At 32.4% G+C, this 72,089-nt stretch overlaps 1 protein-coding gene and 2 long non-coding RNA genes across 3 annotated transcripts; 2 read left to right on the forward strand and 1 right to left on the reverse strand.

Annotated features, from left to right (window-relative positions):
• Window positions 1-9,192: 9,192 nt before the first annotated feature.
• LOC143242152 (uncharacterized) lies at window positions 9,193-10,781 on the reverse strand. The gene is made up of 2 exons (XR_013022476.1): window positions 10,658-10,781; window positions 9,193-10,082 (listed from the first exon to the last, which is right to left on the reverse strand). It is a non-coding gene; the product is annotated as an uncharacterized LOC143242152 (long non-coding RNA).
• Window positions 10,782-14,918: 4,137 nt separating this feature from the next.
• On the forward strand, window positions 14,919-22,803 carry LOC143242528 (uncharacterized). Its single transcript, XM_076485957.1, has 5 exons — window positions 14,919-15,603; window positions 20,408-20,470; window positions 20,655-20,816; window positions 22,259-22,367; window positions 22,492-22,803. Exons 1-5 carry the CDS (start codon window positions 15,192-15,194, stop codon window positions 22,691-22,693), a joined length of 948 nt encoding a protein of 315 aa, XP_076342072.1. The 5' UTR covers window positions 14,919-15,191; the 3' UTR covers window positions 22,694-22,803.
• Window positions 22,804-29,734: 6,931 nt separating this feature from the next.
• On the forward strand, window positions 29,735-48,262 carry LOC143242896 (uncharacterized). Its single transcript, XR_013023374.1, has 4 exons — window positions 29,735-29,932; window positions 34,836-34,911; window positions 38,524-38,606; window positions 46,118-48,262. It is a non-coding gene; the product is annotated as an uncharacterized LOC143242896 (long non-coding RNA).
• The last annotated feature ends 23,827 nt before the right edge of the window (window positions 48,263-72,089 follow it).

Below are 72,089 nucleotides of genomic sequence, written 5' to 3' on the forward strand. Positions count from 1 at the left end.
TGTTTACTGATTATCACTTCGTTTAAGTGTGGGCTTAATCTTTTGACCAGCTTGTATTTGGACTAATTTCATAGTGTTCATTTTCCCTATTAAATGCTAAAAAAGGTTTTTATTTTTATTTTCCCTCTTTCTTATTTTCATCTTTTGAAGCTCTTCTCAAATAAGTGGTTGAGTCTAACAATGCAAAATGCATATTTTTTCTTTATGTTCATTGGCCTTAAGATTTTAGCCAGCAGTGTATGTAACACTAAGAACACTTGCCAAGAGTTCATCTCTTACAAGGTAACTATCCACATAGTTCACAATGTTCGGATGTTTCACATCACACAATATTAACAGTTCAGTAATTAAACATTCTTTATTAGGTTGCTCAGTTAGATAAAGCATCTTAACAGCAACTTACAACTAAGTTCCTCTATCTATTGCTTTATATACACCTGCTGAACCACTAAAACAATTAAAGAAATATCATCAGAATCTGTAATGTACTCGAATGCAAAGACATTACCAGATTCTAGTGATAAAATTATTACGCTTTAAAAAACAAATGAACAATGGAAAATCACCTGTTTAAAATATTTGTACAATAATAAAACTGTATGCATATCTTATTATACAGGAAACACAATATCATACATAACTAAATGTATTTCATTATATGAAGACTACCATAAAGCATCAATAAAAAATAAACAATAAGTGAAATTGACACATGTAAGCACCACTTGTTAAAATAACATAAATAACTTTTTGGAAGTGATTCTGGTGTTACAATCAAGGTGTACTAGTAACATGACGATTTTAGAATATTTTCAGCTAATCATTCATGAGTGAATTAATCCATTGAAGTAAATGTATGTTTTTAAGTATAAGAATATCAATGACACTATTGATTATTCTGCTCTATAAATCTTGTAAATTTGTGTATGATCAAATATGCTTTACAATTTCACAAGGTAATGATGTCTTTATCCTCTGTTATTTTATTTTACAGAAGTTACTAAGTGCTTTCTTTCAATCAAAATGTGCAGTTATTCAATTTCAAAGTTTTAACTTTATGAACTATGTAAGTATTTTTGCTGGGACTTAAATGGTTATTTTTGAACACAAACTTATGTTGAAGTAAAATGAAACAGCTGTATTTGTGTGATATATATCAAACTGTCCACTTGTTATTCTGCACTTTTTTAATTCCTTGGTAGGTCAGAAAATGGCAAGGTGTTACTTATATTGAACATTTCTATATTTTATGATTTAAATCACATTTTCAATACATCAGGAATATGTTAAGCAGCACATACATTTCCCCCTCTTCATCACATATAGTGTAATAATGTTATAAATGTCATTACTTTCTCTACTGAAAATGCATTTCCATGCACTACTTACCTTTTCTTATATAAATAGCTATTCACATGCATTGCTGCCCTCTATATGCAAAACAACATTCTTACACACATGCCACAAGCCTTCTTCCTCCCCTCCATCAGAAATGACTTATTCTAATGCGTGTCTCATGCAAATTATCAGGACAACCCTCAACCAGTAAAACTGTCACATATTCAGGGTTACCCATGTTATTTCTTCTACTGAATTTTACCAGAATATCACAACGAGTTTTGCCACAAATTGGAAGATTCTGCTTTAAACAAGAAAGTGAGATGTGTGAAAGGAGTTAAATACCTATCGAAAATACAATTTTAGTATCAATAAATTATAATATTATACATATGTTCACATAAGTACCTAGAATTCATATTCCATAGGCAAAAGAACCAGAGCAACGAAATAAAGGAAGAATCCTTTGAAACCATAGAAGGAAAACGTCTGGAAACAAAAGAATAAGATGCAAAGAACTGATGTGAGAGACTGTACTACAGTTGAACTCATTGTCCATTGACAAAAATTGTGGTACATGTGGATGGAAAACAGTGTCCAAGTGGTGTGTGAAAAAACAATGGAACTGCTTCCAGAAGTACAGTGAATAACGCACAACAGACCACACTCAGCAAGCCAACTACAGTAAACTCATTGTTTCGAAGTCGCTAGAAACGAATATATCACTTGTATCGAAGTTGTTGACTGGTCCGGCCAACTGTCCATATAAATACATAGTAACAAAAACCCCTTGAACCGAACTGCATGTATCGAAGTGTCGGCTTGTAACGATGTATAATTATAGTCCCTAGGGTGTGAAAAGCATCAATATTACATCCTTTGTATCGAACCAGGTACAAAGATATTTATTTTTCTCTTCTTCCCTAAATTAATTGTCACCGCTGCCGGCTGCCGACCACCCGCTACGCCGCTAGCAAGTGCAATTAGTCAGTCTCAGCGCAACAATGTGTGGTGCCACCATCAAAATCTTACACTTGAGAAATAGCGGACTGCAGATGGAGTAGTAGATTAGCCTAGCAATGTTTTTACAACAATTATAGTCAATAACACTTTAAACCCCTGCCTGCCCCAACTCACCCGCCTTCCCAGCAAAAATTAGCTTAGATATAAAATTTTCAGATTATGGCTTGAGTAGATTATGCCTGGGCAGCCTGCATGCTGTGGCCTATAAAAGGCTAATCACAGTCAACTTAAACAGATCATTAATCATTGATCATGGCGAAGTGCAAGCTTGTATCGATAGAAACTAAAATTGCAGCAATAGAAGAAGTTGAAAAAAAAGTTAAAACAAAAACAGAAATAGCAAAAGCATTTGATGTGCCTCTGAACACTTTGTCAGCATGGTTGAAAAATAAAGAGGCCATATTATCTTCTCGAGACAACTTTTGTCCCAATAGAAAATGCATGCGAACTGCAAAACATTCTGACCTAGAAGCGGCATTGCTTCTGTGGTTCAAAAATGCTAGATCAGAGAATGTTCCTATCTCTGGGCCTGTTATGCAAGCAAAGGCAAAAAAACTTGCTGATCAAATGGGAATCACTGACATTTGCATGAGTGATGGTTGGTTAACCTGATTAAAAAAAAAGACACGACATTCAATTTCGTACGATCTGTGGTGAGTCTGGTAGTGTAGAACCAGAGCAAACAAACCAGTGGACATCAACAGCACTGCCACGCCTGCTAGAAAACTACAGCCCACGGGATGTCTTCAACGCAGATGAGTCTGGCTTATTGTTTAAACTTCTGCCAGACAAGTCTCTTGTTATCAAGGGAGACTCCTGTCACGGCGGGAAGCGAGCGAAGGAGCGGCTGTCTGTTTTGGTATGCGCCAATATGGACGGCACCGAGAAGCTTCCTTTACTTGTCATAGGTGAGTGTCAAAAGCAGGTAAAAATATTTTCCTGTGTTTTCTATAGAAGTTGTTATTTTATGATTTTCTTCAGATTATTGACTTGTAAATGTTTCATTTTTAATTTCAAGACATTAACCATGTACATTTTCTTTTTTTTTTTTTTTTTTAGGAAAGGCAGCAAAACCGCGTTGCTTCAAAGATGTCAAAACCCTGCCAACACCATACAAAGCCAACAAGCGAGCTTGGATGACATCAGATATATTCACCGAGTGGCTGAGAGAACTTGACCGAAAGTTTGTGCTGCAGAAAAGAAAGGTCCTTATGATAATTGACAACTGCCCCGCCCACTCCAACCCCACTGGACTTAAGGCCATCAAGCTGGTGTTCCTGCCTCCCAATACCACAAGCAAGACACAGCCCATGGACCAAGGCATCATCGCCAATCTAAAACATCATTACCGCACCCTACTGCTACAGCGTCTTATTGATTCAATAGACAATAAAAGTGTTTTCACTGTGACTGTGCTTGAAGCCATGCGACTGCTACGCTCTGCCTGGTCATTGGTAAAGCAATCAACCATAGCCAATTGCTTCAGAACTTGTGGCTTCTCCTCTCCAGAGCCAGCAGAAAACAGTGAGGACCCCCAAGGATGACATACCATTGGACCAGCTCTTGACACGGCTGAATGACACTGGGTTTACGGTGGATGGCACAGCAGAGGACTACGAGACTGCTGATAATGATCTGATCACTAGCGCGCCCCTGACAGACAGTTATATTGTGGCCATGGTGCAAAATAAACAGACACCAGAAAATGACAGTGAAGATGACGACAATGAGGAACCCCCCCATCCCAACACATTCTGCAGCTCGTGAGATGTGCCTGCAACTTCAGAGATATCTTGAACACCAGGCTAACGCAGGACAATTTATCTCTCAATTAAACATGATGGAGCGTTTTGTGACCAAGTGCCAGAGGGACAGCAGTTCGCAAAAAAGCATTGTGCAATATTTCAAGTGACTCCAGTTAGACGTTCTTGCTGGTGTTTGTATCCTGTACATTATAATTACATATGTCTATATTATGAATGTTATTTTTTTTACATGCTTTTTTTTTACAAGTGCTGTTAATTGTCCTTTTGAAATTCATTAAATGTGTTTTAAGTGTTTACACACGTGTGACTTCTGAGTCTTTAATCCAATTACCAGTACTGCACCAGCCGTCAGTTATAGGGCCTACCATTACCAGACTTGGCTAGTGAATGAAAAAAATCCTTTTTAACGAACTTCTTTTGTAACGAACAATTCTCTTTGGTCCCTACGACTTTGTTACAACGAGAGTTTACTGTACATCCAAAACCCATGTTACTGGGAACTAACATCCATACAGTGATAGGGTGAGGAGCAAAATGTCTACACTTCAAGTTCAAAAGATGCAATAACATTAATAGCAACAAGTAATTACCATCAAAAGGAAAATAAGGCCCCTGAAAAATTTAATAATAATAAAAAATAACTTACCTAGCCAAAGTCACATGGAAATTCGAAGAGTGGCTACACATCAAAGAAGACAGCCCAATGAGGATGAAATGGTGATACTATACAAACAGCGAGAGACGAATGTATTAGAAGTAGTCAACTAGTGCAGTTGAAGAAGTTCTTCCAGAGGATGATAAAGATGAAATACAAGAGAAAAGGTAAGACATCAAATATGATGAGAATAAATATGAAACAAAAAGTACAGGACGACAACAAAAAGAGACAAATAAACCAACTGAATCAAAAGCCCTGTCCCCATTGGTGAAGCTGAAATGAGAAATATCACAAACAGAATAGTTGCCAAGGTATAAAGAGAGGGGAACAAGCACTACAGATGACAGTTGTGTGAGCAATGAAACATTGAAGATCACATGTAGGACACAGTCTTTACGGATCAGACATGTGATAAAGGTTACTAATGGAAGGAAGGTAGATCAATGAGTTATCCTCACTAGCTACTATTCTTTTGAGGAGGAAAGAATGATTCAGATAAAGGAGAAATATGTAGGATGATGAAGAGATAATAGTACATTGAATATAAATGTTGCAGGAAAATTAACTTGTGTTAAGATCATAGAATAAAAGAACTGATGTCCCAATGTAATGACTGAGAATGACTGTAGTACATGCCAGAAGCATGAAAACAGTATCGATGTGGCTATATTGGTATGTACAATACTCTGACAAAGTTAGCCCTGTAATGTATGAACTACACAGATCCAATGCAATGTACATAGAACACATTTATCAGCTGTGTCCACACATCTCAGACAAACCCTTAGTTCACTGGCTTGATCAGAGACTGCAGATGAAAACAATGAGTCAGAGGAGGATGAGAACATTGTTTCTAATTGTTACATCCTGTATGAGAATAGAGAAAGGAAACTGTACTTATATAGAACATCCAAAGAAAGGACAGCACAAATCTAACGTAGCTTATCCAAATATTAAATGGAATATCATTGAAGGCCACTTTATGAGAGAGGAACAATTGCAGCCACAACAACACACACAACCAGTACCTGGCACAAATCATAAGGTGTGTTATCATGTAATTTACCTTGGTGTTCAGAGGTACTGAGGGAAGTAAGATAAAAATAACATTGGAGGGTACAGCATCTAACTAGTTTTACCTCCATATTGTCAGCCTCACATGATTAAGACAGAAATTGAGCAAATGTGGAAAGCTGGATGTTCACAAAAACTAAATAAATAAAATGAAACCAGCATAAACTGCACGTGGTGATATGGTAGTTTGATAATATCCAAATAATGTGTAGCATATGCTTAGTAATAACATAACTTCATAACATTTACGCATTACACAGTTAACACCTTTTTATGCAGTCAGAATGTACTCTTATGACATGTAGTACTAAATCTGCTCTGCCCACCACTGTATCAAAACTAGGTTTCTCGTGGTATAAGTCTGCAGACATACCATTGGGGAGCCACATAGAGCTACTAAGTAGCAATAGCATGAGTATATTAATTTCATTTGAAAAGCAAAAAGGTAAATCAGTTAGCAGTGTAACTTATAGGCTATTATGTATTCCACACAGTATTTGTTTTTGGTGTTTAAACATTACTTTTGTATACTTAATATTGCATCCAAATAAAAATGTTATAAATTATGTAAAATATTATTTTCAATATAAAAAAGGAAAAAGGATAATTAGTCATAAATTTACTTACTTATTTGATGTATTTGTTATAATGTGGATAAGTCCTAAACTTCAGGAATGATGTTATAGCTTAATTATACCTAATTTGAATAAGATCATCTCAAATGTCCAGCATTCTTGAATTAGCAACTTTAAATCTCCAAAATACTAATGTACATAATGATAAAATATACTTTCTACATCCACAGAAAGTTTGTAGAATGTTTAAAATCACAAACTAAAAGAGAAGTTGACAGCAACAGTATCAGATAGAATAAGTAAATAAGTCCTAGACTTCAGGAATGAAAAACAGGGTTTAACAGTATATATTAAGTTTTGTTGTCATACCACAGTCACAAAAGCACAGATCAGAGAATTTGCATAAGACCTTTATTTGATTCTCTCTGGACTCTCCAAATTCTGCAGACTTCAATTGTTCCCAAAACACTGTCAAACACACCCTTGAGGCCAAGACAGGAAAATTTGAACATAGAGGCAGAACACTTAAACTCAATGATACTGATGTCAGGTATCTTTGTTCATTCTGCCTTCAGTACAAAGGAAAGACTGCCACTGATGTCAAAGTGATATAAATGAACATATATAAAATGACAGGTGTTCAGATCTAAAGAATCAAGAAGACACACTGATAATGTAATATCTGGTTGTGTTTCAGTTAAAAGCTTTTACTTTGATATTCAAATATTGGCAAGAGACTTAAATTTTCTGAAAAATACAAAAAATGGACTGCTTATAATTGGAAAGAGCTGTTATGGATGGATGAGTCCAAGTTTGAAGTATTTGGGTCAAAGTGTAGGTAATATGTCTGGCTGAAGATAGTAGAAAGATACTTATCTCAATGCATAGCACCAGCCATAAAGCATGATAGAAGCAGTGTGATGATCTGGGGACATTTTTCTGCTGAGGTGATAGAAAATATCTACAAAATAAATGGAATAATAGACCAGCACAAGTCCAATGCAGTATTGATCAAGTAGGGTATACATGGTAGTTTGCATATTATTGGTAAAGGACTCTACTGCCAAGATTATAATAACCTCAAATACTCATACAACCAATGTAGAAAAATTTACTTAGCGATGAAAGCTGTTGGTGAAATCATTCAAATGATGTAACTGCCCCCCCAAAGAGTTGCAGTCTCAACCTAATTGAGCAGATCTGGGATTTGATAGATTGAAAACTTGACAAATCAAAAGTTACTTCCAAAAAAGCTTCATGTGAGTGTATCAGAGACACTTGGAGTAAAATCTCAAAGGACACTCTTATTAAATATCTTGCAGCAATACCTAAAAAACCATCTATAGTAATTAAAGCAAAAGAGAGACAACAAAATGTTAACTGTTTCCTTAATCAATCACTCTAACTATATTTCAATTGTGCTAAGTTAGAATAACAATAAAATATTGATGTTTAATGTGGGATTCACCTTTTATTGTTCTTTTGAGACAACCTTAGATCTATTTTTGACTTTGTCCTAACACATTTCCACACTTCTGTATTACAAGTTTAACATATGTTACAGGGAAGAGCATTATAAAGACAGGCTGATAAATAAAGAGTATATAACATTAAACTACAACTCTTTACCAACACAATTTGTATAAACAATGACAAAGTTAGTGTACTGTAAATTTGACTTGCATTGTGAAAGAATCTACAGGGATTCATACTTAACCATTCCTATGTAAGAAAATGTTTTCAAGCTTGAAATTTCTACCGACAAAAATGTTACATATACTTTAAAAATCATAAAAAAATAACATTACAAAAATTAACTCTCGACTCATTAACAGTCTTACAAGAGTCTTACTGTAATTTCTTGAATAATTCCCAATTTTATAAGTGATACAAGATATTACAGAATGTTCTTTACTTTGGAACTTAACTTGAAGAACAAAAAATAAGATTTTCTACTTGTTTCTCAAACAATTAGTGAAATTCTCCATTAATTATTATAAACAATTTAAACTTTATCATCACCATTTTTAAAATGTTTTATATTACAAGTTACCAGTACTGATAATGGTATCACTTACATTTAGAATGTACATGTTTTTTAGTTGATTTGTTCATTTTTCTTTCACTCATCTCAGCAAATATTATAAAAGGTGGAATGATATCTTTAAATTTCTATAAATATCCATAAATGGTCTTTATGAAAATTTACTTAACACCCAACTTTCATCATTATTTTCATAATGCATGACATTGTAGGTGTGTCATTTTCCTGAACTTTCAAAACTGTATCATATGACATGAAGTATTAATTAGAAAGGTTCTTGTGTATCTTCCTCCTCAAGACATTATGTAGTAAATTTCATTCATAGCAACACAAATTGGTAAGTTTGATATGAAAGATGTGCAACTCACAGTAATTTACTTATTTTATATATCTCAGATATTTGAGAATAAAATGCATGATAGAAATATTTGCTACTGAAAAATGCATAAAAAAGGAGCTAGTAGATAGTGATTCCAACTACCATAAACAAACAGTAACATGTGTATATATACACGTGTGTGTGTGTGTGTAAAAGTTATTAATATTCTTTTGCATGTAATAGTTTTTTTTTTTATACACATATTAGGTCATCCCATAAGTAATGTCATTTTTGGGATAGGATAAATTTAAATGCATATTTCTTGGCTAAATGAAGTTATTCTCAAAGTCACACAAGTTATATGGGATGAAATAATAACATTCAGAGTAAACCAATTTGTTTTTTTACTAATTTTTGTTTTATTTATTTTAGAAGCCCCAATTATCATGGAGGTGTCAGAAGAGCACATAAGGAATATAATGTTTTACAACTTCAGAAAATGAAAGAGTGCTACTGAAGAACCATTCAAGATGTGTACAACAATGACATTCTGAATGTAAGGAAGTGTCAAAGATGGTTCCATAAGTTTAAAACTGGTGACTACAGTTTGACGGATGCAGCTCGCATTGAGAGCCCTGTTGAGTTCAATAATGACCTGCTTCTAGCAACACTTGAGAAAGATTGTGCTGTAACTGTTGAAAAATTAGCCCAGAAACTTAATTCATCTCCTTCCATTGTCCATCAACATTTGCAACTTGGTAGAGTTTTAAAGTTTGGAAAATGGGTAACACATGAGTTGTCAGCTTATAATCAGAAAGAATGAGTAGACATCTGCACATCTCTTCACTTTCATGAACTTCAAGCTTCATTTTTGAACCACCTATTTAGTGACTGGAGATAAGAAATGGATACTCTATCAAAATGTCACACACTGCCAACAGTGGGTTAATACACTAGAACCAGCTACACTACAGTCAAAAGTGAACCTGTACTTCAGGTGGTGTAATACTCTTTGAGTTGTTACAAACAGATCACACAATAACTGCTGAGAGACACTGGCAGTAACTGGATTAACTGAATGCTGCACTAAAAAATAAATCAAAAGAGACCTGCTTTGGTAAATCAGAAAGGAGTTGTTTTCCACCATAACAATGCACATCCTAACATCGCTAGGGTCACTGTTAAAAAAATTGAACAGCTTAGCTGGAAGAAACTTCTCCGTTCTCCTTATTCTCCTGATCTTGCTCCTTCAGATTATGATATTTTCAAAAACTTGACACGTCATCTGAATGAAAACAGTTTACTTCTATGATTTGTTAAAAGTAACTCTTGTACCTTTTATATCTCAAAACAACTTGAGTTTTATAAGTGTGATATTGAAAATATTTTGATACATTTCAGACTGTTATTGAGAAGAGATGAAAAATATGTAATTGATTAAAGTTGTTATTTGAGTTATTTTTCTTCCTTTTAAATCTTAGTGTTAAAATGATATTACTTATTGAATGACCTCACAGTTTTCATATATGTAGTGTAATCTACACAGGAAACCTAAACAGTAAAAAAAAGAAAATAATTGCATCACTGACAGTGTTTCTGTTTAAAGCTTTATGTGATTTTGTTGTCAACAAATTCAGGATGCAAAAATAGCTTAAAATTGTATTTATAAAACAAAGAGTAATCTATTAATGATTTTAGGATTTACTTAATAAGTTCATTTATTCCACAACCTTCAACAGAAAAACATGTCTTTGAAATAGCATCTCAATATTACTTGCTAGAAAACAAACTACCAGAGCAGTTCCTAAAATTAAAGATATAAGTATCTATCAATTAATATACATACAAACATGTACACACTTGTTTAGGCACACTTTCCCAGTTTGAATGATTTAACATTTCTTAACTCTTTTCTGTCTTCAATCTAATAAAACCTTATTTCTTCATCTTCTAACCACACTACAACATTGAAAACTCATTCTCATCTGTGAAATATGTATTTGAAAATATCAATACATTAGTTAATTCCATCCAGAACACAAACAAAATAAATTTAACTTGAGAAATACCAACTAAAATATTATTCAAAACATTGCCAAAAGCAATTTCCTACTGTCTTACTAATATTAAAGTGTATAACTTTACAACTACATGAAAGTGTAATTCTGAGAATAAAACAAATTATCAATCACTTTCAACTATAAAAACCTGAGTTTGAATACAATATAAAAATTCTTATAATATATTTAAACTGCTATAAGTTGCACTAACATTACAGTTAAAAAAAAACTTTATTACTAATATAAATTTCTAAATGTTAAAATGAGACACATCTTAATACAACAAATAGAAATACAATTAGCCACATTGCACAGATGTTTAACTTGCATTTATTTTCACATAAAACAAATATTCTAACAAAATGTATTAAGTAACATTAAATTATCTCTTATAATAATACTGTTCTGAAACTTTATGTGCACTTCATTTTAAAAGATATAAACAAAAGGCAGGTGTAAATATACTTCAGTCAACATTTTGAAGTAATACATATTAAAAGCTAATCAAAGTTTTAAAAAGGTCTAACATTAATAAGTAATACAACATGGTAAGTTTATTTATTGTTTTGAGTATGGTAAAGTTCAGCCCTAACTCAATTAAACCAAAAAATATACATAAATTACAGTGATAATTTATTTCTTTATAGCAGAAAGGATGTATGCAAAATAAATGATTAACAAATGTCAGGCCTAAGACAAATGGACTTAAAATTTTGGTGTATGTGATGAGTTCTTTTGTATTACTCTAGTATTTAAAGAAGTACTGTTACAATAATTATATTAATTTTACTGCAAATGTTTTGTGGGTCTCTTTAAGCTAAAATTAATGAACACCAATTAACCAGTCATATTTCCTAAGTAACACTCTCTTATATTTTTGTTCTCAGAAGAATAACAAACCTGATTATTCTTTCTGATTCTAAACATGTTTCAATATGTTTCTTGTTGAAAGTTGTAAAGCTGTTTGATATATTTCTGCTCATAAAGGACAATGTAACTCAATATGGGTTTTAGATAAATTTACTAAGTAATGGTACTGTTGCTTCATTATGGGTCTGTATTATATATGTATCTTAAACATTTCTTGGGAAAGAAAGTAGTTTTTCTAACCTGATCTGGTACAGATTTAATAAAACTTCATTACTCTAACTCAAGTAGGATATAGTAATAACACTGAGGTACAATACAAAGTATACAAAAGGCCAACACTAAAATAAGTATTTAACTTTGAATGAAATACCTGTATTCTTTGAACTTTCTGGGTGAATTATTTTAACATATTTAATTCATTTTATTATCATACTGTACCATTAAAAATCTATCACAATACTCATTTTGAAACTGGTTGATATTTAAAAATGAATTTAACAGTTTGATAGAAATATAGAGAATAACTTGTAACATGGTATTCTAAGTTAGTTCAGCTTGTGAAATAGATTCTAAAATAATTTAATCAGCCTAAGTGGACTTTTAACATGAAGAGAACTGTCACATTTAATATACCACTGTAGTCATCATAGTCTAGAGAATTCTTGTAGGTACATTTAACTTGTTTTAAATATATAATTTTAAAATAACTGGTGTGCTTGCTGCATGTTATTTTCAAATTTATCACTAACAAATCACAGACATCTACTGTAGAAGAATCCTAAAACTTTGACGTATGTAGTTTCTGACTATGAGTTGAATGTTAAAATCTTCACAAGTATGCAGTGAAGTTAAAATGTTGATAGAAGCCACATGTTTATTTGCTCTTTGGTTACTCTGTTTCAAAATCTGGAAAGTCTCACCTAAATACTAAAATTCATTAAATACATATTTATTGTTACTCGTGACATACACAACATGACTAGATAGTGGTGAGGCCCACGATAAACTAATGAAAAATAAATAAGAGGCAGAGAAAAGTTTAGTTGAGGAAATTAGTATAGAAGTAATTAGAAGGGTAGACTTATTTCTTACAATCATAATAACAGAAAAAAAAAAGATATAAAATAAATAACTTTAGAGCATTAGTAGGAATGAAAGATTTTGATATTATGGTAATTATAGCCTTTATTGCTTGAGAAAAGTTCGCTTCAAATAATAAGCTTTAAACGTCGCAATGACACCTTAATTCATTAATTGCAGTAGAGATGTATTGGGTGGAAGAAAATGAATTTTGAGATTTTCATTAAAGTCACAAAGTCCCGTTGGTTGGCTTTAAAGTTCAAGTTGTTTTCTTGTGCAGTAATGTTCAACTGCAGGACAAAATAACTTTTTAACCAGTCTTCAAACAAAGGTTTTGTGACCCATGCTTTTTTATTTCATCGCCAAACAACTGAGAGAGTCTTCTTTGCACAGCTGATTAGTGTTCGGGGGATTTCCGCACGATACACAAGCACACAGGTTTTAATTTAAAATCGCCAGATCCATTTCCGCCTAACAAGTGTTAAACGATCTTTTAACGCTTGTAACATGGCCAAGTTTTTTTCATTTTCTGATAGGAAAGTTATAGAAGGCATATTTTCCCCAAAATAAACCCGTTTCATATTTGGTTATCTTTGTACCGAACTTTTTAATAATTTCTATAAATTCATTTGGAAATTTTTCAGCAGCATCTTTGTCTACACTTGAACTTTCGCCTGCAATACGAACATTATGGAAACCAGTGTTTGCTTAAAACAAAAGAACCAATCACGGCTTGCCGAAAATATTTCATTAGTTCCCCATTCTCCATCGTTCTCTTTTAAGGCGTTTAAAAGGCTCGTAGCTTTCGTTTGAATTTCCATTTGACTTAAAGGAATTCGTTTCTGATTACAATCTTCTAATCATATTGATAGCAGACGTTCCATATTCACCATTAGAGAGCTCCTTTTCTTTACGATTGTTTTCGAGGCAAAACAGTTGGTAGCCATTCAATACTGTTTTTACTGGTTCTTTCATTGAACAGTCTTACAGATGGTTCATTTATTCCTTTGTTTCGTGCTAGTTAGGTTTCTTTGGCTCGGTATCATCACACATTCTTTTCTCACGCATAATAAAAGGATCTCTGTAAAAAGTGTACACACGTTCTTAACATGAAAAAACTGAACTGCCGCTGACAGCAAGTGATGCTCAGATTTATACTGTGCAGTATATAATGTGCATGCGCATTGTATAGGCTTGCAGAAAGACCTAGAATAAGCGAATGACACAAATTCGTAGACATCTTTTCAGAAATATTAATTAAAATGTCAGCCATAATAAAAAGGGCCCAAAGACTTATACGTATATAAATAAAGCCCCATTATAGTGAACCCCATACTGTTAAGCTGCACTGTGGACCTCCTTTAATATCCAAGAACACACTTCAAAGACGAAGAGAAATACGTAACAAGATATTTATGAAATTGAAGATTTATAGAAATATAAGTCTACGTTTCCAAAACCGAAGTGTCACAGTAACAAAAATTACATTTAACAAAGGATTTCATTCATGTACTATCTTGTAATTGAGTTATACGTTAGTTTTGCATGCTATTCTTCTCAGTTTTTGGTTGTTTAACTGAGAAATGAACAAGTTAAAAATCTAGAAGCATGGTTTGGTTTGGGTTTTTGGAATTTCGCACAAAGCTACTCGAGGGCTATCTGGCGTTCGACTCGTAATCCGAGGGTCGCGCGTTGGAATCCCGGTCGCACCAAACATGCTCGCCTTTCAGCCGTGGTGGCGTTATAATGTGATGATCAATCCCACTATTCGTTGGTAAAAGAGTAGCCCAAGAGTTGGCTGTGGGAGGTGATGACCAGCTGCCTTCCATCTTGTCTTACACTGCTAAATTAGGGACGACTACCACAAATAGCCTTCGAGTAGCTTTGTGCGAAATTCAAAAAACAAACTATTGAAATCTTATTAGTTTTGAAGAACAAAATATTAATACAGCTAATTGTAGTCATTAATCCCTATATAACACCATGGAATGCAGTATTTGTCACATAAGTTATATATGTGAATATTCTTTAACTGATTTTTAATTTAAATATTGTTACAATGTTTGTAGGTTTATAACTACTCAATTATAATTTATATGTATCATAAGGCATCTGTTAGCAGTCTTATTATGGTTTATATCATAAATGCCGACTAAGATTTGTATTGTCAGAAGAAATTGCATAGAAAAATTTCGTATAAATTTTATTTGCTTTTACCTAAATTTCAAGTTGAACTCTTAGGCAAGTGTTGTTATTGTTTATTAAATCTAAATTATGCATAACATAAACATGAATATAATTTCTCTGTTCAAGCGTCTTTCACACTACAGAAAACAATAAACTTTGCAATCATTATTGTTAGTAAAACGTTTTTCTACCTCACAATGTTACTTCAGTTCATGACGTCATTCAAACAAGAATACTATTATGCGCATAGTAACACTGATATTTCACTTAGAAACAATACAGAAAGTGACTTACAAAGAGTACAGTGCAGAGAGATTTCAATGGCTAATTACACTCAATTATTTTATATTTTCGCTAGTTTCCTGCTTGTTTCAGGTTTTACATTCGTCTACGAAATTGAACGTGGTTCTACTCTTACATTAATATGTTCAAACCAAGCGAGAGAAGAACCAGTTATTTGGTACTCAAATCTCAAAGAAAAAGTTATTAATAGTGAGAGAACGCAAATAAAATACGGTGGCAAATTAGTGCTAACCCACATCCAATTTGAAGACGCGGGAATTTACACATGCAAAAATCGTGAAGGTGATTACAAACATGATGTCAGAGGTAAATTCATGGTGTTTTTTTTTTAGACCATATTTTCATTTATTAAACTGTACTAATTTAACAGAAATAGCATCTAAATTGATATCGTCCATCTTGCTTTTAAATTTCTTTCAGCCATAACCTTTTCGTTTGATATTTCACACACCATGTGTATTGATTTAAAAATTAATTGCCTGCGTATACGTAAGATTACACTATGTAAGAATTTTTTTACCTTTTCATGTTCCTGGGCAAAAAATGTTATTTTCTGATTGCTTATGCCTAAAGTAAATGGAAAAGGCCTATTGTCTTCAAACTTTGCTCTTGTGACTTGGGAGCGTGTATAACGAAAACATGATGGTAGAATATATTTGAGGGCTGATACGTGAAAGGGATTTATATTACAGTCGCAAATCTCGAAAAAGTATTTCTAAATATTTTTGTATAAATTTAGTATAAATACATGTAAATATTGATTCAGATGCTGTCAGGATCCGGCATGGCCAAGCGTGTTAAGGCGTGCGACTCGTAATTTCAGCGTCGCGGGTTCGCATCTCCGTCGCGCCAAACATGCTCACACTTTCAGCCTGGGGGTGTTATAATGTGACGGTCAATCCCACTTTTCGTTGGTAAAAGAGTAGCCCAAGAGTTTGCGGTGGGTGGTGATGACTAGCTGCCTTCCCTCTAGTCTTACACTGCTAAATTAGGGACGGCTAGCGCAGATAGCCCTCGTGTAGTTTTGAGCGTAATTCAAAACAAACAAACAAACAAACCATCGTAATTTAAAAAAATATAACAAATCTTTGGTTAAAAGGAATTTTAATTAAAACTTCATTTATTAAAACTGGTGTTTTCTTTTAAATTGATTCTATTATTCTTGTGGTTCAGTATTTTCAAATGACTCGCAAATACGTTGTTTTTTCACATTCTTTATGAATAAATTTAAATCCAAGTCGTATAAGTATGTCTTTAGTTTAAGTAGAGTGCATATTTACAGAGAAAAATAGAAACAAAAACTCACAGCTTAAAAACGTGTAATATAATCTATTGTACCATTTAATCATTAATTAAAAAACTTTACGATTATAGTCTTATAATCGAACTGATAAGCAACCAGTTTTGGACTGACAACAGATAAAATCAGTTAACACTTAACATTAAATAACTATGTTCATGGAGTTATTGTTTTAATGAAATAGTCTCCCGATGGGACAGCGGTAAGTCTATGGATTTACAACGCTAAGATCAGGAGTTCGATTGCCCTCGGTGGACACAGTAAATAGCCCGATGTGGTTTTGTTATAAGAAAAACTATGTGTGCTTGATCATTCGAAAAGCTTTTCATTCTCTACAGTTAATTAGAAAGTTAAGTTCTTGCTTTCTACTCCAAGTAAGCTATCAAATATATTAGACAAAAGTGAAAGAAGATTACCTCATACTTACAGTTTGTGGTCCCTACATATAGTTGTCAGATTTTCATGTATTACACGTGGACTGATATTATTACAGCTATAATAAGTGTATTTCTTTTCAATTTATTCAAACATTTTCAAGGTACCTCTAATTGTAGCTGTAGTAATGTCAGTCCACGTGTAATAAATGAAAATCTGATAACTATGTGTAGGGGCCACAAACTATAAGTGTGAGGTAATCTTTTGCTTAATAGATTTGATAGCTTACTTAGAGTAGAAAGCAAGAACTTAACTTTCTATTTGCGGTCACATACAGCGCTTGTACTAACATAGCTAACTCCGATCTACTGTTTTCCACTGTAAAGCTAACTACTGTCAATTATTCTGAATTTTGTCTTTGAAAACTAACATCTCAGCTCTTGTTTTGTATATTTTATTTTGTTTTTCTCTATGAATTGATATATTAGTGATACTTACCAATGATCTGAAGACTTTTCTAATCATGGTTTTCAGTTGGTTGATTCAAATAATTCATATTATTCGTTTGTTCACCTTCAATTTGTTTGTTTGTTTTGGAATTTCGCACAAAGCTACTCGAGGGCTATCTGTGCTAGCCGTCCGTAATTTAGCAGTGTAAGACTAGAGGGAAGGCAGCTAGTCATCACCACCCACCGCCAACTCTTGGGTTACTCTTTTACCAACGAAAAGTGGGATTGACCGTCACATTATAACACCCCCAGGCTGAAAGTGTGAGCATGTTTGGCGCGACGCGGGCGCGAACTCGGACCCTCGGATTACGATTCGCGCGCCTTACGCGCTTGGCCATGCCGGGCCCTTTTTCACCTACAAAGTAAATAATTTCTTTATAGAATTGTCTCTGTTGATCAAACTGTTGTTACTGCACCAGATAGGAATTTTAAAATACTCCCATCTACGTTAATTAAATTGTGTTTTTATCGATTTCGTTCATAAAACGATACGTTATCTTTTATATCATTTAATTGTAATGAAAATTGAACTGTCTTATTTTCATATTATAGTTTTAACAACCTTCGTGTAATTTCCTATTAATACTATCTGCATTACTCTTAGTATTCTCAGAATATTTTGTAAATTATAAAATCTTGAAAATTAAAAGTATCATCTTCAAACTATAATACATCGAACAAGATTTATTAAATTTTATTAATATAGATATAAAAGTGTTTCTTTATATTGGTTTAATGTGTGTTTGCTCTTGTATTACAAGGAATTATTTGGTTTATCGTCTAATGATGTTGGATTCTCTGTTTGGAATTTAAATGTTACCTGTAGTATATTTATTTGAGTTGCAGTGTTAAATTTAAAAAACGTGAAATTCTATTTTTTTGTGTTACATGAATGTTGTTTTGAGTTTCGGGCTTGTTTCTCTGACGTAAAATACGTGGAAGTTGCCATAAAGTATTTTATAAATGACATTAGTATTGTATTTGCTTTATTTTTTTTACAAGAATTTAAGTATTTTGTTTATTGTATTTGGGGTTATTGACAGGGTGGGTATCGTGTTGTTGACTGAGGTTTCTCTATATCACCGTTATCTCAAATCTCCTTCCTAGTCGCTTTATAACCTAGAAACATCGAACTATATATGAATTCTGTAATAAAAAAGTTTTAAATTACCCATTGTAGAACGTCTGCAAAATTTATTAGCTTCAAGTGGGTTCCTCAGAAATATAAATGCATGAAATAGATTATTACAATAATGTTAAAAGTACTTACAAGGAATTATTACTTTAGAGATAACATGAAATCAGTTTTTCTTAATTTTAATGATAGGAAATGTCGATGTTGGAGTGTGGTATGAATAAGTATTGGTAAACATATCCACATATAATTACTTTAAATGTTACCATCAATACTACACTCTTTGTTCGTCCATATACTGATCCATCTAATCAGGACTCCAGTAATGGGTGATATTGTCCAACCCAAGGTGCAGATGTTGATATTGACAGCCATAATATACTCTTGGAAGATGTATCACATTCCATTAGTTGATGCTAAAGATGCCCTGAAAAGAGTTATTTCAGGGCAGTGATGAAGACGAATGCGTAATCTTATCGGTACTCCTGTAATAAACATACAGTATTAGTCAGAGGCTGCCACTGATGTTCATAGCAATAATACTTTATAGTTTATAGGGATTAGTAAGCCATATCAAAACAGTTTTTAATATGCAACCTGTCATATAATGTGACTCAATCTAATATAACATTTCTTAAATGGTGTGATGCAACCGAAAATTGGTAGCTTTTGGGAAAGGTATGTAACAGACCTTTCCAATGTAAATTTTTATATGCCCATATCATGAAAATATATTCAAATGAGAATTTAAATTTTTCGAAACAAAGATATTTATTGTACGTAAGAGCATCGAAGAAATAATTTTAGTTAGCCAGAATAATTCGGAAAAAGACCTACAACAAGTCGTACGAACACAAATGTCAGAGATAAAAAACCGCTGAAGTGTCCCAGGCGATGGTACGTAAAAAAATATCTCAGTCTTCTAACCGCTGAGTAATTAGATAGATATGCATGTTATTGTACACACAGACACACCAGTCACCTCACTGATGTAAGAATTATAGATTTCTATGTGATCAGAGACTAGATGGATTATGGTAAACCTGTAGAGAGAAGTGATGAGGCTCCAAAGTTATTTTGATATAATGAACTCAACTTGTGAATGTTGAAGCAAAATCTTTTGTACTCTAAAGATACAAATCATATCTACGAAGTTTTTTGAGAACGTATTTTGAATAAACAATACTATAAATTTACAGTGAAAGGTGTTAGATCGCTATATTATTTATCTTGATAAATCCGCAAAAAATTAAGGATTTGGTTTTATATTAACTTTAAATGAAAAATTTTCTCGGAATGCATTTCATCCAATTTCTGCATTATAAGGATATTATTTGATATTTTGTTGTTTGCAAGACACAATCATACACTGATACATTTTACGAACGTAATATTCCCAAAATAACCTGTATTTTCATAACTGATATTAACATAAACAATAACAACAGTTCAACGTTTAACTGTGACAAATAAGAATTTTGCAAGGGAAACACCAACGGAAATCAAATGTACCTATAGAAAACATAAAAAAAAGATCGTGTGTAATTTCATAAACTTCCAAGTTTGTGTGATTAGTTTCATTAGTTAACTCCATTAGGAAGTACATAAAGAAACAAAAGTCTACTGTTAAGAAACTGTTTTGACACGTTTTATTTTTCTCACGAAAAGTAACATTAATGTTGTTATTTTACAACATTATTTATTTTTAATATTATTGTGAAAAACCTTAAAATTCCAACGGTGACACAAAACGTGCTAATAAAAATATTAACTCTCTGTTGTTTTCTCCAGTGTATGTTCCAGCCGAGAATCTCAACTGTACTCGTGGATACCAAAGAGATGTTAACAGGTGTTGTAAGTATATATGATACTCAATTACTTTAAACTGTTCACATTAAACACAAATAGATGAAAGACTTTTTAAAAATATGGAATTTTAGTTCAACACATATGTTTTTTGATACTAAAGACGTTGTTAGAACAATAAAATTAACACTGGGTAAATAAATGTTTAGTTTTGTACTTTTAACGCTTTTAGATCCATGTCCTCCTGGTCACTATGACAATGGATTCCAAACTCACTGCCTGCCGTGTCCAGGAGGGACTTACATGGCATCTTTTGCTGCTGACGCCTGTGTAGCTTGTCCTGATGACGAAATTACTGATGAAGAAGGAGCTGATAATAAAGATCTTTGTAGAAGTAATGGAACAAAAGGGTTTTAAAGTTTTCTTTTATTGTTTCCTTAACATTTTAAAAATGTTTATTTTTGTTCATGCAGATTGTTATAATACGATACTTCTTCATAACTTTCATGGTTTTTAATGCATTAAAAAACTTTGCTTTTACTTGGAAATCCTACTACTCGTTTTTAAAGATGAGCTCAAACATTTACGACAAATAGTATTGAATAGCTGTCTTACCTCCAGTATATCATTTCAAAATTAGGAACGGCTAACGCTGAAAGTCCTCGTTCAGCTATCCGCGAAATTGAAAAACAAACAAATATAACGGTGTCTCAATATCACATCTGTGTGCGTCACATTATTACTAAAAAGACGTAAAGATATTTAACTAAAACAGTGTATGTCCCAAATCTATGTTTAATATGTTTATTTTGTGTGCATAATGTCGTTTTTTGTAATAAAATACAGTAATTTGTCCAAATACAAAACAAATGTTTTAAAATACGATTATAACAACATTGGATTATCAAAACGTTAGCAGTGTCTCATGAGTACTCAATAAAACTATTAGAAAGAATTGTTACCAAGTAAACGAAAAACTTCATGAGCAGTGACGTACGACGTTCAGTGTTTGTAGTCAAAATGGTATCGTTATTTATCTGGGAAATTTAGAGTAAAGAGAAATTTGTAAAAATTACTGTTTTTAATAGTGTTGTAAAGACGCAGAAACTACCATTCAGTGGATACGATTCTATAGTAAAATATAATTATGCACCATAATAAGTGAAGCTGTTAATTATAAAACTTAACACAGTAAGTGAATACCCATTAAACAAACTGACTTTATTAAGTAGTCAATGGAAAGACAGTTTGTTTAATTTGTGTTATACATCTTTACAGTTTTAATGAATCTAAGTTGATTTAACTCACTGTGTTATACTGAGTTGTATAATATGTACATTATCGTAAAGAAAATGTCTAGATTTTTCTTGTATAGTGTGATCACGTGTGTTTGGCAGGGAAAGTCAGTAGGTTTCTTGTTGTATTGTCTATTAATGTAAATATGTTGGAAAACCTGACTGATTTTATGTTATATAACTATATAGTTATTGTTATTACATAACTGTACTACTTGTCTACTAGTAAGGAGCTCAAATAATATAACAGGCGTCATTTTTCTTTGCTAATTATCTGTTTAACGTGTAAAGAAAAATGTATATTTACAGTTGGCAAATTGTAAAGGTTGTTATCAATGTTTAATATGAAAATATATTATAAGTGTAAGAAATTTCATATTTATTTAATTGAAATTTTAATATGTTAATGAAGATTATTGTTGAACTTAAAGAATTATACACATTACTATTATTGTTAACTTACATTTGAAGTTTTATTTTTCTGTTTTACGTGACCGGTGGAGTACGTAAACTGATTTTAAATACGACTCTCTGTCTTAAGATCGAATTGAAGTGGTTTCGAAGGCTACGCTTCACTTGACTTCAAAATCTACAGTTCCAAGATGTGCTTGGCGAACAGCACTCATTTTGATGTGTCTTACTGCTTTGTGGTAAGTTACGACTGTAAGTTTTAACTGTGACGCATTATCCATAGCTTATTTAATTACAATATGTATTTTAATGGACTTGAAACACGTGATTCTTATTTATTTATTTTCTGTAATGATCATGCAGCGTACTTTGTTTTTTCTACACCTGGAAATATAAACCTCGGGAAGAACGGAATGTTTTGAAAAACCGTGTCGAACACAAACAGCTTGGTGATGAAAAGATAACCACTGATGAATTGGATATTTTGGAGGCTATGCCACTGATCCCTGAATGTGAGAAGAAGGTCTCTGAAAAGAATGTTAAGAAGACAAAACTAATATACTAAGAAAGAAAAGAGTGACCAAACGAACAACCCTGGAGACGATATATGAAAACGACCTTGAAGAAAGGAATACTTTGGTTCGAAATTCAATTAAGTTCTTATTCATCTTACGTAATAATTAATATTTGATGCAAGTAAATTCACATTTTTACAGTTAAAAAAAAAAGATGCGTTCAGAGAATCTTTAATGTTCAGAGTCGTTTGAATGCGTGCAATTTTTTTTCTCCAAAATAGACTTATACATGTTCGATACCATTGAGGTCTAATAAGTCTATATGCTAGTTAAATTGATGAATCACCTCTTCTTCAATCTTAGTACATGTTGGAAGACAATTACCATCCATTAAACTGAACACAGAGCCAATCATAACAATATATGATTGTGTAAGAAGTTCGCATTACCTTTACTGATGTCCATAGCATTAATAACATATGGAAAACATAAAGATCAGAATGCCCTTTCGTAATTTTTTATTCACATACATACTACCATTACTGATAATAAAAGCGAATTATTTTGTACGTTAGTGGCACCATAATATATCATTTCCGCTCATATTGCTCACTTTATTTCGTTTTTTAACTGTATGTACAATGAAATGACGTCATGTTGGAGCTTTGAACATCTGATTCAGATATTATCAGGTTACACATAATCGGTATATAACGGCAACCTGCTTTAAAGGTGGATTGGGACCTTCTTAGCCAAGTACCAGTGTATTTGTGCCATTTTGTTGCAAGTGGTTCTACTATATCTTGTCAATGACGCTTTGAGACATTTTACAACAGTTTTTTTTCTTATTTTGACTGTCAGCCAACTTTCATTGGTCTGAAAGACATTTAGTGAAATATCCAGTTCTCTTCTTTTGGACTTTACTAAGTTTATTGATTGTTTTAAAATGCTATAAGGTGCGTGATTTATTCCAAAGTTGCAAAAAAATAAGACAGTTTGAAAACTGTTTCTCTCTGTAACATAAGGTAAATAACCAGTCGTTTGAACTTCAGATCACATAACTTTTCATGTTTAATTTATATAACAACAAATTGAGTAGAACACTTAACATTTAATTATAAACGTACTTTCATCTTGTCTAGTTATATAACAATAAATTGAGTAGAACACTTGACATTTAATTATAACCGCACTTTCATCTTGTCTAGTTATATAACAATAAATTGAGTAGAACACTTGACGTTTAATTATAACCGCACTTTCATTTTGTCTAGTTATATAACAATAAATTGAGTGGAACACTTGACATTTAATTGTTACCGTACTTTCATCTTGTCTAGACAATAATATAAACAATCTAGTTATCCTTTGTGAACGTGTAAAATATAAATGGAAAACAGTATTTAAGCTATTGTCTGCTGTATATCATTCTTTATTCACTGCGTGAAACAATGTTTGAAATAGTTTTTCTAGTTTCCAGAAAACATTTATGAGATAACTGAAACCAATTTCATAATTTATAATTTTTATAGAAACATTTATTTGGTTTTATGCATGTTATAGTAAAATTATTGCTCAAATTTTGAGTGTTGCACCACTAAACATAACTATATTCTACATCTTCAGAGAGAAACACCAGCGTCAAAACAAGGAAAAGCTATTAAAGAATATATCCAGCGACCTCTGTTTCCTAGAAATGTGAACAATTACGATGAACTTATTATCGTTAAACCAAATAGTAAACAAGGACATCGAAAAAAAAAGGTTGTTATTCTCATTGAAAATTCTGACAGCCAAGATACGTTTATCATTGGAAAAGTTCGGAAACAAACCTGATTTTTCTTCAAAACTGAGAAATAGAATTAATAAACGAATTTATAAAACAGCCATTGTTAATATGTTCACTCTAGAGTTAAGAGAAATCAAGATGGATTTTACCTCCACACTATACAGTTACACGAATGGGATTGATACTTACAAAATTGCACAAACTTTTAAATTCAGTATCATTGATATTATTGGGTTATCAGAAACTTACATGGTAATTTAACTATTTACGTTTATGTTCAAGTAAATTAAATATAAACTCTAAAAACTTAGTCTTAACATTTTATCGGAACATTCATAACTATTATTGAAATTTAAGAGACTGTGGCTTTAGTTCAACAATTCACAAGCGTTTTTTTCATGTTTTTTATCATTTCCTTTTTTGCAGCATTTACTTATTACAATATATAATGTTAAAACTTGTTTATAATATTAAATCAAAAGTAACGAAATGTTTGTATACATATTTTTCGCCCATTTAAATGTAACAGCTATTATACATTAAATGCTCATTTCGGTAATAATTGTGTGTTTGTTTATATTGTTTGTAATATAGCTCTAAGTAAATTTACTGTCATAATATAGTCCAGCAATTCACAGTTGTTACACTGAGATTTACATGCAACATTTTTTTTTACTGAAATGTATGATCTACATGAACTTCTTCAATTTCTACGTTTAATGTGTTTGACATAGTTGATTACTTCGCTTAAGCCACGTATTGGTTCTTCAATTATTACACATTGATAATTTTCTTGTGCTTTGTCTACATGTTGGATTACGTATTAATTATACAACATTTTCAGTAGAATTGTTGTGATATGCCTATGACATATTCTGTTCTTATCTTACAGTTTATATTTATCGTTTTCAAATGGTACTCAGTGATTAACGTGTAACACTGTTAAGATATAATTTACATGCACCATTTTCGGTTATTAAAGTATTATTGACATGTGTCATCTTTCAGAGTGACGTGTAGCTGTTAGAGGTTGCGTCACACTGATTGTTACAGTTTATGCCTGAAATCAATAAACTAAAAGTTGAAATACATTTTACTTTGTGTCTATCAGATGTGCTGGAACTCTAAATAAAGATAGCTTAACTGACTCTCGACCATAGTTAACTAGTTCACGTGTTTCACGTGCATGTATAGCGTGTCCTCTGCATAAGGAACAAGACTCTTTCCATCATCTGATAATGAATGAATGAATGTCGTCGGTGTTTGGGTACATACCCTGGAGGGTCAGGTTCTCTAAGACTTCTTCCTCCAACATCTGATAACATGGAGACATGTTTTGTTTTTTTGAAAAGGACGCCAGTCTTCCATAGGAAGGTCGTGTAAGTTAATAATCAACTAGAATTTTCTTATCATCAAATTCAATACACGTGCTCTGCCTGTAACTTTGTTGTTGCTCTAGTGGCTGGAGTCGAAGATATTTTAATTTCGTGGTTGTTTGATCTTAATTAATTCGTCCTGACAGAAAATGTCGGACAAAAACTTAATACAATTCATCACACGATAAAACGAATATTTTATTAGTTTAAGAAAGAAATGTTAAAACTAAACCGTCCTTTTAAATCCGATGCAGAATATCCACAATCACGAAAACTTCAGATTTCTATTCTCTCATGAACTATATTTTTCTGGAAAACAATTTTCAACTAATAGCAGTACTGATACATAGTGCAGAATAATTCTAATATTTTAACTACCAAAGACTGCCATCATGCTATTAAACATAGGAGGATAGATTCAGAAAATCAGATGCTTCATTATAAAGTGGTTATTTCTAATAATTTTCATATTTGATTAAATATTAATTTCATTATTTTTAAGAGAATTGTCAGGAATAGTGGACAAATCTAATAACTGCAAAAGAGGGAGCTTCTATTTTATTGATCAACTGCCTGATCAGAAAATGTCAGTTGATAAATAATTTTTGTTTGAATTTCGCGCTAAGCTATACGAGGGCTATTTCCGCTAGTCGTCCTTAATATAGCAGTTAAAGACCCACCGACGATTGTAGGACTACTATTTTAAAAATAAATAGTGGTATTTAACATGACTTTATAACTTCCCCTACCGACGAAAGGGCGAGTATGTGTGACGTCGATTCGACCATGTGACCCTCAGATCATGGAACGAGCGTCCGAACCACCTAGCCAATTAATAAATTATGAAAATTTTGAAAAATGTCGTCCAATTTGATAATACAAAAAATATATTATTATATTTACAATAAAATTAAGTAATCCACTTTCGTAGAAACGTTTATCATTTATACTTAAATAATTAGGTTGCTCCCTTACCATCAGTCAAAACATAATCATATTCAAATAATGACGTATTCCACTTACCTTGAACAAAATTATCTTCCTATTATGCTTCAAAATTTGAATTGTATTTTATTTATTGTATTTTGACTTGTACAGTTATCAAAATTAAATTCAATAAAGCTTCTTTGTTTTGTATTTCATATGATTATTTTTCTTTTATATTTTATTTTGCACGTCTAGTTATATCAAAGACTATTGACGAAGAATAACGTTAATAAGTTTCAGATATTTCAAGTACTAATTTATTCTAATACTCGAGTTATCATTCAAAAGTATCATCTAAACTATTAAGTACAGGCTATAAATACATCTAGGTATTTATGTACACTATACAATATATTGTAGAAAAATATCATTTTTCATAATGAAAATAACAAATCAAACAAAAAAATCTTAGAAATGAAGTATTCTCCCATTTTATTTTTCTTTACCTTAGGTACATTTTCTCATTTCTCCACAAATGTATAATTCACAGTAGACAAACAAATCAAGGTTCTCGCGCTTTCGTAAAGTACATTTTTTAGTTGATTAACACAAAATCGGAGTTCGATTATTTAATTTATCGTTTCTTTATTCACTGAGAGAGCACGTCCTGGTGTTAGCGTACCTGGAGGGTTTATTATTCGCATCCCGCTGTTAAAAAATTTCTCTCACACTTTAGGAAAATGGATTCGCTACAAGAGGGACAGTAAAATTCCAATATTTGTAAAACAGTTGACAATGAATACCTTTTTGTAGCTGTCTTTTCTCTAGTTCAAAATACAAAACTGCTGAGCTCACAAAGTACTTGCTCAGCTTTACGCTAAAATTATGAAACAAACAAAAATACCTTCACTTCGTTTTTATGAGCGTAAAAACACACACCTAAGATTATTTATTATACTTTTCGTGATGACACCTTTGTATTTTATGTTTCATCAATCACTTCAAAAAAGAAACATTCGAGGTTATTTCACCTGATTTATAAGAGAGCTTCTCTTTTCATTAAGGACATTTTTCATAAACTAAATTATGACGGCGACATAATTTAGGAGTGTCTTTGAGATCTTATGAACATGATAATCCATGTTAAAAACTGTGTCTAACAATCGATTCTGAACATTAAGCTCTAATCTAACTGTAATTAATATACTCACAAACGTAAATAACAATAAATATCTATTTTCCTTAACTTCTTCAGCACCTTTATTTTGTACATTGTGTAAGCAAAGTTAATCGTTTTTTTATCATCTTAATGACGAGAAAAACCACATGTAGATAAAATATATACGCTGCTAGCCAAAATCTTAAGGCCAATGAACATAAATAAAAAATATGCATTTTGCGTTGTTAGACTCAACCACTTATTTGAGTAGAGCTTCGAAAGATGGAAATAAGAAAAGGAAAAAAACACAACATTTTTAGCATTTAATAGGGAAAATGTGAACACTATGAAATAAGCCTAAATACTAGCTGGTCAAATGTTTAAGACCATACCAAAAAGAAGTCCTAAACAGGATAGAAAATGCCCAACAAGAGGTCTCAGTAGTGAATTGCACGGCTGTCATTGCGAATAACTTCAAACATTCGCTTTGGCATGATTGACAGAAACGTTTGCAGAAGGCTGACTGGAATGTTATTCCAAGTGGTGAAGATGACTTTACGAAAATCATGCACTTTTGAAATTGACGTTCATTTCTATAGACTTCCTTTGCCATCCACCCCAAACATTTTCATTGGGGTTCAGTTTGGACGAACACGCTGAATGGTCCAAAAGAAACGCGTTATTCGCCATGAAAAAATCCTTTGTCCTGCGGGTATTGTGGATTTCAACGTTGTCCTGCTGAAAGATCCAGTCATTTTTACACAAGCGAGGGTATTCAGTCAATAATGGTGACTGCCAATATCGCCACCTGCTGTTTGACGCCCTTGTATAACCTGAAGCTCCATTGTTTCATGGAAGAAGAAAGAACCCCAGATCATGATGGAAGCTCCTTCACTGTGTCGTGTAGAAAATGTCTTCGGTGAGATATCCTTGTCGTGCCAATAACGTTTGAAGCCATCTGGACCACCCAGGTTAAATTTTTTTTCTCATTAGAGAACAAAACATTTGTCCACTTTTCTACGTCCCATGTTTGGTGCTTCTCAGCAAAGTTTAAAAGAGCTGTTTTGTGGTGTGGAAGGAGGCGTGGCCTTTGAACACGTTTACGTTTTCTAAAGCCTTTCTCTTGTAAATGCCGTCTTATTGTTTTTGAGCTGCATTCTGCGTCCGATAGGGCCTTAATCTGGTTCTACGATTGGCTGGTGTTGTCTTGCTGGATAAACCGTCGAATCCCAGTGCTCAACGTAAGCGAAATTTTTTTTGGTCGACCACTTGAAATTCTCGTTCCGGTCAAGGTCTTTTAAGATATTTGCAACAGTAGTTTTACTACGTTCAATCACACCAGCAATGGCACGTTGAGAGAGACCTTGCTTTAGCAGCTTGACAGTTCTGCCACTTTCACACTATGTCAAGTTTTCAGCCTTTGCCATATATTTTCCTCAATCTAACACAGGAGATGTCAGTGGGAGATGTTGAGAACGCTAATGCTTGAACACAAATGATTAAATTTCGTTACGTATTTACCTATTAACGCTTCGTTTGAGTATGGTAATAAAGTTGTGTTTTTTATTTTCACTTTTATTATTTTCATCTTTGGAAGCTCTTCTCAAATGAGTGGTTGAGTCTAAAAAACAGAACACAAAAAATCACCTTCACACGTTTTCGAACACTTCAAATCAAATAAAAACAATATAACCATAAAAAACACCCAATTACTAAATAAAGAAACCAACATAAACAAACTCAAAATCAAAGCATTACTTATACAGCAACTCAAGCCCAAAATAAACATCAAACATCTAAGCACGCCCTCTACATTCCTTCTCTCAATTACACAACTCTCTTCACACATGTGGTCAGCTATCAGTCACTTACCTCTTCCTTTCTTTGTGAGCTTGACGACGATCGAAGAAGGTCGAAAAGTTGTTCGCTTCTCTTCTTATAAGTTTTCTTAACACATTCAAGCAGTTTTTAAATATATACATTTGTGTATCAGATCTCTGGATTCTATCAGAACATGACGTGTATAAAATTCAACTTGGTACGTATTATTCTTTATCCTTGACGAGTCTCCTCTTTATTACGTTACTTACTTTACGTATTACTGATTCAAATCAGTACAAATATGAATTTGAAAATAGAAGATAAATAAATGTTAATACGTATTAAATTTATGATATTTTGTAACAAGTTTGAAAGAAACAATGTTCTTTTTTAAGATAAATATATTTTAATACAAAAATTATAATTTATGAAAACCGTTATCACTAAAGAGTTATTACAAATGATGGATTATATACAACAGTTTTATAAACTTGTAGACGTTAATAGTGCTACTTCTCGTTTAAGCTATTTAGTTTGATAGGCTGCACATCCTTACAAGCTGAATTTTTCCGCCGAATATATTTAACATTTTCGAAGTAATAATAATGTAAAAGTTGATTAACTGAAGTTAAACTGCTTGTAATGTTAAAAATCTATAAATGCTGCTAGCCAAATTGTGTAGTTTTCCGAATAGTTAGGGCTAATCACAGTTCTAATATTGCATTCTGATGGTTAGTGACTAACAACATTCTTCACGTAATACTGTCTCTCGGTTTTTATATGAATCAAGCGCGTCGTTCGAAGTTTCAAGAATGTTCTAGTGCGATTTCGTAAAAGAAATTTTGTGTATTACTCTCAAGAAATTTCTACAAATTTCTGGGAAAGGCTGGTTTAAAGAAAAATACAAATACCAATCAAATTAAAGTATTTTTGCTTTTAAATTTCTTCTTTCCCACTATTTTATGATTGGTTATGTTAAAATAGTTTTAAAATATAGATGAAGTTTCTATTTTTGCTACAATTACGACCAAAATAAATAAGATTATAGATGTTTTTTTTAAGAATGACTCCACTAACACAGTTTTATGAACATATAATTTTATGTGTATCTTTTTGTTCCATCTAATACAAAGTTAGTTTTCAGCTACAAGTGAAATGTGGGTGTACTGTTAGAATTCCATTACCATTTGACTTTCCTTCAAGCCTTCTTTTGTTAATCATTTCATCTGTGATTATTAAAAACTTTAGTAACAATTATTTGGTGCTTGTTAAAAACAAAACAGACCTGATTATCCGTTACACAGATATTTGTGTGTTCAACGTGTTTTATATGTTTTTACAGCAGTTTCTTAACTTTATATTTGTGATTAAGATTAGAAAAAAAAGATTGGTACAGTTTTCCATGATGATAATCGCTTCCTGTAGGCGAACTGTTGGTGTGACGTTTAAACTTAACAACATTTACGAGTTTAAAAACACCTGATAGCAACAAATATTTTTAAATCTTCCATATTAAAAAAAGTTGTATCCATCTTAATACAAAAAAACTGTTTTCCTTCCTTGTTATAACCACGGCAGCCTGAGTCACCTAGCAGGAAACATACAGAGCAATGGACTAATAAAATGGACAATTTTGTCAAACAGTTGACATTGATGGTGTCTGTTTGCAATATAACACATTCACACGGCTGAACAGGGCAGATATCAATTGGCATCTAATGGGTTTATCTTTACTCTTTTCGAAAGAGCTGATATCCTACAAAGCTATGTATAGCAAGAGATGTAAGACCTGTGGGCATCAAATAATATTACTGTTTCCGGAGGTGTTCAGATTCGTAGGCTGGAGTCATGTATATATTTGTATGGCTCCTATAATTGTGGTAAACTTTATATCCACAACTCATAAAACCCCCACAGATAAAGTATTTATACATCTTTGAAAAACAGATACGATCCGTCAGACACCTAGAGACTTTTGGAAGAAAACAGTAGCGTATTTTGGAAAGCACTAAATTTTCTATTGAATTTTTTTTTAATTTCGCTCAAAACTACTTAATTGTTATCTGCGATAGATGTCCCTAATTTTGCAGTGTAAGACTAGAAGGAAGGCAGCTAGTCATCACCACTCGCCGCCAACTCTTGGGTTACTCTTTTACCAACATTTTACCAAGATTGACCGTCATATTATAACGGTGGTACGGCTGAAAGGTTGAGCATGTTTGGTGTAACCGGGATTCGAACCTCAGATTACAAGTCGAACACCTTATCCCACCTGGCCATGCTGAACCTTGAGTCGAACACCTTAACCCTCCTGGCCATGCCGGACCTTTTCTATTGAAAAGACTAATGACTACTTTAAAAAATTTAGTGGAGCTGTTACGTTACTTTGTGTTTTCAGCCTTTTACAGGTTTTCTTTCATTTTCTTCAATAGTGTGATTAAGTTTTCTCTTACATATATCGTCTAGTTAAATTTAAATCATTTTTTATCGTTACTGACTTTAATTGTCCTGTGGTCTTTATTTTTATAACTTTAATCACCAAAGTATAAATTTCTATAATTATATCTCTTCTTGCTGTAGTGTACATTCGAATTTTGTCTCTATAATCTCACTGGCAAGGACTCGAATCCACTCTTATCTTTTCACCAAAAAACACTAACATCTGTACAGTTTATCAAAGTACATGTTTTGTCTTTATTGATGGTAAAAACATTGCATATATTCACTTCTTTATTGATGAATTTACTGTTGCTTACTTCTCATCCGACTTGTATTCCTGATGATAAAAAAATAATGGTAATTTAAATTACGATGATTTTCAAAACCAAGTGTAGATGTTTCTCAAGACCGTTAATAGTGTAGTGTCACATATTTTACTGTACACATTATTAACAACACATTGACTATATATAGTTTGATTCGAGTTTTAGCATAAAAGGCAACTGTATTTTTTATCTGCACATTTTGTTTTTCATATTTTAACTGTCTGAAAGAAGGAACGTGCCAGTAGTTACATCGTAAAACTGAGCTTTGTTTGCGTGGAATTTTACCCGTTTAGGTTGTGGTGACCTTCGATTTTGGTTTTTAAACGTTGTAGTTGTTACTGTGTGTTTTCTTTGTTAAGTGGATTATTTTCATTTTTCTATAATCGACATCACGGGAAACAGATGCAGTTTCGGTTTGTTTTGTGTTACACAGTTGCCATGGCAACTGTAGACGAAACGTTAAAAATTCTGATGTCTGTCATGCTCCATCTTCTCGCATGCTGTATACCGCAGTATATTTAGAATCTGAGAACGTAGAGAATCAAAGTAATTTTATTTATTAAATAAGTTATTTACACGCGTGCAGAATTAAACATTGAACAGCTCTGTATATATTATGCTTTAATTAAGATAATTTTGAATCTGTGAAGGATTGTTGCGTGTAAGTACAGTGGGATGCCTTGATCCAGAGACCAAAACACTCTTAACTTAAATACCGTTGGTTGATTTTTGTGTAGACTAAGAATAAGGACAAGTTTCATGTGAAGTTGATTTCCCAATAATATCTACAAATAAGGAAAACATAATTTAGATTTTATCATGAGAAAACTGTCTGGATTAGCTTAAAATTAACCGAGAACTTGGAAAAAAATATAATTTGTATTTTGTAAAAGACAGTATTATAAATAATGTACATTCATTTGTTAGTAAGACGATGGTGACTGTTAACTTTATTAATTAATTTAATTAAGATCGAAATATTGGAACAATCAACAGATGTTCATGAAAACACATAACTATGATTAATGTGTTAAATATATTACAAGTAGAAATAAGTAATTCGTCTTAGAGCGAGAATATGAAGTTTATTAATCATACCGACTAATTTGTTTTATATTTATTGTTTTTATAACGTCAAACCTTGGATATTTTTAGAAATAATGAAACCAATTTAGAAGAGGACTTTATTGACTGTGAAGAATTTTGTAGAGTTTGTGTTGTTGTTGTTTTTTTTAACATTGTCTGGAGAAGTACTCTGATCTATATATTATGTTTGTAATTAATCGCAAAGCTACAAAATGCGGTATTTGTTCTCAGCCCACCATGGATATGAAACCCTGCTCACTAGAGTTGTAAATCCCGAATGCATACCGCTGTGTCACAGAGGGGTCTACTCTACATACCGCTGTGTCACAGAGGGGGTCTACTCGAGCTACCCAATTTGTATCACTTATTTATTTCATCTTCAACTTAAGTTAAACTTTAAAAAAATTCAAAACCACAAGTGCAGTGGCATGTTGTCAACTGCACATTAGTTCTTTAAGTCATGTGTTGTTTGAATTTCAATTTTTAAAAGAATATTTTAAATTATTAAACATATAAATTTATAAATTACTAAGTAATATTAGCGTGGCAATATGTATTTATAACAACTCACATTTTCCCTCAGTCTGCAATATTAAAAGTAAATACTAAATTGAAATACTGTTTTGATCTTCTGCAATAGTGGTGACGAAAGCCCTTTTAATTGTGAAAACTACTTTCGAATAATAAAACCAGTTATATTATTGTAATGTAGTCTAGTAAGGTGTATCCTTAGGAAAACCGAGCTGAAACCCTTTTACATACTATATAGCTATAGTTATTACATAGCAAAATACTTATGTTATATAACTGAGAGAGATCTTGTGAAACTAACTGTGTCTAGGTGATTAATTTAATTAGTAGAGTGTGTTGTAAAAGCTAGTAAATAGAAGTTAAAGATACCAGCTGGTTTACTTCTGTATTGTTTATAAAGATTTGTATAGGTTGAATTAACTAGTTTCATTCTTGTTTTATACTTTCAAAAGGTGAGTAACGATCTTTTAAAGTAAGTTACTCTGGGATTAAATAAAACTTAATTTACTTAAGTGGAATAAGTCAGATTTTATACTTTATTATCAATATCTAATATAAAAATGCAAGAAATGTCGTACTTATTTAATTAACATTTTTACGATGTTAAATCAAGATATCGTCAGGTTTAAAGAATTACACATTTTTCTGTTATTAATAACTGATATTTTCATTTTCTCTCGGTTTCATGTAATCGATACAGTACGTAAATCGGTTTTAAATACGACTCTCTCTCTTAAGGTTCAACTGAAGTGGTTCTTAAGCGCCATTCCTCTGGGCTTCAAAACCTGAAGCTGTGAGATATCCTTGGTGGATGGTAAAGCTAGCTCTTATTTCGATGTTTTATTGCTCTGTGGAAAGATACATGTTATGTTCCAGTTCTTGATATTTAAAGTATGTGGAACAGGAATTAATCATTTTATCATACAGTTGTGGGAGAGTATCTGACCTCAATACCGACTATCTTTTAATTGAATAGCAGGGTTAGGTGTTCAATTGTATCTCTCCCACATTTCAAAATGTCAAGTATGCTCAATGCTTTTTTTGGGAAGTTCAAATGTCAGTACGTTTAATTAACCTTACGAATGAAACCAAACAAGATTTTCAGTTATAGCTAGCACTACCTACCGACATTCTATATAATGATTAAACATGTTTTTCCTCACAGTAACTATTATTTACTAAATTTTTGTGTGAAGATTTATCAAGTATTTATCGTAAGTGAATAAAATGATAAAAAATACATTGTTTTAGATTTAATATACAAGAAACTGAAAGAAAAAACACTTTTTTGTTTCTCATTTTATTGAACAGCAGTGTTATTTATATTACTTACCTTAGTGCTTCAGTAAAGTTTGGCTTGTGTGCCCAAACTGCTGTTAGAAATATCTTCCTTCATGTGAGATACTATAGCCATGTATCTTCTTTCATACGAGATATTATGTTGATACATCTGATTTCAGGCTAAGTATTAATTTAAGACCTTCGACTGTTTATGAGGTACTATTTTGATACATCCGCCTTCATGTGAGATACTATATTTGATGGTGTGAAATAATGAAATATTATGACTGAATACACTTAGCTAAGGAATAGTGGCAATTATTTATTGCTTAAGCATGAGAGTACTGTTAAACTTATATCTGTAGGTAGATTCAGTTTAAATAAATAAAGGCGCAACCCAATATCTCTAACTTATGTAATAACGTGAGAGAAAGACCTCGACAGAGAATAAAGAGAGAAACTTATTTCCTGTTAAAGGAAAAATGTTAGGCTCGGTGTGATTTAATGATTAGGATGTTATATTTTGTATCAGAGGGTCTATGTTGGGATCTGATGACAAACAAGCAAACAATTTATTACACATCACATTTAAGAGCTACGAGTGTATTATTGTGTGTGATTCTTTTTCCTTTTTTTTTAATTTCCCGTAAAAGTACATGGGGACTATCTGTGCTAGTCGTCCCAAATTTAGTAGTATACGACTACAGGGAAGGCAGCTACTCATCACCTCCCACCGCCAACACTTGTGCCAACGAATAGTTGGTCACATATTATAACGCTTCAAGATTGAAAGGGTAAGCGTGTTTGGTGGGACGGGGATTCGAACCCGCGATACTTAGATTACGAGTCGATCGCCTTAACCACCTAGTCAGGCCAGGACCACTTGGGATACCACAATTGATAGTGGAGGAAGCTATATACTGACTGTCTGCCTTCCCTCGTGGAAAGTTTCAGTTTTAAGATAACGTAAATTAAACACTAATTCCTGCAATCTAATCTTTATTGATATATATATTTGACTCTTGAACTACTCTTGTTTGACTGTCACTCTTATAGCATGCCAACACAGCACCAAAGTGCAGGGCATTATTTCGTTTAGTAGTAACTGGACTTAACCAAGAACCCTCAGTCCCATAGTCTGGATTACTGGTAGTTCGCTTAAAGAAGTGAGCAATAGGCCGCAAATGCTTTTACTGTTTAAGCCCGTATTCCTCGCATTCGTGGGTTAAGTTTGTTGTTTTTCTGCATGATTCTCACTGTTTTCGTATGAATGACACACAGGTTGGTTCTTCGAAGAGTCCTACCAAAATGGCCTCACTATCCTGTTGAAAGCTATGACGTGGAGCTCTGGAATCGCAGGTCAGTCTTGAAGTCCTGAGCTATGGGTACTTCACTCCCTAGGTTTTCTTGCATTTTGTTTTATACAGTATTACATCTTCGGTATGAAGGGTCTGTAAGGAAGCGATATAATCCATATCGGGTAGTAAGACCTCACAGATTGATTGGTTTTTAATTTAGCGATGACTATCTGTGTCATCAGTCCCTGACTTTGAAGTGATAGATTAGAGGGAAAACAACTTATCAACACCAAACATCACCAACATTTGGGCTATTCGTAACGAACAAAATGTTAGATTCTCACGTTCTTATGATCATGTTATTATTTAATTTGGGTCTTGTGTTTGAGAAGTGGTACTACTGACCATGCTTCGTTCTTTCAGCTGTATGTGCGTCATAATAGTAACAGTCAATCCCACTTTTCTTTAAGAAAAACTCTTCAGACGGTAAATGGTGTGGACTGATTACCTTACCAATGTTTTTTGGTTCAAAATTACGGTCTGTTAAGCCTAAATCACTGGGTATCTCCGACATGGCAACTTATCGCATTATGCGCATAATATATCAATTAATTGTACAAAGAAATTTATTCAAACTAAGAAGTTTGAAGCTTTGTTGTCTTCTTTATTTTAATAAAAGTTTTAATACCCACACTAGCAGTATTGAAATACATTGTTACATCAAGTAGATTTCTCGTGATCACGAAGTACATTATGTTGAAGACTCGAAAGAAAAAAACTTAAATTTACATAACAGTCTGATGGCAGTAGTAGTAGCTTGGCCAAATTGTTGCTTTATGAAGTTTGTAGTGATTAGAGGAGTTGGATATCTAACAACCAAACTCTCATTCGAAATGATGCTTCTTTACTCAAACAGATAATTAAAGTAAAACAATATATAAGTTATGTGGATGTCACTCTACGAACCCAAAACACATTTCAAAGATGAAGAGAAGTATCTATGAGGATATTTATTAAATTAAACATTTATAGAAATATGAAAGAACGTTTCAAAAACTGAAATGTTACAGTAACAAAAGTACATTAACGAAAGCTGACATTACTTATATTACTAGTTTGTTAAATGATTTATGCTTAAGTTTTGGATGCTTTTGTTCTCGGTTCATTGGTAATTTAACTGAGAAATGGACATGTTAAGATGCTGGGTGCAAAAGTACCTTAACTTCAAATAAAGAGATAGACATGCGTAAAGTCGGAACATGTAGTCGGTTTAGGTTTGAATTTCCGTCACACCAAACATGCTAGCCCTTTCAGAGATGGTGGAGTTATAATGTGACGTGCAATATAACTATTCGTTAGCAAGTTGGTGCTGGGAGGTGATGACGAACTACCTTCCCTCCACTCTTATATTGTTGAAGAAAGGACGGCTATCGCAGGTAGCCCTTGTGTAACTTTACGAAAAACTGAAAACAAAACAAACACATCACGATATACTTATCCAGTGTAACTTTTTTATATAATTTTTTATACTTTTTTATATAATTGTTTAATTATGCTGATGGTATGAGTATCCTAGCCCTCAAAGTATGAGGTGCTAAAGTCTTGGATAAAAAGATTTCTCAATGTTCTATATTGATATTAAGGTTCACACTCATGTAATAACTACAGAGTAAATGTTGAAAATGTAACAATGCAGCGTATGACCGAACAAACAGAATTAGGAAACTAAAATTACTACACGTCTTTTTTATACAGATGTGTATTTTTTTTGTAATAAGGATTTAAAAACGTGAATGACTATGATAACTAATTAATTTTTAACCATTATTTTTTATTTTGTAACATAGATTTCTGAGATAAGTACAATTCGATACAGTGGGCATTCAGCGCTCTGCCCTTGGCGAGAATACAGTTGAGAACAGCTCTTTAGGTAATGAAATCCAGCTATTATTACATACTAACATATTAACACTAAATAGTATCAGTAAGATTAAAACACTAATGTGATTAACAGCAATAACAACTTTTTTTATATTAACAAATCGCATCAACTGCTATATACCAATAATAATGAGAGACAAAATATTTCCCAAAACGCCATTTGCATGTCCAGCCTGATACTATATGCAGTTTACGTGATTTTTATCATAAAATATATATAGCATGGGTATTAATGCAGAGGTTAGTGAAGCAAAGAAGGTTTTCCGATAATAAAAGAGTTGAAGAACCACTTCAAACGAAGATATCCTTTGCCCTTATTCCTCTCTAAATGATTTTACACTTCTTATGATTTAGTGTCTGAATTGGACTAAATACGACAAAAAAACCGGTAGTTAAAAGGTATTTGAATTAAAACTTTTAATTATAATCTCATTTATAAAAACAACACGTGATCGACCATATCATTACAGACGAGGCCTATCGTTATCACTAGAGATCGTAAAGACAACAAGATTCGTAATGTTGTTTATGAATACAGATAACAGTACATAAAGCTATATATATATATATACGAGAAATGGCCCGGCATGGCCAGGTGGGTTAAGGCGTTCGATTCATAATCCGAGGGTCGCGGGTTTGAATCCCCGTCGCACTAAACATGTTTGCCCTTTCAGCCGTGGGGTCGTTATAATATGACGGTCAATTCCACTATTCGTTGGTAAAAGAGTAGCCCAAAAGTTGGCGGTGGGTGGTGATGACTAGCTTCCTTCCCTCTAGTCTTACACTGCTAAATTAGGAACTGCTACCGAGCTGAAAGGGTTAGTATGTTTGGTGCTACATGGATTCGAACCCGCGAATTGCGGGTCGAACGTCTTAACCCACCTGGCCATTCCGGGCCTACTAGCTTCTAATATTCATGATTTGGGATATATATTGTATACAAATTATACAGAGTATTGCATACTTTCGCTGAATACAGTGGTAAGTCTACGGATTTACAACTCAAAAATCAGGGGCTCGATTCCTCTCCGTGTATTCAGCATATAACCCGACGCAGCTTTCCTATAAGAAAAACACACACACACATGAGGTACAGTGAAGAAGTGGTCGACTTATTTGTTTAGAATTAAGCAGAAAGCCACACAATGTGATATCTGTGTTATCCCTACCATGAGTATTGAAACGCGATTAATGATTTACATGTTATAATTTAAGAGTCCCATCTTCAAGTTGTAATACACACAACAATATTTAATAAAAGTTTTAAGTATAGGTATAAAAGTGTTTTACTTTGCATAGGTTTAGAGTGGTTTTACTCTTGTATTAGAAGGAATTATTAGGTTTATTGTTTTATGATGTTGAATTTCCTCTTTGGTAAGTAAATGTTACGAATGATATACTTACCTGAGGTGCAATTTTTAAAAAAAAAGATTTTTCAGAGTTATGGTGTTACTTCCCCGACTTAAAATACATGAGACTTACTATCATGTAATTTATATACGACATTAGTATTGTGTTTGCTTTCTATTTTTTTACCAGAATGAAAGTATTTTGTTGTTAATTCTTTTTTTGGATTAGGGTTATTCACAGGGTGATTATCGCGTTGTTGACTGAGGTTTCTCCCTTTACTAGTTACTTCAAATATCCTTCCCAGTCGCTCTATAACCTAAAAATGTTGAATATTATTTGAATCTCGTAATAAAAAGTTTTAAGTAACTCATTTCAGAATGTTTCCTAAACTAATTATCTTCAAGTGCGTTTCTCAACAAAATAAATGCACGAAATAGACTGCTTACAATTGTGTTAAAAATACTCACAATATAAATCCACGTGAGCAGTATCATTTTTATATAACATTGAGGCTTCATTTCCAAATAATCTAAAGTGAACAATTTATTACTTTCGAAAGAACATGAAATCAGATTCTCATAATTTTATGGGAGGACTTGTCCATGTGGAAATATGATTGGTAAACATATCTACCTCTAATTCCTATGAATATTACCATAAATCCCACGCATTCTAAAGACAAACCATTGGAACATTTGTACGTCTATACACTGATCCAATTAATCACGACTCCAGTCTTATAAGTGATATCGCCAAATTCAACATGCTAAGTAGATCGATACAATCTTTGAATATGTTTATAGTAACACCAATAGGATACTCTTGGAACATTAATCTTATTTTATTAATTGATACTAAAGATGAGCTGCAAGGGATATTTCAGGGAAATGATGAAGAAGAACTCGTGATATTATTGGTATTGTATCAGTGCCAGGCTGCCTTTGAAATTTAGAGTTATCATACTCTTCAGTTTATAGGAATGAATAAACCACACCAAAACCGTTTTGAATATGCAAACTGGCAACTAATGTGACAATCAATGAGATATGAAGTCGAAGTACAACAGAATTTATCAGAACTTCTTTATGACAGAGCTTAGCATTTCGTAGATATCTTGATGTAACCAAAGATTGCTCGCTTTTGGAAAAGGTATATAATAGGCCTTTGCAATGTAAATGTTTATATGTTCAAATATTAATTTAAATTTTCTAAACAAACTTGGTTCGCTAGAACAATTCGGAAAAAGTTCTGCAACATATCGAAGAAACACAAATGTCAGAGACGCTGAAGCAACGAAAAATATCTGGAAACTAGGTCAACCGGGTATGGATTACTTATTTATTATTTATTTCTGACTTAGTAGTAGTTTAGGTTTTAAAGTCCTTAAAGGAGACCCTTAAGGCAAACCTGGGGCGCTCAGAAACTTTTGTTTCTCTTCAGCCCCACACGCGTATAAGGTAAGATGTGTCGTGAGGAGAAAGGTAGAAAAAACGAATTGAATGATGTATTACAGAAAATAACGATAATATTGGAAAGTTGAGGAGCGGGAGAGCTGGACTGGTACACTTTGGACGGAAATCATCATGACCACGAGCAGGGAGACCAAGCTGCAGCAGGTCACAAATTCTTAAAGGAACCAGTGACATAAGGAGGGACAGAGAAAGGGAGAGAGAGAGAGAGAGAAAGAGAATAAAATATGGAGAGAGAGATAGGAAAGAGGATAGTGTGGAGAGTGAGAGGAAGAGAGACAGAAGGTCCTTTCAGAGCTAGGGTGCGGGGGATCTATAAATCAAATGGCGAGAAATGTGGGGGAAACCGGAGTACCCGGAGAAAACCACTTTCACTGGGTGGGCGCGGAAAAACAATACCAACCCAGTGCCCAACCTGGAATGTAAAAACATTAATGACATATAAATGGGTAACACAGCATTGTCTGTTTTATCGGTAATGGTTAGTACTGGTCCCTGTGGTTAGTAGTCCAGTTTAATGGTGAAGTATACTTTGAGGTGTGTCTGCCAGTCGGAATAATTGGCGAGTTTGGGAGTTTCTGTCAGTAGCTTTAGTGTAGTATCGTTTGGTAAGTTTGATGAATCGATCCTGAATTGGTAATAGTTGAGTTAGGAAGTTGAGGTATGTTGCGGTAGTATAGTTGGGGAGGCGGTAAGCGGTTTTAATGGTGCGGTTTTGCAGGTTTTGTAACACTGAGTATTGTCCTTCAGTCATGTTACATGTGGCTGCACTACCATATTCGAAAAGGGGTCTAATGAATGCTTTGTATATTGTAAATTGGCTTTGCTCTAAACATTACCAAGCAAACAAAACTTCCACACAAAGGTAAAAGGTTATTTCTGTCAGAATACCGTAAATAATTTGATGATTTAACGTACACGTCACACTGTCAGTCAAGATCGCCTAAGTAATTTGATTATATAATGTTGAATATCATATCATTCTATTATATTACTGCCACCATGGGCATATTATTCTGAAATAAAGTTATATCTTCTTTTATCTTAGCAATCACATGAGACAGGTTAGGTCTCATAATGCTTTCGATTACATTTCTCTAATATAATTTAGAAATACCAGTAAAACCTTCTTATATTATTTCATTCATTCGCACTTTGAGAATCTCTTACCAGAATTAATTTGTTCTAAGACGATTCTTAATGTAATACACCTATTTCATTGCAATGATAACTTGTGAAACTGCACGGTGAATTTCGAATTGGATAGAAATTAACAAGTAAACCTTTAACATTATGGATTCGTGCCTACTGGTTGTGTGGAAATCCTAAAGGATAACATCTTAAGCCTTATAAATCTGTTCATAATCCAGTGTTGTAACCACATTCTACACTCCATCACCTAACACTATGTATTAACTTTATTCTACGCTCTCTTACCTAGTATTGTGTATTAACTTCATTCTGCACTCTCTTATCTAGTATTGTGTACTGAGTTCATTCTACACCCCCTTACCATACTTCGTTCTATACATCCCTTTACCTAGTATTGTGTATTAACTTCGTTCTATACATCTCTTTACCTAGTACTGTGTATTAACTTTGTTCTATACATCTCTTTACCTAGTACTGCGTATTAACTTTGTTCTATACATCTCTTTACCTAGTACTGCGTATTAACTTCGTTCTATACATCTTTTTACCTAGCATTGTGTATTAACTTCGTTCTATACATCTCTTCACCTAGTATTGTGTATTAACTTCGTTCTTTACATCCCTTTGCCTAGCATTGTGTATTAACTTCGTTCTATACATCACTTTACCTAGTATTGTGTATTAACTTCGTTCTATACATCTCTGTACCTAGTATTGTGTATTAACTTCGTTCTATACATCCCTTTACCTAGTATTGTGTATTAACTTCGTTCTATACATCTCTTTACCTGGTATTGTGCATTTGCTTGCTTGAAACAATACGTTGTAGATATTGGCCAAGAATAATGAAGTCATGATGTGCACATGGTTTTTCAAACAATACGTTTTTAAAGGTCCTGTTACTTAGGACTTTCATGCTATGTTTTAAACAATATCACAAAGAATCGTGTATTTGTACTACTGAACAGTTCCCGGATGATAACGCGTGAATATGTATAGGTAACATAGCTGAATCACAACATAACTCCCTATACTGTAACTACATTTAACAGAATATTTACAATTCACATTAGATTTCACAACACTTGAACTATAGATATATGGCTATAATTTAGAATAAAATGAAATATATTTTGTGATTGTAATTCTTCCAAATGATGAATCGTCTCTACAAACAAACATCAATGATTTACTGTAACCAATGTAAATATTCAGTTAAGGTCTGCGAACATTTTATCATTTTGTTTCTCTTGCGTGTTACGAGAGGATGTAAACTCAAGGAATATTGTACACTCTGTTTAAACAGTTTCTGTCTACTTATTAGAGATCAATCGATCGATTTAGAGGTTACACGTGGAACAGCGAAATGTCTAAACTGATATACGAGGTTCGATTCTCCTCATACAGCCCAACGTAGTTTTCTCTGAAAAAACAACAACATGAGTTACGGTTGAATGGGTTTTATAACTCTAACTGTAATGAAACATTTTAAATCGAATATTCCACAACTGAAATAAAACGTATATAAAATATATATTCACTAAATCTTGTTTATTGTTATATTTTATCTGTTTCAGAGACATCTCAGAAAGTGTCTTTAACAATTAGTGTTAAATTTCAGAACTAAATCGATTGAGAACGTTGACGAATTAAACTTTACGAGATGTTCAAGATTTGTGCACTCGTACTACTGACTTTTACACCAGTTTTACCATCATGTATTTCATTTCTTCATCATGTGTCACTATACCTGTCTCAAACTTTAAACAATATATTTTATACCAGTTTTATCATCATGTATTTCATTTCTTCATCATGTGCCACTATACCTGTCTCAAACTTTAAACAGTATATTTTATACCAGTTTTATCATCATCAATTTCATTTCTTCACAATGTGCCACAAAATCTGTCTCAAACATTAAACAGTATATTTTATACCAGTTTTATCATCATGTATTTCATTTCTTCATCATGTGCCACTATACCTGTCTCAAACTTTAAACAGTATATTTTATACCAGTTTTATCATCATCAATTTCATTTCTTCATCATGTGCCACAAAATCTGTCTCAAACATTAAACAGTATATTTTATACCAGTTTTATCATCATGTATTTCATTTCTTCATCATGTGTCACTATACCTGTCTCAAACTTTAAACAGTATATTTTTTACCAGTTTTATCATCATGTATTTCATTTCTTCATCATGTGTCACTATATCTGTCTCAAACTTTAAACAATATATTTTATACCAGTTTTATCATCATGTATTTCATTTCTTCATCATGTGTCACTATATCTGTTTCAAACTTTAAACAGTATATTTTTTACCAGTTTTATCATCATGTATTTCATTTCTTCATCATGTGCCACTATACCTGTCTCAAACTTTAAACAATATATTTTATACCAGTTTTATCATCATGTATTTCATTTCTTCATCATGTGTCACTATATCTGTCTCAAACTTTAAACAATATATTTTATACCAGTTTTATCATCATGTATTTCATTTCTTCATCATGTGTCACTATATCTGTTTTAAACTTTAAACAATATGTTTTATACCAGTTTTATCATCATGTATTTCATTTCTTCATTGTGTGTCACTATATCTGTCTCAAACTTTAAACAATATATTTTATACCAGTTTTATCATCATGTGTTTCATTTTTTCATCGTGTGCCACTATATCTGTCTCAACCTTTAAACAATATATTTTATACCAGTTTTATCATCATGTGTTTCATTTTTTCATCGTGTGCCACTATATCTGTCTCAACCTTTAAACAATATATTTTATACCAGTTTTATCATCATGTATTTCATTTCTTCATCATGTGTCACTATATCTGTCTCAAACTTTAAACAATATATTTTATACCAGTTTTACCATCATGTATTTCATTTCTTCATCATGTGTCACTATATCTTAACGATTATCTTTCCATCCAAACATCTTATATCTGTCAAGGTTTACTGTATCTACTCTTTCTCTGTGTATCGTCTTCAATATTTTTCCGTTAATTTCCATATTCTGTATTTTGAAAAACAGTTTGTTTTTCTGCCTGTAATATCAAATGGTGGCTAACAGTAACAACTTGTTTTTCTAGGCATTAGAAACAAACATATTATTCCTTGTTTCATATATAATCTACATGATTGTCTGTAATGTTATATGATTGTCTATACTGTTGTATCATTGTCTCTAATGTTATGTTATTGTGTGTAATGTTATATGATTGTCTGTAATGTTATATGATTGTCTATACTGTTGTATCATTGTCTCTAATGTTATGTTATTGTGTGTAATGTTATATGATTGTCTGTAATGTTATATGGTTGTCTAATGTTATATGATTGTAATGTTATATAATTGTCTGTAATGTTATATGATTGTCTGTAATGTTATATGATTGTCTGTAATGTTATATGATTGTTTGTAATGGTATATGATTGTCTGTAATGTTATATGATTGTTCGTGATGTTATATGATTGTCTGTAATGTTCTCTTATTTTTAAAGCTATATTCGTAGAATTTCACCCCTCAGTGGAACTGCGGAATGTCTACGGACTTATAGCGCTAGAAACCGGATTTCGATACCCGTGGTGAACAGGTTGCAGAAAGCTTTATCTCAAACAAAGAAAGAAAGCTTAATTTTCCACCCATTATACGTCTTTAACTTACATCCAATATGTTCACAACGTTATTTATATATAATATTTTAAACTTACATCCAATATGTTCACAACGTTATTTATATATAATATTTTAAACTTACATCCAATATGTTCACTACGTTATTTATTTATATTATCTTAAACTTACATCCAATGTATTCACTACGTTATTTATTTATAATATTTTAAACTTACATCCAATATGTTCACTATGTTATTTATTTATATTATTTTAGACTTACATCCAATGTGTTCACTAGGGCTATTTATTTATATTATTTTAGACTTACATCCAATGCGTTCACTAAGTCTATTTATTTATATTATTTTAGACTAACATCCAATGTGTTCACTAGGGCTATTTATTGAAATTATTTTAGATTTACATCCAATGTGTTCACTAAGTCTATTTACATATATTACTTTAGACTTACATCCATACCAGTATCGTGTAGCATTGCACGAAATTCCAAACAAACCAAATATCCTTAGATGGCCATTTTTTGATAAAGCCTATAATATATCCTAACATTTCAAAACAAAATTCTGCTTTTCATCAGCGACCATGTTGGACATTTTCTCTTAAATACATTAAACTTTCTATCCTTTCGTAGTAGTATAACAATAGGTGAACATTGCTTAAAATTCTTGTTGGTTTTCTATAGATATAAATAACAGTTCTTGTTTTGCTTTAGCTGTAAACATGTCTAAATATAGCGACAAGGTACTGGTTCACTTTTAAAGTTAATATAATACTATGCTTTACTGATCTTTTGAAAAGACATAAAAATCATTTCTGAATTCCAGTTGAATAAAATACATGAACGTGTCCAAACTTATTTCATATAAACATCAAGTTACATAGTAGAGACTTTAACTTCAGCCCCTCACTCGCTGGTACAGCGGTAAGTCTACGGATTTACAACGCTTAAATCAGGAGTTCAATTCCTCTCAGATGGCTTAATAGATATCCCGATGTGGCTTTGTTAAAAGAAAACAGATATCCTGATGTGGCTTTGTTAAAACAATACAGATATCCCGATGTGGCTTTGTTAAAAGAAAACAGATATCCCGATGTGGCTTTGTTAAAACAAAACAGATATCCCGATGTGACTTTGTTAAAACAAAACACACACACTTTAACTTCACATTATTACTTAGTCTTGACTTTATTGTAATTTGTTCTTTTTGTATTCTGCCTCCATTTTATCAGTTTCAAAAACTAATTATTTTCATCCGTTACTTTAAAAAAATATGATCATAACTTCTTCTTGTAGCCGTGGCTACACTAAGTGTGACAGTCATATACATCAACAGATCACTCAAGAGTAGCCAAAGAGTTGACGACGAGTTCTGTTAGCTTACTGCCTTTTTAATGTTCTGAGCGAAATGAACTTTCTGAAAAGACAAGGGTTGTAATAAACAATGATTTTGTTTTTCATTGAGGTTCAACTTTATTTATAATTTATCAATAGTATATATGTATGTAAAACATTTAATAGATTCTGATATGTTTCCCACCGTCAGCCTTAGTTGTTATGTTATTACACTTGTTTACTTCACATATTGTTCATGTTTTGTATTGTTTCTTTGTGTACTTCCTCAAGTTATTATGAATGAATTATTCTAAAAATAACACATATTTTATATAGACACATGTACTTACCACATTTAACCATCAATGTGTTAGTTAATCCATCATATATCAGTATAATAGAGTTTGAGCAAAAGGGTTGAGATACTTTTTAACTTACGGACGATCACAACATGTACGGTGTGAAGGTATGTTATCTGTGTTAATATTTGGTGACATAACGGAAACACAAATACTCTAAATTAATTTACTGAATTCATGCTATCGTAACTTAAAAATTCTAGCTTTAATTGGTCCGTGTTATTGGAGAAGATATGTGTGAACTTGCACAATTATGGATACGGAAAACACCAGCTCACGATATTATAAGTGGTAGACACTGTTAGGGTGTCAAAAGCACAAAAAATTATTATTGTCACAAATGAGACCGGACTTCCCTTTTATGTTGTCGTTCTTTCGTGTTTCATCCCTCTGGAAAATGACCAAAATGGACATCAAAAACGAGATCTAAACCCGGAAAGCAGCTAGTTGGCTCGGAACACGAACTGAAGCTACTCACAGTGATGACGAGAAACCCACTTGTTGTGAACCTGACGATGACCGAAGAAGGTCGAAACGTTGTTCGCTCTTCTATGTAAAGTGTTTTCTCAGCCCAAACGAGCCGTTTTTGCATATAAATGAAGCTACTCACAATCCAAATGTACCAGCAGAAGCTAATACCATCAACCGACAAACCGAATTCACTCTACTATGAAACCATGAATCCCGTGTCATAATATTTCTCTGTTGTGTGTGTTTAAATAATTCTTGTTTATATTGTTCAGTTAGTGATGAAATTACTCGGCGAATTTTTTGCTTTGCAAGTCGAACAAAATGTGTAATTAAACAACGTAACATATGAAATGTTCCTGTCAGCTCTAGTCATTCTATTTTAGTTTACAATTTTAGATAAAATCTATGTATATATTGTATTTCTACTGTAAAAACTCAAATAAAAAATAAAATGTTTACAGTGTTTTACGTCTATTTTTATCGGAAATGTTGAGTTGTTTTAATAGCTGAACTTAGTTTAACTGACACATAAGGTCAGTCGAACTAAATCTAAGAATAGGTAATGCGTATATAAAAATAAAACAAAAAAGATATTTTTCTTTGTCTCTAAAATTAGGGTGTTTTTTTCAACATCAAACATACAATTCTGGAACATCTTTGTTTTTAAGTTTTCAGAAAAAAACTTTGTGAGTAACACAGTATAACATATTTTTAATATCTGTTTTATCAGATATTATGTTAACGTAAATAAACTTCTTCAAACAACGTGATTTATTGAACCTAACGGCCCGGCATGGCCAAACGTGTTAAAACGTTCGACTTGTAGTCCGAGGGTCGCGGGCTCGAATCCCGGTCGCACCAAACGTGCTCGCCCTTTCAGCCGTGGGGTCGTTATAATGTTACGGTCAATACCACTATTCGTTGGTAAAAGAGTAGCCCAAGAGTCGGCGGTGGGTGGTGATGACTAGCTGCCTTCCCTCTAGTCTTACACTGTTAAATTAGGGACGGCTAGCACAGATAGCCCTCGAGTACCTTTGTACGAAATTCCAAAACAAACAAACAATAGAGCTAATGAATGGCTTAATGCTAATGATTAGGGTATGATTTTATATAATTTAAACATTCTATCGTTTGTTTTCAAAGGTATCATAGAGATAGAACATTCTTTACGTATCCTTTACTGCGGCTATTTTTACATCAGCCTATCTATAATACATGTAAATCTCTTTATTATGTGTAGGAATTACAGATTGTAAGTACGAAGGTAACTCACTTTCAATGTCGTCTAATACTTTTTATAATCTACTTGGAGCTATAAAGTATGAACTCAACTTTCTGTCTGCAGTTACATACAGTGCTTGTACTGACTTAGCTAACTCAGTCCCACTATTTTCAACTGAAATTATGAATTCTAGAATTGAAAACTAACATTACAATTCCTGCCTTATGAAGCTCAGTCTGTCTTATTCTAGTATGTATCAAACTGTTAGTAATGTTTACTAATGCTCTAGACACGCTTTTAATTTCCTGTTCATGTAATTCAAGTGTCTGGTTTAATGAATTCATTATAGTCATCTGTTCACCTATTAAATGAATCATTTCTCTGGATACTTGTCTCTGATGTTCTACTTTCTTGTTTAATTCACGTAAATCATCTGTGGTTGTGGTTCAGAACAAAACTTTCAGAACATTTCCACCTGCCTGTATTAAACCACGTTTCTGTTGAGTAAAATCTGAAATCTAAACGTTATCTTTAATACCCTTTAATCCTAATAACAAATCTTCTATCTCAACAAGGTATCGTCTAATTAAGATCTTATACTTCTGAATTAACCCTTGCTGTAAAATCCTTACTAAAATACAACAGGCAAAACAACTTACAGACTCAGTTTGTTTTATAAAACAATTTTTGCTATGTGGTCAACCTTACCACACTTAAAACACTACAAGTCCTCGCACTTATTTTGTCCGTTTCGCCAATTTACTTTTTCATTTGTACTCTTACTTATCATACTAATTACAGACTGCTTGTGCCTGTATATCTGTTGCTTTCTTGTTTCCTCGATTAAATCTAATAAGGTTGCTCGTGGGGTATTGGAATCATTAACATCACTCCGAGCTCTATCACTAAGCGACCTTCGCTCATACTCAGACTTTAGTGTATCTTGGATCATCATCTAATCTAAGTTCTACGTAATCTATTACCTTGGTCTTGTAGCTTATGTCCAAACACTCGAACAGACTCGCCTTTTTCTTGATTCATATTTCGTAATTGTGCTTGGCCTTTCTCGTTTACCATATTCCTCTGTCAGCATACGTGTTACAAACTGAAAATCTACAGTTTCACGCTACGCCTCAATGAAACGTTTTGCTTCTCCTGCTGTTCTTAGTCTCAAAATGTCTGATTTCTGTGCGTCAGTCCAACCAGATATTCTAACAGCTTCATTTAATGCACCTATAAAATTTTCGACATCCTGGTCGAGCTTACTGTGAAAAAAAGGTATCGTGCCCGTTAAGTGTCTAGTAACTCACGAACCTACTTGAGTGAGTGGATCCGGCACAGCTTCCACATTATCATCAGCCCTCCTGGTTGTAGTAGTGTGTAGTGCTTTACAAACCTACTTGAGTGAGTGTATCTGACACAGCTTCCACATATTATCAGCCCTCCTGGTTGTAGTAGTGTGTAGTGCCTTACAAACCTACTTGAGTGGGTGTATCTGGTACAGCTTCCACATATCATCAGCCCTTCTGGTAGTAGTGGTGTCTATGCCAGCAGTAGCCACAGTTACTTATTTAATATTATTTTCTACTCACACTACTTATAGAACCTTAAACTAACTTCTCTACCTCAACTTCTTTCTTTACTTTAACCCACCTGTTGTTAGTTACTCCAAAAATATCCTCCAAGACTTCACCAATCACGTAACGCTGAGGAGGCAGGCCGAGTGGTTGGTTAAGCTTAGCTGTTGGAACTTCGACTGACAGTACGTGTTGTTACACGACTTATTTATTTTTAAGTGAGGATGTAGTGGGTGAGTGGAGCACACAGATACTAACTCGAGACTAACTGCCCTCCTCTAGTCTTACACTGCTAAATTAGGCACGGGTAGCGCACATAGCCCACCTTTAGCTTTGCGTGAAATTCAAACCAAACCACGTCGATAGAACAGCAGAATTAGTTGTCATAAAATGGTTAATAAAGAGAAATTATTGTTAATCAAGAGCTTGAAACCATTGATGTTGAATATAAGTACAGTTGGGATTTCAAATGTATTAAAGATATACCGCTGATGTATTTTCAAGGTAGCTGATGGGTGAATAATCTTCCAAAACTGATATTTCTCAAATACAGTTGACGAACTTACCGATAAATTGGACTAGATATTTGTTTTTAGTATTTTAAACGATTTATCTACTGAATAATTAAGAAAGATAAATTAATAGCGGAAACACTAAATATTTTAAAATCCTGTATGGATATAGGTTGACGTACCATAGCGAGTAGAAGACAACTAAAATATAATTGATAGATACATAACATTGAGTAAGAAACTGTCCAATGACTTTGTACTTAGTTATCGAATATCCAGTAAGTTATCTCAGTAAGCAAACCACTTGACCATTGTACAAGGTATCCAGGGTTCAATACCAACCTTACCAGTAAGTGATGTAGGGGTGAAGTTTGTAGAGCAATTACATAATGTACGACAGATAATATGACATAAAAATAAAATTACCACACCAAGAAGCTTTATTCAAATTACAGGACGAGACTTTATTTTAGTAACACACAAACTAAAACATATAAAATCTTAAATTCATTTGAAAAATGAAACTTGAATAAAATTCTGTAACTCTTCAGACAGAACAGTGTAAAAATAATGCATGTAGTGTCTTCTTCACAGAGAATTATTGAATAATCAAGTATGTGTTGATAAACCAGGAAGCTACGGAGGGAAAGAAAAGACAGAAATACATCACTTCTAATTGTACTACAGTTGGTCAGCTACAGAAATTATACACGTAAAGCAATGTTTCTAATATTGTATTTTTATATTGTACTGATTTCTGATTTGAGTGACAATGAAGATATGGTGAATAATGAAAGATTTTAATTTTATATTATTGGACTAAGTGAGAAATAGAAACCAGTATAAATAAAGAGAGCCAGCACAATCATAATAAACAAATTTTATCATGAACTACAGTAGTGTTTCATAAAATGGATCACAACAAAACCGTATAAAATGTGACAACGAAAACACCTTAAATAGTAAATATTCAGTTCAAACAACACTTTAAACCCCTTGTTCTTCGTTCTTCATTACTAAGACTATACATGTATAAAAATATGTAAAAAATAAAAGCAGTTCAAAACGACCCATTTAAAAATGTTAAATATAAGGTGAAAAAAGAATTATCAGCCCATAACAGATAAATATATTCATATAATCTTAACATGTAAATACTAAATGCTTTCTACATTATACACTTGGTCACCTCTAGTGGCACAGCGATGCATCTACGAATTTATAACGCTAGAAACCGAGTTTCGATACCCGTGGTCCCTATGTAATTTTGTGTTTAATTCCAAACAAACGGTGTTTTTAAGTAGCCAACCCCTATATTATATATGAAGAGAAGTAGTAAATATATCAATACACATAATATCAAATTTTATTATACACATGGTGGAATAATTACTTTAAAATACACGAAGAAATATTTATAGTGATATTTTAGTCTCATGTTTTATTTGAAAGACTGCTATTGTACTTGTAAAATATTATACTCACGTAGTGGAGGTTGTGTCTTGTATATAGTTTTCCTTTACTATACATACATAATGTCGTTACACGGCAGCTATTAATGTTCACTATATTTTCAAACAAATCTCCATCTGCAGTTTAACATTTTAGATTTAAAACAAATGCGATCAAATAGTCAATAGTGCAGTAAATAATCACGAACCGTCTCAACTAGGTATTAGTTATGTTTATTATCATTACAATGTATAAAGTTTGCTACCTTACCCAGTAATCCTTTGCCCATAATCCAGTATACAAAATAAGATAAGTAAAAAACTGAGAAGTTAAAAATCTGCAAATAGACGCCATAAAATGATTAGGAAAGAAAGTTCATTTTGAAAACACCAAATATAATTAAAGGTAAAAGTATGGAATCAAAATAAGGGTTTCTAGTTTCAGTAAATAATGTTTACAGTATCTCCAATCCAGTTTCCTTGTTTTGTTTACAATCAATATTTGCATATTTTTAAATTTCCATTTTCATATTTATTTCGCCTTAACAAGTACAGCAAAAAATATAGTTTATTTGCCACAAAAGACAGTAGTTTTTTACTGGAGAGTTCTGTTTGAAGTTCTTGTGAATGTGAAGTAAGATTGGTTATATCGAGATACTCTTCAGAATCAGTTTGTTACTATTGTGTTCCAGACAGTAAATATCACGTTGTTCAGTCACCTTGATAATGTAAAACTTGTCCAGAGTGACTATCACTACCCATATGTTTATTTGTTTGTGGATGTTCAGCCATCCCTAATTTTGAAGTTAATACACTACAAATGAGGCAGCTTGTCAACATCATCCTCTGGTAACTCTTGGACAACTCTTTACCATGGAATATAAAGATAAAAAGTCATAATATAATGCTTAGGGACAACAAGGGACTTGTGCAAAGCACTAAATAAATATAAATTAAACTCTACTTAAAAAGTAGCTTTTGTAAGATAAATATTAATTTTAAAGATAAACATATGTATATATAAACCTTTTGTAAATGTAACCAAGGAAACCGGAACTAGATCGTTCTTGTTCATTTCAGTCAGAATTAATTATATTAATTACCAATAATAATGTTAACGTAATAGTTAAAAATCAAGGATGAGATGGACAAAGTGAATTATAAAGAAAACCAGGAACTCTGAATGAGGAAACAACCATTGTAAGTACTTGAGGAAGATAGAAAAAACGAATAGGTTTTTTTCTAGACTGACTCAAGTTAATCGCTATTAAAGAGTTTGAATAATGAACAAGTGACTGGTATAGTAGAGCAAGTTATTTGACTGACATTAGAAAGTGAACAACCGTCAGAAAATTATCCTTTTATAAATCATTGAAGAAAACCCAACGGAAATGCAGTTTACTCCACGGGAAGAAGTCAAGAAACCAGAGAGAAGTCCTGCAAGAATGTTCTTTTGAACATTTGAGCATAGCCAAGCGGCAAGGGCGGTCGACTCATAATATGAGGGTTGCGGGTTCGAGTCTCCGTCGAACCAAACATGGTTGTCCTTTCAGCCGTGGGAGCGTTATAATGTGATCATCAATCACACTGTTTGTTTGTAAGAGTAGTCCAATAGTTGGCGATGGGTGGTGATGACTAGTTGCCTTCCCTCTAGTTTTACACTGCTAAATTAGGGACAGCTAGTGTAGATAGCCATCGTGTAGCTTTGCGCGAAATTTAAAACAAACCAAACTACGTCAATTTAACAGTAACACGCACTATACCTGCAACTGTATTTTTCCATATTCAGATATGAAGAAACGAAAGATCAAATTCAATAATGTTTTAACATTTAAAGTGTTAAACTAAAACAACAACTAATTGATATAATTTTTATTTAATAAAATATTCTATTTCACTTTCTCTTACTGGCTTCACACACTACTGGGAACTACAGAAAAACTTCAGGCCTTTTCACGAGAGTGTATGTGTGTGTTTTATTATAGCAAAGTCATATCGGGATATCTACTGAGGAGAAGAATCGAGCCCCTGATTACATGAAGGAAACGTACATAATTTCAATGTACAATATTGTTGTAGATTATTGGTTTACATAGATTTGAGTTATAGAAACACACGTGAAACACTGAGCGACATATTCTAATTTATTGTGGTTTCAAAGTAAAATCTTATGTTTGGTTAAGTAGTAAAAACTGAATCGTGTTCTGTTAGGAACTTGTTATCATTCATGTGGAAGGTTTATTACAGCTACAACATTCTTGTTTAATAGACGATATTCCAATTTATGGTTGTTTAGAAACAAATTATAATTGGTTAACGTTGACAATGATTTAATATCTTAATAACACATACTTAGCATTCTTTCAAATCATTTGGTATAGATTTAACCACTAGGTATTAAATGAAGGTTCATAAAAGATTGACGTAAGTTAATAAGTTTTCTTTCGCAAAAGTGTAAAAATGAGATTTAATAGTTTGAAATAACGACAACTCTCTTAAACATGGACTTCATTTTAAAATAAAATGTATTTTTAGGAATTTAATTCGTTGTTTTAGGCCAATCTAACTTTTCTGCTGCTAGAAGTCTTGTACTTTCCCAAAAATGATGTTTCTTCAATTGTAAAATAAAAGTTTATTTAGCACTTGTAGAAGAAAGTTCGTTAATTCTAGACTAGTTTTGTAGACACATATAATATAATATTACACTGTCTTAACAAAAGGTATAGTACATATGTGGAGAAAGATAAGGCTGATTATGTTATTCCTATAAGTGAACACTAAACTCTTTGTTCCTCGGTGGTTTAACTAAAAGTTTACGGACCTACATTGTCAAATTACACTGCTAAATTTGGGGCGGCTAGCGTAGATAGTCCTCATGTACCTTTGCGCGAAATTCAAAACAAACAATTACAGTGAAATATATCGAAACAGTTTAACTGTTTATTCGCTAACAGAGGGAGTTGTTGATACATATAGAGAACTCGATGAAACAAACATCGGAATTCCTCAGGATATCGTCTGCAGTTTGTGATTTGGTTCTATTTATCTCTCCCGTTTTTGTTTCTCTTTTATATTTGGTTGGATTTATACAAAGTTTCATCTAAAGTATGATGTTATAGTTTGCGTTTAGTGGTGTGAGTCCGTAGATATACCGCTGGGGTCTCACTGACTGGTTAATACATCATAAACCTTTTGAGGTATTAACTATATTGCTAGTGTTTGACGAGAGGCCTCTTCAACGCCTGAGATGACATATGTAATGTGCCTAACGTATAACATATTCTCCTTTGCTTTCAATTATGCGTTCTTATAATTACCATAACATGAAAAGTATCTAAATGTTAATATACTAACTGGAAATAACCAGTCTCAGGATATAAGAAATCCTATGAACTGACTTCCCAGTTTTGTTAAACTGAAATAAGTTTTACAGAACTTAAAATTCATTTTTTAACTTGCTATTTTTATTTTTCATATAAAAGTTTATTCTATTGTTACTATGTCCACTACTATATAAACATTGATGTCTAGAGATAAAGGTTGCCAAACTGGGCGTGCTAGCAAGTGTTTGTGTGTACGTGTTTATTATATATTTGTATATCAGTTCCCAGAAAACACTACTTTAGTTTCACAAAAGTTAACATTTTACAAAACTATTATAAATGTCTGCCATTTTTAAAACAAAATGTATAAGCTATTAAACTTTCTGTATAAAACCTTATATTTTTATATTAGGTTGAGGAATAATTCGTGAGCGTTTTAAATAATTTCATTCAAGCATTACATGCAAGACTATACAATACTTCAATGCATGAACACATTACACCCAAAACATTTATTATGATACTTTATTTCATGTAATACCTTGGTATATAGCATGCATTGTTTTAAACGAAATTGCAAGAAATTAGTCAACAATAAAATCTCCATTGTTGTTGATAACTTCCTCCCATCGTTCAATAAGTTTCTCAATGCCTCGGCGATAAAAGTCTTTCGGTCTTGACTCAAAGAATTCGTCCAACCAAGCGCTCAATTCCACGTCATTATTGAACGATACGCCGCGCAATGCATTCGAAAGCGATCGAAAGAGATGAAAATCTGATGGCGCCAAGTCTGGCGAATATGGAGGGTGAGGCAACACTTCCCATTTAAGTTCTTGAATCGCTGCTTTGGTCATATTGGCGATGTGAGGACGAGCGTTGTCGTGCTGCAGAAGAACACTGTTTTGTCGATTTGGTCTTTTTTGCTGAATTGCTTCGTTAAGTCGGTGCAGTTGTTTAACGTAGAGATCCGCATTAACTGTTTGGTTGCGCCAAAGCAGTTCGTGATGGATTATGCCTTCCCAGTCCCACCATACACACAACATAGTCTTTCGAGGATGGAGGTCTTGTTTTGCTCGAGGAGTCGCTTTTTTGTCGGGGCTGAGCCATTCTTTACGCTGCTTCATATTGATGTACAGGCACCATTTTTCATCGCCAGTGACGATGCGGTAAAGAAAGCGCTCCTTGTGACCAGGTGTTAAGCGATGTCGAGCAAGCAAACTGGCGGCAATTATGATGCGCTGATTTCTATTCTTTTCGCTCAAACAGTGTGGCACCCAAGCGCCGAGTTTCTGAGCCTTGCCCATTGAATGAAGGTGGTTCACCACAGTTTTTGATCACAATCCATCTGCTCCGCTAATTCTCTAGTCGTGTGACGTGGAGAGCTCTTCATCAAACACAGTGTGTGACCCGTCCTTCAGATCAAAATTACCATTTTTAAAGCGCGAAAACCAACGGCGGGCGGTACTTTCAGGCATTGCTCCTTTGCCATACACAGAACAGATCTCACGAGCAGCTTCGGCGGCGTTAACACCTCGATTAAATGCGAAAAGCAGATGGTGTCGAAAATGCTCGATTTTGTCCACTTGACATTCCATTTAATGAGCTAAAAATGAAAGCAAAAATTAAAGACATATGAAAATCAAACACACCATCTATTAGAGCAAAAAATTATCTACCAAATGACATGAAATATTTTGCGAAAGCGTTTCATTTATGAATATATTTTTTTAACTTGAAAAATCGCTCACGAATTATTCCTCAACCCAATAAATATTTTAATTCCAGTACACGTTTATTTTGTCGTGTTTTCAACTTTAAGGTAACAGGATATCTGTTCCCATAAAGATGATACAAGTTGAAATATCCTTCAGTAGCATAAAATTAATTACTAAACCAATCGCGGTTCTCAACTGCCTATGATTTGTATGATTATAGTCAGTAACAATAAGGTTATACAAACAATGTATTTTATTGCCTGATTCACTGAAATCCTATTTATTATTAACAACTAAGATGGTAACTGTAAGATTTCCTACGTAGACAAAACTTCCCATCACTTATTAATACATACCTTGAAACACATGAAAGTTTCTAACAGTTAACATTCTAACTACACTTAACTTTCCTATATATTATACAATATATATATACAAAACTTCCCATCACTTATTAATACATACCTTGAAACACATGAAAGTTTCTAACAGTTAATATTCTAACTACACTTAACTTTCCTATATATTATACAATATATATATACAAAACTTCCCATCATATTAATACATACCTTGAAACACATGAAACTTTCTAACAGTTAATATTCTAACTACACTTAACTTTCCTATATATTATACAATATATATATACAAAACTTCCCATCACTTATTAATACATACCTTGAAACACATGAAAGTTTCTAACAGTTAATATTCTAACTACACTTAACTTTCCTATATATTATACAATATATATATACAAAACTTCCCATCACTTATTAATACATACCTTGAAACACATGAAAGTTTCTAACAGTTAATATTCTAACTACACTTAACTTTCCTATATATTATACAATATATATATACAAAACTTCCCATCACTTATTAATACATACCTTGAAACACATGAAAGTTTCTAACAGTTAATATTCTAACTACACTTAACTTTCCTATATATTATACAATATATATATATACAAAACTTCCCATCACTTATTAATACATACCTTGAAACACATGAAAGTTTCTAACAGTTAATATTCTAACTACACTTAACTTTCCTATATATTATACAATATATATATACAAAACTTCCCATCACTTATTAATACATACCTTGAAACACATGAAAGTTTCTAACAGTTAATATTCTAACTACACTTAACTTTCCTATATATTATACAATATATATATATACAAAACTTCCCATCACTTATTAATACATAAATTGAAACACATGAAAGTTTCTAACAGTTAATATTCTAACTACACTTAACTTTCCTATATATTATACAATATATATATACAAAACTTCCCATCACTTATTAATACATACCTTGAAACACATGAAAGTTTCTAACAGTTAATATTCTAACTACACTTAACTTTCCTATATATTATACAATATATATATACAAAACTTCCCATCACTTATTAATACATACCTTGAAACACATGAAAGTTTCTAACAGTTAATATTCTAACTACACTTAACTTTCCTATATATTATACAATGAAACGTCATCATCATATCCCATTTCTTAATAAAATTTTTTCAGTAACAACTTATGGATGTAATGATAACAAACTGATAATAAAAGAAAGTATATATATTATAAATGAAAGTTGAAGCCTCAGTAGATATTCAAACCCACTCCCACATACATTTGTTTCTTTGTAAATTGAAAGTTTTATAACTTCTTAAACATTGTATTATTATATTAATATTTATACTAAAGATTGTTTAATTAATTAATTTTATTGATTTTGTTGAAGATGAAATATGTGTAGTTTAAAACATTCATTACAGATGTTTACACATATTGCTAAGGCTCTACTATTCATTGTCAGTTTTGTTTCTATGTTCTAATTGCTGGCAAAAGTATTTCCATATAAGATTAAAATAAGCAAAAATAACACACATCACAGAGTTAAGTAACAATGAAAGCTTCCTTATTATTTAAACCAACAAGTTCCATTTTATATACTGGAGACAAATTCTCAGCTCATACTAACCCAGAACAGATGATAATCAGATGTTGCAAGGACTGGAAAATAAGTAGGATGTGGAAGTTTCTCCCAGTCTATCTCTTCAATCTTTACAAATGTGATCCTTGCTGTATGGAGCCATGCATTATCCTGGTGTAACACAATACATATATGATTGACCAAAGCAGGCCTCTTTCTTTTCAGTGCAACAGTCAAATCCTCTAACTGTTGACAATAGAAGTCTGATGTAATCTTTACATTGAGTGGCAGCAACTCAAAGTGGATCACACCAAAGATATCCTACCAAATGCTTAACAAGGCTTTCCTAAGGTGGAGGTCCATTATGGGCTGTGCTTTAGCCAGTTTACCTACACTGAGCCATTGTCTGAGACACTTCACATTTTTATAACATGTACATTTTTCATCTCCAGTTACTAACCTGTCCAAAAAAAAAAAGCAAGGTATGTTCATGGAGAGAAGTGCAAATGTCCACTCTTGCTCCAAGGTTGGCTACTGTCAAATCATGGGGAATCCATTTTCAAAGTTTTGACACCGTTCCAAGCTGTTATGGATGACGGTGAACTGTCAAATGGTTTGAATTAAGCTTCTGTTATAGTTCTTCAACTGTTACAGCACAATCTTCATAAGTTGCTGCCAGCAGTAAGTAACCATTAAACTCAACAGGATGACTTGAACGTGCAGCATTACTTAAGTCACCCGATCTGAACTTCTGAAACCACCTTCGACATTTTCTTTCATTGAGAGACTCCACACCTTGAATGTTTCCATGTAGTTTCTGCTGCACTATTGATTTTTTAAACTCATAAAGTATTATATGCCTAATGTGCTCCTCAGACACATCCATCTTCATGAAGGTTTATTTGATTAATGCTCTGAAAAAGTGGAGTTGGATTAATTTCTTTTATTTGTCTGAAGATTTTTATACATGTCCTACTACATAATCTCTTTCATTAAAGCATCCTACAGAGACAGAAATGATGATGCACAAATTATATGTCAATGTGACAAACCTCATTACCCAATTATTGTAAGGATATTCAGTCTAAATAAAACAAGGCCAAACTAAGAATGAACAATAAAAAGTAGCAATCAGCTTTTTTATAAATAATATAAAAATGATATGTATACTAAATAATTGCTTTTTTAAATTATTAAGTGATAGTAGACTCTGAAGTTAATTTGTAACATTATGTTTGTTTATATACATTTTGAACAATGTTCTAGTGCTTGTTCATTCTAGCAGACAATATTACAGTCATTTATTTGTTCAAAAAAGTTTCTGTATATCTCACAAAACTAACAATATTTATACCAAAGGATATCACATCACCTCAAACAAACAGGAAAGTATAATCAGAAGTACAGTATATAAAAACTTTTTATACACTTACTATTATTCTAGTCTAACCTTCTCCATAAATAATCCAGAGTGAGACAGAGCTATCTGAACTCCTCTTCTTAGATGAAATCAGCCTGAAAGGCTCAATTACTTTCTGGTATATTTTGTGTTATAAACTGTATATGATACATCATTTGTTAACATACATGAGTCTTTCATAAATAAAGTTTAAAGTGTGTAACATTATAGTAACTAACTCAGTTTATTTTAATCAATACCAGCAATACAATTAAAGGTAAACAATGAAAAAGTAAAGATTACCAGAACATTAAGTTATCAAATATGAAGACACAATGAGTGATGCATTTCCAGGGGGGAGTAATACATTAAAAACATTCCAGATACACTGTATTCTGACACATATACAAAATATGATGTTATTATCCATAAAAAATTATATGAGGCACATTTTTTAATTTTTTGTTGCATTTTACAACATTTATTCTACTTTTTCATGTAAAAGTTATTAGCTTATAACTTATATATATATTACTGACCTTTGACCTTACGATAAGGTTGTTTCCACTGTTCTAAGGCTTGAATATAGTTGATCCACAAGATGACAGACCACAGACAGTTTCAGATAACTTGTTCATGAGTAGAGAAAGAAATGGAAGGGATTTTCAACTGGGTGTCCTACAGACAAACAAGAAAGAAAGAGAGATTTCAATATGGTTAAGTATTATCTTTTTACAAGAAGCTATAGTTAACTTAATCATCCATGGACAGATTATCCAGTTTATCTTTTAAAAGAATCCTGAGAATCTCACAAGTTGTTACACAAAACTTTAGAACTAGTTTTTACATTCTGTGTTCTACAATTCAAAAACTCAAATAAAACAAAAGGATAATTTAAATGAATATTGTGAAATCTGTCAGGCTGAATATCAGGTCAAACTACATTTCTAGTACTTTCATCTTGCTAAGAAATACACAGATATACAAGTTTTCTTTGTTTTGTATTATCCAAGATCCCTTTTACCCTCCATTACCACAGATAAGATATATATATATGTATACATATGTAACAGAGAATTTTAATTACAAAATTTTAAATCTTTATCATTAACTGTTATTTTTTATATAAATCACCTTACTAGTAATAAGGACAGTCTTTGAAATCACTTGATCATAACTCATATGAGCTACTCAAAAGAATTCTATAGCCTATTTAATTCATTTTGTTATTAAAATCACTAGCAGTGTAGTTACATGTAAATTAAACAATGAAAGCAATATAACACAAAGTGATGAGTAGTTTAACTGATTATAAGTTTCCAACTAAGTTAAACATCCAAAGTATAATAATACAGTGTTGAGTAGTTTAACTGATTATAAGTTTCCAACTAAGTTAAACATCCAAAGTATAATATCACAAAGTGTTGAGTAGTTTAACTGATTAGAAGTTTACAACTAAGTTAAACATCCAAAGTATAATAATACAGTGTTGAGTAGTTTAACTGATTATAAGTTTCCAACTAAGTTAAACATCCAAAGTGTAATAATACAAAGTGTTGAGTAGTTTAACTGATTAGAAGTTTACAACTAAGTTAAACATCCAAAGTATAATAACACAAAGTGTTGAGTAGTTTAACTGATTATAAGTTTCCAACTAAGTTAAACATCCAAAGTATAATAATACAAAGTATTGAGTAGTTTAGCTGATTATAAGTTTCCAACTAAGTTAAACATCCAAAGTGTAATAATACAAAGTGTTGAATAGTTTAACTGATTATAAATTTCCAACTAAGTTAAACATCCAAAGTATAATAATACAAAGTGTTGAGTAGTTTAACTGATTAGAAGTTTACAACTAAGTTAAACATCCAAAGTATAATAATACAAAGTGTTGAGTAGTTTAACTGATTATAAGTTTACAACTAAGTTAAACATCCAAAGTGTAATAATACAAAGTGTTGAATAGTTTAACTGATTAGAAGTTTACAACTAAGTTAAACATCCAAAGTGTTGAGTAGTTTAACTGATTATAAGTTTCCAACTAAGTTAAACATCCAAAGTGTAATAATACAAAGTGTTGAGTAGTTTAACTGATTAGAAGTTTACAACTAAGTTAAACATCCAAAGTGTTGAGTAGTTTAACAGATTATAAGTTTCCAAGTAAGTTAAACATCCAAAGTGTTGACTACGTTACAGTACAATAATTTTTAATACACAAATCAGTGCATATTGTACAACCACAGCTGATATAAAATTGTATATAAATGACCTTTAATAAGTGCAACTGTTTTTCTTCTTTTCCAGAGGACCAGTATTTTGTATTTAATACAATCACATTCAATTCTAATACATTACAAATCACATATTATTACTATTTACAAATAAATCTTTAAATTTTAGATATTTTTCTTAAAACACAGAACAGTTACAATGATTTATGATAATATTATGTTATAGTTTTACTGTAATTACTTGTACTATTTACTTTGTCAACTTTACTGCACACAAAAACTATGTAATCAGTGTTAGCTGTAAATAAGTAATAAGTCTGTTAAATTGATAAATATAAAATGTGTGGTTGAATGAATTTAATAAAGTTATTTACTGATTAACAGGCACATAAAACTATCTTACTTTCATATCTATATGGTATGAATGGAATAAAACCTAATCATTTAAAAACCCTGATTACAGTTCTCACAAAAATTTTAATAATTATTCATAACACATTGCAATTAGTAATGAGTATAAATATCCACTGACAATACTGTTCACAAAAAGTTATTATTTGACAACCCTACAGATACAACTATGGTATAGAGATATTGGGATGTTTGAATACTTGTTTAAATAATTGTTAATGTTACATAATAAATTACTTTTCAATTTTCTAATGTAAATAAGACTATACACACATGTTGGTTCATTGCATAACTATAAAGCTTACCTAAAAATAAAAATGAATAATTTCAAACATGAAAGAAACTAAAGAATAATACAACTGTAATTATACAAATATAAAACTGTTTATAAGAACATATTTACAACTCAGAAATTAACATTGTCAGAAGTCAACATATGCTGCAAAGTTCTGTATAGAATTCATAATTAATTATTACACATCTCAACTGGCAAGAATTTACGACAATGTTAACCCAATGTGATCTTGTTTTTCTTACCATCCTGGAGAGCTTTATAGCATTTAAGCAATAAAATGGATGTAATAAACTCTTTACAATACTTGATCTTTTGTGTACAAAGTTTATACACTTACTTGTAGAGTACCAAGAAAGGTATCATCAAACTCCCTGTACACTTTCCAGATATCACCTTGTGTAACATAGCGGCCTACAGCACTGACTGCCCATTGAAAATCATGCCTAATATTTTCTATGCTTTCACTTCCACGCCTTCAATAGAGCACATATTAAACAAGTAATGTACAGCTGATGATTAAAAACTAAAAAAATTAACGTATACAGTTACAAATACAACTTATTTTGAAGATTCCCTCATTAATATTTAAACTACTTAAAATGTATCATCCATTACGCTTAACATAATTATTATATCTGCGTCTAACTCTTGAACGAAATAAAACATGACGTCATACACTTGTATGATATCACACAGCTCATTGATGACAAGCTTATCTTATAAAACTACAACAAATCTAACCAAACAATTACCAATTGTTACGAATATAATTATACTTCATATAAACATACATTGAAATTGAAACAACTGATACTGCATCTAATTGCAACACAAAGTTTCAAATTTGGACCAGTTTCAGCTATGACGTCATGCTTCATTTTGTTTCACTTTCTTCCAGATTTAGCCGCTTATCCAGATCTGGCTTTTAAAAGACAGTTGGCATCACTACCCAGGGTTGACCGATGGTTCATACGAAAATTACTAGGTTATCTTGCATCTCCAATGACGCATACGATCTTGAGAAGGTGCTATATCTACAAGCAACCAGTGACACCACTGTTGATGTTAATTGAGATTGTATTAACACTTTCACCGCAAGAACTTTCCCCGAGCTAAATAAAATCGTCTGGCGTTAGGCAGAATAAAATACTAAAAGGCCCAATACGCCTGTTATATTAAAGATATGTTCTAATTTTTGTACAGCGTAACCTGATCCAATTTTATAGTTTTGGGGAAATATAACAGCATTCTAACATTTCCTCGCGGTGGATCCCAAGGGCATGGGGGAGAATCACAATCTCACAATGTGTTTTTATCACTGGTAGCTGTGTATCCTTTTCAACTTTAAATGTTTGTTTCTTAGTAGCATGTATTTGTGTACTTTGATCGAATCATAAAATATTTGTAATTCTCTCTATTTTAATATTTCATATAACACATACATACAGTATATATGTAAAAGGTTAAAGTTGTATGTATAGAATAAATCTACAGACGACAAATAAACGTTGTCACATCAAAAAACTTGTTGCTGTGAGATCTACACCAACAAATCAACATTCCTGTGATCACGAGAAACAAACCTTTATTTATATTCTATATACAACTTGTTAACTAGATTTAAAAATAAATTTTCGTTTTCATAACTCAACTAAGAATATCTTCTGACTTTTCCAGCTGTTATCCCTCACTTACCAGTTTTATTTTTCTGTTATTTATCTTTTCGTTTGCTTACGTCATTTCATTACAATTTAGTCAAGAGTATTGTTACACTTCCAACCAATGTGAAGAAATACAACAATAAAATGGAACCACAATATTGCTGAGTATTTGTACATTGTAACTATAGCGACGAGACATTAAATTAAGCGGCCGAACTTTGAGAAGAAAGCACAAAATGTGACAGCAAAAAATTACCTTGCATGAAAAATTACTTACCTTTCACGCGTATTTCGACCAGTACAATTTGTAGGTGTAAAGTTTTCTATAAATATTTTAATTGTATATTCACATGAGGTCATTTTATAAATCTGAATTAAGTTCTTGAAATAAGAAACAAAATTCAGACAACCAGTAAGAAATATTCACTTTACTCTGCAACCTGTGAGAGGCCAGGCAGTTAGTGTTAACTAACACTATAATGTTTTAAAAAGCGTCGTACTAAAAAATAGGAAAAGGGACTATTTGTTAAGAGAAAATTATCCTTTTTTACGGTAATTAATGGACAGAAAAACTTTTCTCATTGTGATAACACAAATACTATTTTTGATCTATTACGTACGGTACCGTTTATTTAAAATGAACAGATTTTTAACTACATTCATTAAAAGCATATTTATAAATTACATTAATAAAGATACAATCAAACATTCAGATTTAGTACTAGTGAAAGTCGAGTTATTGTTACCAAATAGTCCCTTTTCCTATTTGTTAGTTTGACGCTTTTAAACATTATAGTGTTAGTTAACACTAACGCCTCTCACAGGTTGCAGAGTAAAGTGAATATTTCTTACTGGTTGTCTGAATTTTGTTTCTTATTTCAAGAACTTAATTTCCAAGGACAGTACTTTAAATATCTGTTCTTTGATAAACAAATGTTTCTCGTACGTATCGTAGTTATTTTTACAATTGTCTGAATTTAGAATACCAAAGTGGGAATTTTTATATATTATTGTTCGTGGTGCCAATAAATAGGTAGTGACACAATGTATTTATTATTTCGGACACACAGATACAGATATTCACTCCATGTCCTAAAAATAATAGTAAGATTAGAAAATATCACCAAATTAATTCTTGCTATTGGATTTACCAAAAATATATATCTTCAACATAACACTGCTGGCCAAAATCTTAAGGCCAATGAATATAAAAACAAAATATGCATTTTGTGTCGTAAGACTCAACCACTTATTTGAGTAGATCTTCGAAACATGAAAATAAGAAAAGGAAAAATAAAATTTAAAAAAATTAACAGAGAAAATTTGAACATTATGAAATTAGCCTAAGTACTACCTGTTCAAAAGTTTAAGACCACACTAAAAAGAAGACCTAAAGAGGGTAGGAAATGACTAACAAGAGGTAACAGTAGTGAGTTGCATGGTCGTCATTGCGAATAACTTCAAACATTTGCTTTTAATACCTCGTGGTTGAATTAATCAAATACAGACGTACTCAACAATAGTTATTTTAGTGATTAAAATATGACTATTTAACTCTGTAAACAAAGAAAAACTGCTATCTGCAGTTCCATGTACGGAAGCGTCATAAACCACGAGAAGGTCTTCTTCCTAAATTTAACAACCTATCTCAAATACAAAGGCCAAACTTACACCCTGAACTGCCCTCGAGTCAAAATGTAATTTTGACTTGGGGCACTTAATGCGATTACGTATCGGGAATGCATCGTTTCTGCTTTTAGACAAAGCTGGACATGTCATAGCTGAAAGGAACTTAATCAATGTTCACAGATGTCCTAGACACACGCTTCCAAAACTAAAGCTTTAATATATTTCAGCTCCTTCATGATTGTTAGTTGCTTTTATCACTCAAAATGATACATGCAAAGTAAAAGTTGCTATGCAGGTATACAATTTAATCACAGAAATGAAGACAACAGGTACTATATTATGTTCACTTTCCTTTGCTTAATTTCACTGTCAGCACTAATACTTATAACGTACACTGAGAGTTTCCAAGATGCCAGAGAAACACACAAAACCTATCGATACAGACTTATCGATGTCTTCATGGTAAGAACTTTTATGTAAATCTTTTATCAATCTTCTTTTAATACCTAGTGACTTAATTAATTAAATAAAGAAGTAGTCACAAAAAGTATTAAATGATTGAGAAAATAAAACATGTTTATTTAACTACATAAACAAAGGAAAACTGCTGTCTGCATTAACATGCGTGAAAGTGTCATAAACCACGAGAAGGACTTCTTTACAATTTTAGGTAATATGTTCCAAATAGAAAGACCGAACTTTCACCCTGAACTGTCCTAGATGCAAAATGCAATTTTGACTTGGGGCACTTAACTGTGCGATTACGTACCGGAAATGCATTGTTTCTGCTTTTTAGAAAAAAGATTGACAGGTAAGAGCTGAAAGGATCTTGATCGATGTTCACAGATGTCCTAGACACACGCTTCCCAAACTATAGCTATAATATATTTCTGCTCTTTCATCATTGTTAAGTTTCTTTTGTTACTGAAGAGTGTTACATACAAAGTAAAAGTTGCTTTGCAGGCATACGTTTTTATCACAGAAATGAAGACATGTACTTCACAATGCTCATCTTCCATTGCTGAATTTAACTATCACCACTAATATTTATAACGTACTCTAGGAGTTTCCAAGATGCCAGAGAAACACACAAAACCTATCGATACACACTTTTCGATGTCTTCATGGTAAGAACGTTTATGTAAATCTTTTATCAACCTTCTTTTAATACCTAGTGACTGAATTAATTAAATAAAAAAGTAGTCACAAAAAAGTATTAAATGATTGAGAAAATAAAACATGTTTATTTAACTCCATAAACAAAGGAAAACTGCTGCCTGTATTACCATGGGTGGAAGTGTCATAAACCACGAGAAGGACTTCTTCCCAATTTTAACTAATATATTCCAAATAGAAAGGCCGAATTTCACCCTGAACTGTCCTCGAGGCAAAATTTAATTTTCACTTGGGGCACTTAACTGTGCGATTAGGTATCAGGAATGGATTGTTTCCGCATTTTAGAGAAGGATGGACATTTCATAGTTGAAAGGAGCTTGATCGATGTTCACAGATGTTCTAGACACACGCTTCCATAACTATAGGTTAAATATATTTTTGCTTTTTTATCATTGATCGTTTCTTTTGTTATTGAAGAGTGTTACATGCAAAGTAAAAGTTGCTTTGCAGGCATAAGTTTTCATCACAGAAATGAAGACAACAGGTACAACACAAGGCTCACCTTCCTTTGCTGAATTTCACTGTCAGCACTAATTCTTATAACGTACAGTGAGTGTTTTCAAGATGCAGGAGACAGACACAAGACCTATCGAAACAGTAATCTCGACGTCTTTATAGTAAGTACATTTACGTCAATCTTTCATGAACCTTCTTTTTATACCTAGTGGTTCAATTAATTAAAAATTGAAGTAATCACGAAAAGTTATTTAATGATTGAGAAAATAAAATATGACTATTTAACTCTATGAACAAGGGAAAACTGCTTTGTGCAGTGACATGTGTGGAAGCGTCATAAACCACGAGAAGGACTTCTTCCCAATTTTAGCTAATATATTTCTTATAAGAAGGCCGAATTTACACCCTTAACTGCTTTCTAGGCTGACTGTAATTTTCATTTGGGGCAATTAATTAAGCAATTAGGTATCGGGAATGCTTTATTTCTGCTTTCCAGACAAAGCTGGACAGGTCATAGCTGAAAGGAGCTTGATCAATGTCCACAGGTGTCCTAGACATACGCTTCCAAAACTATAGCTTTAATATAAATCTGATCCTTCATCATTGTTAATTTTTTTGTTACTCAAGAGAGATACATACAAAGTAAAATTGCTTTGCAGGTATAAGTTTTTATCACAGAAATGAAGACAACAGGTACTACACAATGCTCATCTTCCTTTGCTGAATTTCACTGTCAGCACTAATACTTATAACGTACAGTGAGAGTTTTCAAGATGCCAGAGATAGACACAAGACCTATCGATACAGACTTTTCGATGTCTTCATGGTAAGAACGTTTATGTAAATCTTTTATCAACTTTCTTTTAATACCTAGTGACTGAATTAATTAAATAAAGAAGTAGTCACAAAAAAAGTATTTAATGATTGAGAAAATAAAACATGTTTGTTTAACTCCATAAAGAAGGGGAAAATGCTGTCTGCATTATGATGTGTGGAAGCGTCACAAACCACGAGAAGGTCTTCTTTCCAAATTTAGCTAATATATTTCAAATAGAAAGGCCTAATTTACACCCTTAACTGCTTTCTAGGCAAACTGTAATTTTCATTTGGGGCAATTAATTAAGCAATTAGGTATCGGGAATGCTTTATTTCTGCTTTCCAGACATAGCTGGACAGGTCATAGCTGAAAGGAGCTTGATCGATGTTCACAGGTGTCCAAGACACTCGATTCCATAACTATAGCTTTAATATATTTCTGCTCTTTCATCATTGTTAGTTTCTTTTGTTACTGAAGAGTGTTACATACAAAGTAAAAGTTGCTTTACAGGTATAAGTTTTTATCACATAAATGAACACAACAGGTTGTACACATCTTCACTTGTTGAACAGTCACTTTTATAATTTATTATCTAAACATTGATAGTGTTACATTTGATATTAAATATTACAGGTTACTTACACAAAATCACGTGCAGAAAAAATTTCTTTAGAGAATGAGTGTAAAGTCTCGAGGAAACATCACTACCCCAGGGTTAGCTCATTGCTAGTACAGCAATAAGTCTACGGACTTACAACGTTAAAATGAAGAGTATGATTCTCTTCGTTGGGCTCAGCAGATAGCCAGGTGTGAGTCGTTGTATTCATTTGAATCGAAAATTATTCTTAATGATTTTATTAAACGTTAGGAAATGAAAAATTCTTCATAGTAGACAATATTCTCAAAAAATTTCTGCTGCAAAACTTTCTGTTTGGTTTTTATTATAACATACTCGTGTTGTTACATTGTGTAACGTTAGAGGTGGCTGAGAAAAATTTCCGTTTCATGCCCTCTATACGTATTAAATAAAATATATTATCTAGTTCAGCTTTTATAACGAAGATGACACAGTCGTTACGTCTCAAGGATATTAAATAAATAACTCTAAATGACACTCTTCATAACATAATAACAGTTTCAATATTTGACAACTTACATTACGGTAAACACAGGTCAAGTTAAACGAGAGTTTGGACGTACCAGTGAACGTGGTCTGCTAATGAGGAATCCTTTATTTTGCCTCCGAGAGAACCGATACACGTGACATCCACAAGTCAACTGATACTTTTAATTCAGCTGATTCATTTTCACTAAATAACTTCTTTTTGCTAGAAATTCCAACTGATATTGTTGTTTGTAATGACATAACAGTATATCTGTTTTCTGCCCACCATGGGTATCGATACCAGATTTCTAGCGATATAAGCCTGACATATACCGCTGTGCCACTGGAGGGTGCGATAAAGGAAAACATCAAAGACGTAACTTTTACTAAAGGAAGAAGTAAAGGACGCAACTTGATTAATGTAGATGTAGTTCAGAACTGTACACAGAAACAATATTTCAACTGTTTTCTAAATTTGAACAAATGTCAATCCATTGTAAACGTTGTTCAATTGGTCGTAGAAACTCCCTTAAAATTGGATCAGCTACCAATGTGATATGTTACCAAATATTCTGTATGAAGCTGTCATATTACAAAATGTTCTGTATGAAGTGGTCACGTTACCAAATGTTCTGTATGAAGTTCTCATTTTACCAAATGTTTTCTGTGAAGTTGTCACCTTCCCAAAGGATCTGTGTGAACTTGTTATCTTTTAAAT

This window comes from Tachypleus tridentatus, unplaced genomic scaffold (assembly GCF_004210375.1).
Source record: "Tachypleus tridentatus isolate NWPU-2018 unplaced genomic scaffold, ASM421037v1 Hic_cluster_2, whole genome shotgun sequence".
Taxonomy (NCBI): domain Eukaryota; kingdom Metazoa; phylum Arthropoda; class Merostomata; order Xiphosura; family Limulidae; genus Tachypleus; species Tachypleus tridentatus.

What these genes read in the sequence shown, in the direction of transcription:
- LOC143242528 (XM_076485957.1), top strand. Translation starts at nt 15,192, where the DNA reads ATGTTACTTCAGTTCATGACGTCATTCAAACAAGAATACTATTATGCG. An exon ending in TTACAAACATGATGTCAGAG is followed by an intron (nt 15,604 to 20,407) that starts GTAAATTCATGG and finishes TGTTTTCTCCAG; the next exon opens with TGTATGTTCCAGCCGAGAAT. An exon ending in ATGTGTCTTACTGCTTTGTG is followed by an intron (nt 22,368 to 22,491) that starts GTAAGTTACGAC and finishes ATGATCATGCAG; the next exon opens with CGTACTTTGTTTTTTCTACA.